The 72,089-nt window shown below is 38.6% G+C and overlaps 2 protein-coding genes and 1 long non-coding RNA gene across 4 annotated transcripts; 1 reads left to right on the top strand and 2 right to left on the bottom strand.

Moving 5' to 3' along the window:
- Positions 1–3,932: 3,932 nt before the first annotated feature.
- Positions 3,933–16,899, top strand: LOC133735688 (uncharacterized). Of its 2 annotated transcripts, XM_062163095.1 has the most exons (4): positions 3,946–4,270; positions 4,369–4,468; positions 6,810–6,862; positions 16,586–16,899. In XM_062163095.1, exons 1-4 carry the CDS (start codon positions 4,146–4,148, stop codon positions 16,857–16,859), a joined length of 552 nt encoding a protein of 183 aa, XP_062019079.1. In that variant the 5' UTR covers positions 3,946–4,145; the 3' UTR covers positions 16,860–16,899. The 2 variants fall into 2 exon arrangements, with proteins under 2 accessions (XP_062019068.1, XP_062019079.1); XM_062163084.1 differs by lacking the exon at positions 16,586–16,899 and having other exon boundaries at positions 3,933–4,270; positions 4,369–6,856.
- Positions 16,900–24,243: 7,344 nt separating this feature from the next.
- Positions 24,244–26,487, bottom strand: LOC133735677 (uncharacterized). Its single transcript, XR_009859212.1, has 3 exons — positions 25,876–26,487; positions 25,245–25,321; positions 24,244–24,462 (listed from the first exon to the last, which is right to left on the bottom strand). It is a non-coding gene; the product is annotated as an uncharacterized LOC133735677 (long non-coding RNA).
- A 27,114-nt stretch (positions 26,488–53,601) lies between these two features.
- LOC133735669 (nuclear intron maturase 3, mitochondrial) lies at positions 53,602–56,173 on the bottom strand. The gene has a single exon (XM_062163067.1). It carries the CDS (start codon positions 56,099–56,101, stop codon positions 53,813–53,815), a length of 2,289 nt encoding a protein of 762 aa, XP_062019051.1. The 5' UTR covers positions 56,102–56,173; the 3' UTR covers positions 53,602–53,812.
- Positions 56,174–72,089: the final 15,916 nt, after the last annotated feature.

The following is a 72,089-nucleotide window of genomic DNA, read 5'->3' as shown; positions in this document are numbered from 1 at the left end:
TCACAAAACCTTAGTCCCATTTACATTCGCTAAAACCTAAAAGGGCTTTGATGTCGTAAAGCCTAAGGCCTCTCGACTCTTAAACCCATGGCACCAAGCATTAATTTTAAGGTAAGGACCCAAGCAATCTAGTTCTTCCCGTAAGAATAAGCTAGACCACCACCCTATTAGCTACACATACTTCTCGGTTACAAAAGATTGTCAAGGTTAAGTTTCCGATTTCATTAATTCCTACAATATGCTTCTAGGTGACAAATCCAAAAACACATGTAAGAAAACATTAAAGTAAAGTAGCTAAAGGATTCAAAACATGCATATTCATCAAAAACATGGCATCACACTATTTTATACATGAGTTTGGCCCTAGCCCCAAATTTATTCTACTCACAACTCATAGCTACATAAACTTGTAAAGCATCAAGTAAAGAGACAAAAGAGTAGAGAAAGGAAGGAATACCCACGGGTTTGATTCCAAAAAGAACCAAACCGTACCTCTAAGAATACTTTCTACCCTCCAAGATGCAAAACAAAGTGAGAAATGCTTCCTAGTATGGTATCTTTGGTTTCTAATAAGAGAAAAGAACCAAAAACACCATACAATTCCACAAAATCTCTTAAAACTAGGATGAACAAGGCTTGAATATATGAAACTAGAGTTGTGATTGATCAAAAGTGTATAGATACTTCGGTTTTGGTAAGGAAAAACCAAGAACCCAAGAAGCTATACACCTATCTCTACACAAAGCTAAGAAACTATGAACTAAAGCTAAGAAACTAAGAGAAATGTGTGAAGAGAAGATAAAAAAACGTCCAAATGAAGGGAGGGTGCTTTTATAGGCCAAAAGTGATGAATGGAGGGTGGAGATCAAAGGAAAATGAAGGGCTAGATGTGATTGATAAATGTGTAAGCACAAAATGTGGATCTAGTCTTTAACTCCACATACAAATGACCTAGAAAGCCCATAGATATTTTGGTATAGAAGAAAAAGTAAGGTTAGAAGGGTCATGTGTAAGGGAACAAGGTAATAAATGGGAGACAAAGGTGTAAGGTGTAAGAATGAGACCATTTGTCATCATTCAAATTTTGAATTTCAAAATAACCTAGACCTAAAGTCTTCCCACCTAAAGTCTCTAACCCTAATCAGCTCTTCCATGTCCTCCGCACATGTTCTCGACCGGCCAACTAGGCCAGAAATGTCTGGAATCCGGCGTTCACCACCGTTGACCCATTTTTTGTCCGTTTGCGCACTTTCTTCTCCTATTTTTCTTCAATTGAATCTCCACTGAGACTTCGGAATTGGCCTCCGACCTCTTCATACGAAATGTTCCTCCATGAATTTAGATCACCTTGGTAAAATTTCAGAGCTTAGTTCACAGTATTTTGGCAGGAAATGCTGCCGGAATCCTTACAGGTCCGATTGTGTAGTTTTCGTCTTTTAGTCAGAAACTTGTGCCGATCTTTTGAAGGCCTTCCACTCCGAAATAGCTCTTGCACTCTTCATAAGAAATTATCCTTAAGATGTCTAGAATGGATCTGGAAAGTTTCAACTCATTTGGAGTTCATTTGGTCAGTCTTCCGCTCCTCCTTCCTTGCCTAGCTCGGTTTCTCCTAGCCGGAGTAGGAAAATGTGCTAAGGTTGACTTTTTAGTGCTTTTCCATGCTTCTCCATCATTTCCTAACATGATCAGGAAAACATAATAAACATATATAAATAAATACAAAGGTTAAGAAAAAGTGCAAGATTAGGGGAATAATTACTATGTAATTATGGACCTAACAGACTAGGTGTTAATGCTTGGATCCGTGGGGATCTAATTAACGATTAGTAAAAGCCGGAAGGTATGAGCGGGAAGCTCGTGGGTTGCCAGGAAGGTATGAGCGGGAAGCTCAAGGGTTGCCGGGAAGGCATGAGCGGAAGCTCAAGGGTTGCCGGGAAGGCATGAGCGGAAGCTCGGGGTGCCGGGAAGGCATGAGCGGGAAGCTCGTGGTTTGCCGGGAAGGCATGAGCGGGAGCTCAAGGGTTGCCGGGAAGGCATGAGCGGGGAGCTCAAGGGTGCCGGGAAGGCATGAGCGGAAGCTCGGGGTGCCGGGAAGGCATGAGCGGGAAGCTCGTGGGTTGCCGGGAAGGCATGAGGGGAAGCTCGTGGGTTGCCGGGAAGGCATGAGCGGGAAGCTCGTGGGTTGCCGGGAAGGCATGAGCGGGAAGCTCGTGGGTTGCCGGGAAGGCATGAGCGGGAAGCTCGTGGGTTGCCGGGAAGGCATGAGCGGGAAGCTCGAGGGTTGCCGGGAATGCATGAGCGGAAGCTCGGGGTGCCGGGAAGGCATGAGCGGGAAGCTCAAGAGTGCCGGGAAGGCATGAGTGGTGAGCTCGTGAGCGGAAGCTCAAGGGTGCCGCGAAGGCATGAGCGGAAGCTCAAGAGTTGCCGGGAAGGCATGAGCGGGGAGCTCAAGGGTGCCGGGAAGGCATGAGCGGGAAGCTCGTGGGTTGCGGGGAAGGCATGAGCGGGAAGCTCGAGGGTTGCCGGGAAGGCATGAGCGGAAGCTCGGGGTGCCGGGAAGGCATGAACGGGAAGCTCAAGGGTGCCGGGAAGGCGTGAGCGGTGAGCTCGTGAGCGGAAGCTCAAGGGTGCCGAGAAGGCATGAGCGGTAAGCTCGTGAGCGGAGGCTCGTGGGTGCCTAGAAGGCATGAGCGGTGAGCTCGGGGTGCCGCGAAGGCATGAGCGGGAAGCTCGGCGGTGCCGGGAATGCACGAGCGCGAAAGTAGGCGGTGCCGCTGAGGAACGAGCGCGAAAAGTTCGGCGATGCCGCTGAGGCACGAGCACGAAAAGGTTGACGGGGCCGCTGAGGCACGAGCGTGAAAGCTTGGTGGTGCGAAAGCTCGTCGGTTGCCGCTGAGGCGAGAGCGTGAAAGCGCGGCAGTGCCGCTGAGGCACGAGCGCGAAAAGCTCGGCGGCGCATTAACGGGTAGCTCGAGGTGATGCCCTGAGGCATGAGCGTGACCGTTGCTAATTATGTCGGGCTATATGTACAAGTCCCCGAAGTCCCCAGTCAAGGAGGGTGTTCTTGCGGGTTGATACCAAAGCGTAGCTTTGTGCCGTATATCAAGCATAATTAGTGCGAGTGCGTCGTCCATCTAGAATTGGTTGGAGCGAACGCTTTTGCCCTTTCGGGTGGGCCCCTGCCAGGCCCTGCGAGGAGTCCCCCACTCCTGGCTATAGACCTCCGGATGGTCGGAAAATTGTTTGATGAGGGGAGCTGCGCGGACCAGAGGGTGTTGGGTAGTGAGCCCAATCTTTGGTACCCAAGCGTCGGGGTTAACTGCCGGATCAATGGCTGCCGTGGGCTGTGTTAACTAGTCCCTTTGCTATTTCTCGGAGGAGAAACTTGACTGCAATGCCGCGTAGCGGTCATTGTCATTATGAGGCGTTGCCTTACCGCTTGGCGGTTGAATGAAAAATGATGAACACATAGAGCATGTAATAATATTTTGTATGAGCGTCCCATGTTTATTTAATTTGGTTGCAATTAAATAGAAACATGGCATATGTGTATAGCATGTACTTGTAATGGGGATGCTAATATCATTTTTGCATTATTGTAAACATGCCTAGAGATCGTTTGAGATCGGTATGTGAAGCATGGCATATTTAGTATGTGAGACCTAGAAAGTGTTGCCAAATCTACAAAATGTTTTAGGCATGCTCAAAAGTTTATGGAACAGGCCCGGCCCTGCCCAAGGGCAGGCTTGGCGACGGCCCAGGGCACAAAGAGAGTGGGGGCACACAATTTTTATATATAAAACTATATATATGTAGTTATGTACAAAAAATATATATATATATATATATATATATATATATATAATTGTATATTTAATTACCTATAATTATATATGTTAGGAGTGGAGAAATTGTCTGCCATTTGCTATTAGTTTATAGGGTTTTTGGAAGAAAAAATCCACAACGTACAGAAAGGAGAGGACAAAGTTGCCATTTGCTATTAGTTTATAGGGTTATTGGAAGAAAAAGTCCACAACGTGCAGAACGGAGTGGAAAAAGTGACCGGCATTTGAGCACGCCTCTATTGAGAATTGGTATCATGCGTGTGAAAAGCATACTGCGGCAAGAGTGAAGACTGAAGAGTCATGGCTGTCTTGCTCTCTGTCTCTCTCCCAAGTCCCAAGTTCAAACGGGCGAACATTGAAACCCAGCAAGCGTTTTCTTTAAATTGGTTGCAAGGACTGCTCAAATCCAGATTTCCATTTTCCAGGTATTGTTCTATGCTCCACTGTTTATCAATTATCATTCAAAGTGATTTCTAACAACCTTCTCATTCATCAGTTTTCCATTTTGAATTTCCAATATTAGGTGCAACACTGCAACTCAGCAACTGGAAGGTGGATATGCAAGTCAATCTCGATCAGAAAAGAAAAAACAAGAAAGAAAAAAATTGATTCCAAATTTCCAGGTTTTATTGTTCTATCACTTCTATGCTAAAGTGTTTATCAGTCAAAGTTTAGTATTTTGGCTTGCTTTTGTTTGAGTATTGTCTACTTGTCTAGCCAGTTTCATTGTTTCAATAATGTTTCCTCGGAAACAACTCTCGGGTTCTCAAAAAAGAAAAAGAAAGGAAAGAGAAGAAGAAATTATTCAATCTCAACGGGGATCTTTAGATAAACATTTTGTTAAAGAAACAAATGAATCTGTTGAAGATCATGTTGAGAATTTAGTAAATGAACCTGAACTACAAATTCATTCTAATGAGTTTGTAGAAAATCAGAATGAGGTAAACGAAGAACTTGATGATATAGGTGAAAGTGAAAGTGATGAAACAAAAAATAATGAAAATCTTTCCCATGATGAAATTATTGCCAATAAACTTGAATGCTTGAAATCATCAGCTGATTTGAATATTTTTTATCCTAGAGTTTGGGATAGTCTAGATTCAAAAATGAGAGACTTGCTTGTAGAAAAAGGGCCTATTACAGAAACTAATATCATCTTTCCTAAGGATGAATTAGGTCGGCACTTTTCCTCTGAGTTTTATGTTCGAAAATTACCAAATGGTGAATCTCTTGATAGAAAATGGTTGATTTACTCAAAAGAGCTAGATAAAGTTTTTTGTTTCTGTTGTAAATTATTTAAAACAGCTCGCTCGAGAAGTCAATTAGCAAGTGAAGGGATAAGAGATTGGAAACATCTTGGTACAACATTAAATTTACATGAAAACAGTTCTGAACACCTCAATAACTTGAGAACTTGGGCTGAGTTGCGAGTGAGATTGAATAAGAACCAAACAATTGATAAGGAGCTACAAGAGTTAATTAGGAAAGATACTGAACATTGGAAAGAAGTTATGGTCAGAATAATTGCTGTTGTGAAATGTCTTGCAAAGAATAATTTGGCCTTTCGTGGAACAAATGAAAAAAGTTATGAAGATTCCAATGGAAACTTTTTAGGCTTACTTGAAATGATTGCTGAGTTTGATCCCATAATGAAACAACATTTTCGACTTATTCAAAACAAAGAAATTCATTATCATTACCTCAGCCATAAAATTCAAAATGAGTTGATTGGTATGTTGGCCTTAAACGTCAAGAGTGCAATCATTAAAAAAATCAAGGAGGGAAAATATTTTTCGATAATCCTTGATTGCACTCCTGATGCAAGTCACAAAGAACAGATGACTTTAATTATAAGATGCGTAGATGTGTCGGGTTCTCCAATAAAAATAGAAGAGTTCTTTTTAGAATTTATAAATGTGGAAGATACATCTGGTTTAGGGCTTTTTAATGAATTACAAGCAGCTTTAGAATCTCTTGATTTAGATATTGATTGTGTGCGAGGACAAGGATATGATAATGGATCTAATATGAAAGGAAAACACCAAGGTGTTCAAAAAAGATTGCTTGATATAAATCCTAGAGCCTTTTATATGCCATGTGGTTGTCATTCTCTTAATTTAGTATTGTGTGACATGGCAAACTCTTGTCATAAAGAAAAATCTTTTTTTGGAACATGTCAAACAATTTATACGGTGTTCTCTAATTCTACAAAGCGATGGAGTGTTTTGCTTGAATATATAGATGACTTGACTTTGAAATCTTTGTCAACTACGCGCTGGGAAAGTCATATTGAAAGTGTCAAAGCTATAAAAACTCAAGCTGCCCAAATAAAAGAAGCCTTAAAAAAACTAGCAGAAATTAGTGATGATGGAAAAGTGTGTAGGGATGCTGAATCTTTGATATCTGGTGAACTTTCAAGCTTTGATTTTATTTTAAGTTTGGTTATTTGGCATGACATTTTGTATAAAATTAACTTGGTTAGTAAAAAGTTACAATCCAAAGATATGCTTCTTGATGTTGCTGTGAAGAATTTAGAGGGACTGGTTTCTTATTTTGAAAAGTATAGGGAAAATGGGTTTAATTCTGCCATGATTGAAGCTAAAGAAATTGCAAATGACATGGGAGTTGAGCCTGTATTTCCTATAAAACGTCGTGTTTGCAGAAAAAAGCATTTTGATGAAATTCCAAATACTGAAAGAGAACAACAATCTGCTCAAGAGTCCTTTAGAACTGATTACTTTTTTTATTTTAGTTGATATGGCTCTTTCTCAATTAAAAAGCAGGTTTGAACAAATGAAAACTTTTGAATCTATTTTCGGCTTCTTATTTGATGCATCAAAGTTAGCTCACTTGGATGATGATGAATTGAAAAGTTGTTGTTTGAATCTTGAAAATGCTTTGAGAAATGGTGATGGTTCTGATATTGATGCGAAATATTTGCTTATGGAGTTACAAATTTTGCAGGAGATGCTGCCGAATGAGGCATATGAAACAGATAGGCCTTGGATATCCATTCATGTAATACCCGAAAAAATCCAAATTAAATTCCGTGGATTTTTAGAAATGATTTCACGATAGTAGGAGCGAGTACGAAGCTTGGAGAAGTCGTGGAATTAGTTCGAACGATTTTATTTTCGAAAACGAACGTTTTTAGGGGGTCAACAAAGTTGACTTTTTATACGTTCAAAATTTGGGAAAACTTCCTTCATGAAAGTTGTAGAGCTCGTCGATACGAGTTCGTGGACATGTGGAACGCAATATTCGGAGTTCGTATGATTAAGTTATGAATATTTTAAAATTGGGTTTTTTCTATAAATAGAGAAATTTTCCAAATTCTTTCATTAAGGACGAAACTTTTCCCTTTTTGCTAAATAGTCCCTCCGGTTCTCTCTCTCTCTCGATCGAAAACCCTCAGACCCGGAACTATTCGACTGACCCGACCCGGACCCATCTCCGGCCTCCGGCGTCCTCCGGCCACGACCCGGCCTTCCTTGTGATCGCCGCAAGCCGCCCAGTCGCCTGGTGCCACTTTCTTGCACCGCCGTTGCCCCCAAACCTGGATCGAAGCGACCCCAGGCGAAGTAACCGACCCGACCGGATCTCATCGACGCCGGCGTTGCACGGGCCGATCCTCCCCATTTTCGTGATCTCCTCCTTCCCCTGATCATCCTCATATCCTCCTTGCTTGACGATTTGGAGTGTGGAGTGAAAGATCACGAGTTGAAGATTTCGACGTCCCTGATTCAATCTGGAATCTGATCAGACGCACGAGATTAATCCAACTTCAACGCTTGATCTAGGACGATCTAGGCCGAACCAGGCTTAGCTCCAGGTATGAAAGTCGACCACCCTTTCATTTTGAACCAGTTTGTAGTTGGTCACTTTGCCATCTGAGGTGGTTGACCGGCGTTGACCGCCGCGTTGACCGCCCACTGACCACCGTTTGTGGCGGCGCATCAGACCATATTTCGAGTTTTCATTATCTAGGCGATGATCTATGCATCCATACGAGCGTTTTGATATATAACATGGTCATGTTAGAAAAAGTTGATAAATAGTGGATTTACGTTTTGACGTTACTATTTAACGTTTTTACGTTTATCTTCGGGTTACGATCTGTGAAGATCTGACCATCGGTTTTGCTTCAATTTTGGATATGTTGATCGTATGACTGTCCCGGTGACCTTGTGAGGTCACGGGCGAAGATCCGACCGTTGGATCTTCGTATAATTGAGAAATAGTGATTCGGAAGGCGATTCGTGAGAATCTGACCGTCGGATTTTCATATAATTTTGTGGAGATGTTAGTAAAGGCGATTCAGGAAGATCTGACCGTTGGATCTTCGTGATAATTTTGGAGGATGATCCTAAAGGCGATCCGTGAGGATCCGACCGTTGGATCATCATTAAATTCAGATCCGACCGTTGGATCATCGTTTAATTTGAATCTGAGCGTTGGATCGTCGTTTAATTACATATTTGAGTTGTTGGCTAAGTCAAGATCATTATTGGACTAGGTGATTGACGGTTTGAGTTGGTGGACGATTGTGGATCGTATTTTGAGCTGAATTGAAGACGCAGCGGGATTATCGAGGTGAGTAAACCTCACGTGGTTCATATTACGAACCCAATACAATTAATTGCTTTATTTTGTTGCAATCATATGAACTATTGTTGGTGTTACTAGACATTCCTGTGTGAATGTCTGTATATATATTATTACGTGAAATAATATGTATTGTTGGAGTTGTGTTGAGTTATTGTTGAGAAACAATATATTGTGAGAGATATTGAGTTTATTGTTGAGAAACAATATATTGTGAGAGGTGTTGAGTTTTATTGTTGAGGAACAATAAATTGTTGTGATCTGTGGAGATCACTAGGTCACGAGGTGACCATGGCATCTATTAGTGAATCACGCTCTCGTACCGGGCTGGTGATTATTAATAGTATTAAATCGTAATCACGTCTGTGGCCGGACGAGTGGTTACGTTCAGTTAGAGCTCTAGTCTGTCTGCCAAATGTGGAGTGAACTTATGAGTGAAATTGAGAGTAACTCATAAGTGTCAATATATATATGGTAACCTTATGAGGGAAATTGAGAGTAACTCATAAGGGTCTATATATATATATGAGTCTGTCTACCAAATGTTGGGAAATCTTATGAGCGAATTTGAGAGTAACTCATAAGTGTCTATATATATATATGAGAGTGAGTGATCTTATGAGCTAAATTGAGAGTAACTCATAAGTGTCTATATATATATATGAGAGTGAGTGATCTTATGAGCTAAATTGAGAGTAACTCATAAGTGTCTATATATATATATGAGAGTGAGAAAGTAACGTGGGTTTGTGGTAGTCTTGAAATCTAATAAATCAACAGTTCTTTCTTGTTTACTCATACTGGCTGTAAAAAGCTTACCGGGTTTTGTGTTGTTGCAACTCCCGGTACACTATTCAAATTGTGTAGCGGGTAATCCTACAGGACAGGAGAACCAGGACGGTGATCGTGCGGTTAGAGCAATTGTTAGAGTTTTACAACAATTGTAAGTTGTGAGGTGTGTTATGCTCATTTGAGCTTTATAATATATTGTGAGAGTGAATTGTAATAATGAACTCGAAGTTTCGAGATTTGGTTTTTTGTAATTGTAATTATTCAGGTTTCGGATTTGAATTTATTATTCAAAATTCGGGGCGTGACAGTTTGGTATCAGAGCGTAAGGTGCATATTTGGTGATGTGTCAATACCTTCCGAGTGATGGCCCGTCTGCAGCGGATCCCCATCGTGTGCTCTTCGGTATTGGCTAAGTCATTGGGTATGCGTGAGTGTTGGGAGTTGTTTAGGCCGCTAGGTCGTTTAGGGAACGTGAATACCTTCCCTATAGTATTGACTTGGTTAATATGAATTTGTATTTGACTTATACTGTGTTTTAAGTGTTATACATGTCTTAGCCAAGCATACTATACTCCTTAGGTGATGGAGATTCGAAGGGGTTGTACTTAGAACCTTACAGTTGTCTTGTAGGTTCGTATTGGAATAAGTTCAGTGGCCGCGAGTTACAATCCTTGAGGAATAGGAACCTCTTGATTCAACTCTGTTAAGTCAACGAGGATTGTTTTATGGAAATGAGGTTCTTTTGATTGTTGAAGTGTTTGGTTGAAGACATGGTGTGGACCTATGCACGTACCTAGTGTGGATACGAGTATGAATTGTTATAAATTTTGTCTTCTTAAGTTGGACGTACAGATGTTTAGATGAGGTGTACGTATCAAGGATTAGATATCTTGTTTTATAAAGAGACGTCTTAGTGGAGTTTTGGTAATTGACATGTGATACGTGATTAAAGTGACTCTGAGGCAATTATGCTGACCTTGTGTGAGATTGAATTCTTAGTGTAGACTAAGAAGGTTGTGTGGTGATTTTATATACACTACGTGATGAACTTTTAGAAGGAAAAGTTATGAGTAAAAGTATGGGTTTTTCCCTGATGTCTATAGCAGACTTGTGAATATAGTTTTGTTCAAGTGAATGAAATTGAATTTTGAGGCCTATGTATGGTGCAGGAAGAAGCATGGAGGACATGTTAGAGTCAGGCAAGGGTTTGCCTTTGGTGATTGATTTTAGGTGATATAGTTAAACGCAATTTCAGATATTGATTTTAGTGACTTTGTTAGGTATCCATAGTGGTTCAAGTGAATTACTATGTGATATGGAGTTTGATTCGATTTCTGAATCGCTAAATGTTAGGGATTGAATTGTGGTGAGTTTTTGTTGAAGCAATTGATAGATGGAATTATCGAGATTCTATAAGAGTTGTAAGAGTAACTCTAAAAACGTGGGTTTTTCCTAGCTAACTCAGGATGTGTTTAGCTTTATAAATCCCTAATCCTATCGATGAAATTGTTGTGTTTGGTTTGACTCAGAGGATACTAGCTAGACCTCGATGCGACTTAATTGATTGTTGGATTCTTTTTGAGTGATTGTTTTTATTGCATCATTATGAAAGATGTGTGCAGTAGAGTTGTTTATGGTTTTGAAAATAGTATTGGGTGACCAAGGTTCGATCCTTGGTGTTGTTGTTGGTTAAACAAACAGGAAAGAAAACATGCACACCATCTTATTGAGTTTATATTACAAAAAAAAAAAGACAAAAAAAGAAAAGAAAAAGGAAAACGAGGACTATGCTGTACTAAGCCTAGTCAGCAGCTCCGGATGGGTTGAGGCTGAGCTCAAGAGAAACTGGAGATCCACGGTTGTAACCGCCTGAGCCACCGAAATAGTAATCATGTGCACTACCTTCCTCGGAAGTAGTCTTCAGGTTACCAAAGACGTCCTCGCCGTGCACGGGGAACAGAGGAAGAGTTTGAACCTCCTGGTGATCTCCTCCTCGTTGTTGCAGGGATGTTTGTCCTCCTGTTGTGCCAAAAGAGTTGGACTGGTATTAGTGTTGAAGTGTGAGGAAGAATATGAAACAAAATTTAAATCAAGAAATCCTTCATTACCAGTAGAATAGGTGGAACCAAAGTTGAGATCAATGGATCTACCATCATCAGTAGAACTAGTGGACCCAAAATTGATGTCAATGGATCCACCAGCTGGCCCAAAATTGATGTCGATGGATCCACTAGCACCAGTAGAACCAGTGGACCCAAAATTGAGATCAATGGATCTACCAGTACCAAGAGAACTAGTTCCCATGGGCACTGGAGCAGCCTGATTACACCTATTCATCTGCTTCTCTCGAGCCCTGACGTTCTGGAACCAAAAGTAAATGTTCTTACCCTCAACATACCCATACTGGTTCAGCTGGAGACAGATCTCGTGAATCTGCTCTGTAGTTGGGCACTTAAATCCCTTGACATAGTAAAGATCCTTGAGGATTCTTATTTGTTCTGGAGTAGGAATCCACCTGGTACGGCTTCGCCAGAAATCCATGTTGGCACTACTTCCAGCTGCTTGGGTGTTTCCTCCCTCCTCTGTTGGTTGCTGTTGTTGTGGTTCCATTTGTTGCGGGGTTTGGAGCTCCATTAGTTGCAGAGTTCGTGGCTCTTGGGTCATGGGGTGAGAGGATGTGGAAATCGAGGAATACATGGTTTAGTGTTTGAGGGAGATTTTGTTAGAAGGATTGGAGTTGTTGAACTGGTGATTGGAGATCTGAGATTCTCAGAGGAAAGATGAGATCGAATCTTCAAATGGAAGAAAAGATCTGAGAAAGAAGGATTGAAGATTTGGAGGAAAAGATTGAAGATCTGAAAGTTCAGAGGAAAGATGGGATTGAATCAACTAGATGGGAGAGAAGATCAGAAGAGAAGGATTGAAATTGATGAAGAAAGGATTTGAGAAGAGAAAGGCTGAAGAGTTGAGAGAGAAAGGCTTGAGCTCGGAAGAAAATTTCTTTTCTTTTGGAGTGAACAGTTTTTCCCCAGAATGCACCTATTTATAGAACAAGGTGAGCAGATCTCCACCGTTGGATGAACGATCTCAGAATTTGAATCCACGCGTTGGATTAAAGTCATCCGAAAACCCGGAAAAGTTGTTGGCGCGTGGAGAGCGTGTAAGGGGACAGGCCGAACCTCGAGATGCTGTGGCAGACAGCTTTAGCCGAAAGCAGATTTGACTGCCGTAAATCACGGAAGGGATAAGCCGTGACACAAGTGGGCCGTACTTGGGCCTGTCTCGGATCAAGGCATCACTGTAGCTGTGGGTGGAGGCCTGATGGGCCGAGTTTCAGAAACAGTTTTGGACATGATGGGCCGAGTTTCTGAAACAGTTTTGGATGAGTTGGGCCGAATTGTTGAAACAGTTGAAACAGTTGGTTTAAATAAAAGGATTGGTATGGATAATAACGTGAGCAGCCGTGCTCGAGTGGTTGAGTGTACAGTTCGTGTACAAGAGGTCTGAGGTTCGAACCTCGCCTCTCGTTTATTTTTATTATGTTCGTTTATGACATAATAAGTATAAAATTTGTACACATTATATTAAGCACAGCTTGTGCTCCAGTGGTTGGGGGACAAAGGTTTCGTGCGGCAGGTTGAGGTTTCGAACCTTGCCTTCCCCGTTATTTTATTTATGTCACTTATGACATAATAAATATAACACGTGAGCATATATTAATGAAGGCAGCTCTTGCTTCAGTGGTTGGGAGCAAAACCTTCGTGTTTGAGGTCGGGAGTTCGAACCCTACCTCTTACAAATATTTTTTTGGTCTCGTATATGCTTGATATACGGATGTATATACGGTATGTACGGTATACATACGTATATACGGTCTGTACAGTATGCATACGTATATACAGTTGTACGGTATGCATACGTATACACGATCTGTACGGTATGTATACGTATATACGGTATGTACAATTTCATACCGTAGCCGAGCTGGAAGTTGGTGGGCCGATTGGTAGGTCCAAATAGTAAGCCCAATTGTTCGGCCCGAATAGTAGGCCCAAATGTTAAACCCAAAGTGGTTTGGGCCGGTTCGAAATGTGGATGGTCCGATTTCTTCAGGCCCAATTGGCCAGCCCTAGTGCTTAGCCCAAGGATTGAGCAAGCCCAAGTCATCATCATTGGGTGACATAATTAATTGGCGTGCTTTTGGGGATGATTTGTTTTGAGTGATGCATCTCTATGGTTGTGAAGAGTGGTGCATGCTTAAGTTTTACTATGGAGATTTACCGTGATGCTAATTGAGTAGCGAAACACTTTGTGAGAGTGTTTACTGTGCTTGTATGCCAGCACAGAGTGATGATCTATGTGAAGATCTATGTGATGATCTATGTGAAGATCTATGTGAGGATCTATGAGATGATCCATGTGATGATTTTGTGTAATTGATGTGGATTGATGTTGAACAGTTGTGTTGTGCGTTTACGTTTGTGATGAAAGGATTTAGTGGCCATAGGAATGTATTTTTATACAAAGGGTTGAGGCTCTGTAGATTACTACAGATTTGGAAAAGATGGAGATTCTATGGTTAGGTCAACCTTAATCGAGAGGAATTAACTTACGCTCAAATTTCGGGACGAAATTTCTTTAAGGAGGGTATTGTAATACCCGAAAAAATCCAAATTAAATTCCGTGGATTTTTAGAAATGATTTCACGATAGTAGGAGCGAGTACGAAGCTTGGAGAAGTCGTGGAATTAGTTCGAACGATTTTATTTTCGAAAACGAACGTTTTTAGGGGGTCAACAAAGTTGACTTTTTATACGTTCAAAATTTGGGAAAACTTCCTTCATGAAAGTTGTAGAGCTCGTCGATACGAGTTCGTGGACATGTGGAACGCAATATTCGGAGTTCGTATGATTAAGTTATGAATATTTTAAAATTGGGTTTTTTCTATAAATAGAGAAATTTTCCAAATTCTTTCATTAAGGACGAAACTTTTCCCTTTTTGCTAAATAGTCCCTCCGGTTCTCTCTCTCTCTCGATCGAAAACCCTCAGACCCGGAACTATTCGACTGACCCGACCCGGACCCATCTCCGGCCTCCGGCGTCCTCCGGCCACGACCCGGCCTTCCTTGTGATCGCCGCAAGCCGCCCAGTCGCCTGGTGCCACTTTCTTGCACCGCCGTTGCCCCCAAACCTGGATCGAAGCGACCCCAGGCGAAGTAACCGACCCGACCGGATCTCATCGACGCCGGCGTTGCACGGGCCGATCCTCCCCATTTTCGTGATCTCCTCCTTCCCCTGATCATCCTCATATCCTCCTTGCTTGACGATTTGGAGTGTGGAGTGAAAGATCACGAGTTGAAGATTTCGACGTCCCTGATTCAATCTGGAATCTGATCAGACGCACGAGATTAATCCAACTTCAACGCTTGATCTAGGACGATCTAGGCCGAACCAGGCTTAGCTCCAGGTATGAAAGTCGACCACCCTTTCATTTTGAACCAGTTTGTAGTTGGTCACTTTGCCATCTGAGGTGGTTGACCGGCGTTGACCGCCGCGTTGACCGCCCACTGACCACCGTTTGTGGCGGCGCATCAGACCATATTTCGAGTTTTCATTATCTAGGCGATGATCTATGCATCCATACGAGCGTTTTGATATATAACATGGTCATGTTAGAAAAAGTTGATAAATAGTGGATTTACGTTTTGACGTTACTATTTAACGTTTTTACGTTTATCTTCGGGTTACGATCTGTGAAGATCTGACCATCGGTTTTGCTTCAATTTTGGATATGTTGATCGTATGACTGTCCCGGTGACCTTGTGAGGTCACGGGCGAAGATCCGACCGTTGGATCTTCGTATAATTGAGAAATAGTGATTCGGAAGGCGATTCGTGAGAATCTGACCGTCGGATTTTCATATAATTTTGTGGAGATGTTAGTAAAGGCGATTCAGGAAGATCTGACCGTTGGATCTTCGTGATAATTTTGGAGGATGATCCTAAAGGCGATCCGTGAGGATCCGACCGTTGGATCATCATTAAATTCAGATCCGACCGTTGGATCATCGTTTAATTTGAATCTGAGCGTTGGATCGTCGTTTAATTACATATTTGAGTTGTTGGCTAAGTCAAGATCATTATTGGACTAGGTGATTGACGGTTTGAGTTGGTGGACGATTGTGGATCGTATTTTGAGCTGAATTGAAGACGCAGCGGGATTATCGAGGTGAGTAAACCTCACGTGGTTCATATTACGAACCCAATACAATTAATTGCTTTATTTTGTTGCAATCATATGAACTATTGTTGGTGTTACTAGACATTCCTGTGTGAATGTCTGTATATATATTATTACGTGAAATAATATGTATTGTTGGAGTTGTGTTGAGTTATTGTTGAGAAACAATATATTGTGAGAGATATTGAGTTTATTGTTGAGAAACAATATATTGTGAGAGGTGTTGAGTTTTATTGTTGAGGAACAATAAATTGTTGTGATCTGTGGAGATCACTAGGTCACGAGGTGACCATGGCATCTATTAGTGAATCACGCTCTCGTACCGGGCTGGTGGTTATTAATAGTATTAAATCGTAATCACGTCTGTGGCCGGACGAGTGGTTACGTTCAGTTAGAGCTCTAGTCTGTCTGCCAAATGTGGAGTGAACTTATGAGTGAAATTGAGAGTAACTCATAAGTGTCAATATATATATGGTAACCTTATGAGGGAAATTGAGAGTAACTCATAAGGGTCTATATATATATATGAGTCTGTCTACCAAATGTTGGGAAATCTTATGAGCGAATTTGAGAGTAACTCATAAGTGTCTATATATATATATGAGAGTGAGTGATCTTATGAGCTAAATTGAGAGTAACTCATAAGTGTCTATATATATATATGAGAGTGAGTGATCTTATGAGCTAAATTGAGAGTAACTCATAAGTGTCTATATATATATATGAGAGTGAGAAAGTAACGTGGGTTTGTGGTAGTCTTGAAATCTAATAAATCAACAGTTCTTTCTTGTTTACTCATACTGGCTGTAAAAAGCTTACCGGGTTTTGTGTTGTTGCAACTCCCGGTACACTATTCAAATTGTGTAGCGGGTAATCCTACAGGACAGGAGAACCAGGACGGTGATCGTGCGGTTAGAGCAATTGTTAGAGTTTTACAACAATTGTAAGTTGTGAGGTGTGTTATGCTCATTTGAGCTTTATAATATATTGTGAGAGTGAATTGTAATAATGAACTCGAAGTTTCGAGATTTGGTTTTTTGTAATTGTAATTATTCAGGTTTCGGATTTGAATTTATTATTCAAAATTCGGGGCGTGACAATTCAAATTATGGAGTTTGCTAAGAAAATGGATATGTTTCCAAGTGTTATGGTTGCCTACAGGATTTTATTGACTATACTGGTGACGGTAGCATCCGCTGAAAGAAGTTTTTCAAAATTGAAGTTATTAAAGTCTTATCTTCGGACTACCATGACTCAAGATAGGCTGAATGGATTAGCTATTTTAACCATTGAAAGAAATATGTTGGCAAATGTTGACTACGAAAAGATAATTGATGATTTTGCTTCAAGAAATGCAAGAAGACATCATTTTAGATGATTTGTAACTCCTTTATATTACAGAGTTTTGGTTTTATGTCCCCCCTATTGTGTAATGTTTCTTTATGTAATAGCTCCTAAAAAAAGATTTAGAGTATGACATTTGAGCATGTTTCTTTATGTAATAGCTCCTAAAAAAAGATTTAGAGTATGACATTTGAGGCTAGTTGGGCACAAAAAAAAAATTTCGCCCTGGGCATCAAAAAGCTCAGGACCGGCCCTGTTATGGAAGCATGTAAAAGCATATCAAGTGTGATATATTGTAGTCATGCTTAGAAGTAGTAAAAGCATGTGATTGGCATGGCATTAGCTCAATTTGAAAGAGCGTAAAAGATAAGATATAGTTACTTATCTTATGCCGAATTGGAGCGAGTCGGAGTTGGAATTGATATAAGTACCCAAATCATGTTGGAGTTGTCCAAGCATGACGCTCCATTGCTCCGGCGAATCACCTTAGTAGAAGGATGATGATATCGCTAATTGGAGAGGTGATTGGTGATTATGTCTCCATGAAACAAAATAGGTGATTAGTACATGAATTTGTAAAATTGACATCCACAATTTGCACATGTACTTTGCTAAAATTGTAAGCGAAGCGTATAAACAAATGTTGTTTCATTTGCGGGCTTTACCATAAATTTCGAAGTTTGGAGTGAACAACTCAATTGCATGGAAGAAATAAGCAAAGCCCATTTGAATGTGTTGATAATATTATGAGCATGGTAGCATGTGTCTAGTAATTAAACTATAGCCGTGTGCGGGCGTATTGGAAACATAATCCAAGTTCAATTATATGTGGCCATGCTATTATAAATATGGAAAAGGAGTTAGTGTGAGCCATGCGTCCAGATGAGAGGCTATGTATGTGCATGTGGCACACAAGTATTGTAGTTGATACGTGCAGCATGGGTAGGAGCATGAATGTGTGCATAGCTACAATGGTGGGTCATGTTATGTGATAACAAGTATATGAACTCATGGTCTTACTGCAGCACGTAAATAACCATATGCATAATTATGTATAGAGAGTGTGCACAGGGGAAAAGCATAATTAGGTATATGTGGCATTGAGTTATGAACCATGCTCCAGTTGACCAACTGTGCTAAGCTAGTTCACCTATGAAAGCTAGGCACGTGTGCACCAAGGAAAGAGATAGAAATACTTATCTTGATGGCTGGCTTTGCTGGTTGCGCTCTGACCATCATAGAAACCCACAGTTCGACTGCATGAACGAAGGCAGAGTCCGCCTCAGTATCCTCCGGCATATGAAAAGATTGGATGATCGTTGCTGATCCAAGAGGATGGCAGTGGGTGTCCAAATCAGACGTCCGGGTGTGTAGATAAGATATTCTGCCCAGAAAATTGAGTCTCCGCCAGGGGTTAGAGCTCCGCCGCCTTATAGCTCGGCCACGAGGATTGAAGCGGTGGCCAGCGGTGTTTGTTAGCAGTTTGGCAGAGCTGGAGTGCAGCGGACCTGGAGCTCGGCGGAGGATCCGAGTTCGGCGGTGCTCTGGCCGGTGGTAGCGGCTGGCGGAGGTCTTGGCCAGCGGTGGTGTTTGGCCAAGAGAGCTAAGTTAGTGGTGGTTTGAGCTAGCGGTGCCGCTGAAGGATGGTCAGTGGGGCGCTGATCGATGGTCGGCAGTGACAGCTCCGCAAAGAAGCTTGAGGTGGTTAGCAGAGGTGCTAGATTTGTCGAGTTACGAACAGCGGAGCCGCTGGTGGATGGCTAGCGGAGCTCGCTCGGCGGTGCTCGACCGGAGGAGGAGCTGTCTAGAGGAGGACGTCCAGCAATGGTTGAGCAGCGATTGTGACCAGCGGAGCCAGTCGGTGGTGGTCGAAGTCAGCGGGGCTCTTGGCGGAGGGGTCGGTTCCGCTGGTGATGCAGGTTGTCGTGGTGGAGCTGAGCGGCAGAAATTGCCGCTGATGGTGATTGGCGGCAGAACACATGGCGGTGTTGGCCGTTGATGATGGTCAGCGGAGGTGCTGGGTTACCGCTGGGATGGCAGGCGGAGCGGAGCGAGGTTAGCGGATGTCTGCCAGTGGGGCTCATGGCTGGCGGAACGGAGGTTCATGGCGGAGCGGAGAAGGATAGTTGGGCGGAGCGGAACTCAGCGGAGGAGGAGTTCGGCGGTGCCGCTGACTAAGCTCGGCGGAGGTGATGGTCAGCGGTGGAGCATGGTCAGCGGTGGCGTAGAGCTCGACGGAGGCGGCTCGGCGGAGGTGTGAAGATCCAGCAGAGCGCGCGCTGATGGTTGTTTGAAAGAAAGCATGGGTGCCCAGAGAAGTTTTCTGGGTGTCCAGAGAAGATTTTGCCGCCAAATTTTTTTTTTTTTTTGGTTCAGCGTTTACTAACCTTGGTCATCGTTGACCGGACCCTGATGGGCGTTGACCGACCCTGACCGACCCCGCCAGGCGTTGACCGACTCCAATTTGATGTTGAGTGAGCGTTGACTCGACACTTTTGGGTCAAAGTTCGTGGTAGGTGACGAAGCCTTTGTGTGACGGCGTCCCACAGACGGCGCCAATGTTAATGCTTGGATCCGTGGGGATCTAATTAACGATAAGTAAAAGAGAGAGGAGAGAGAGAGAGAGAGAATGACACAAGCGAAGTATAGTGGTTCACCTCCCGCCTTAGCGAGAGACTACGTCCACTTGAAAGCTTAACTAGTGTGTGTTTAGCCTTGCGGCCTAACATGATTACAAGTGATGTAATGGAGTGAATGGTGTTTAAGTGGGAGGAGAGTTCCTTTTATAGGTGAAGGAAGCCATCTTCTTTACATTGTTTTCGATGTGGGACAAGTAACAACTATTCTAGTATAGAAATGCCTAGTTGTGAGGGCATGTTGGCAAGGCCGGAAAGGTGGCTTCCCAGCGACGGATTTGTGACTTCCAGATACCGTAGCGTAGCTTGAACATAGGGCTACAAGATGCAAGTCTCGGTTGGGCCTCACCATGGCTTGTGGGTGTCCCAAAGAGGGTGTTAATTATGCTTGGTGAGATAGCAAATACTCCATATTGTTGGAGTTATGTACACTAGGTAATTATGGACCTAACAGACATGTGCTTGAATATATGTCAAACTAAAAGTTAACAATAACCATGATTCTATCTAAACCAAACATAAGAGGAAATACTACATTACGTAGATTACAATACATGACAAACTAAAAGTATGTGAACCAGCTCCTCTGATGTGAGAGAAGGTAAACAATGTACTCAACATTTTAATTTTATCTTGTAAGGCAGGAAATACGTTAGCACCATTGGATCTCCTTATTTTAGTGTAAAATCAACAAAAGAAATAACAGCCTTACCATGAATAGAGTTTCCAGAGATTCATTAGGCATTAGTTCACAGTTGATGAACGTTGTCAAAGCCCAAATGCAAGAGTTAGTCATCAAACTTCACTATATTGCCAAGAGCATAGCTTTTTAAATAGTTGCAATGTGCAGAACACTACAACACAAGGAGATATCAGTAATAACATATCGACAACATTCATTAAAATTTGGTAACAAAGAACAGAAAGCTTAGATGATGAAAGTGTTAAGGTCAATGAAGAAAATGTCAGCCAACGTCAATGATCCAGTCAAGTCAACAACACCAACAGATAAGCAAAGTTTATTAGAGTATTGAGCAAGTTGTTAGGTTGCTATGCAGGTTGGTTAGAGAAATATAATTTCCAGATTCTAGAATATATAAGGGGTTGTCTTCTTCCCCTTAATACACACAGAAACACATTGAAAAATTACCACAGATTAATACCAATATTAGAGAACAGTTGCTCGTCTTCTTCTTCTAGCTCTATTCAGCATTTTTTTCTTCTTTGTTATTCTTCATCTTCTACCTTAGATCTTTGATATATATATATATATATACTAGACTCCAAAATGGGAAGTTATTCCACAAAATGTGGAGAAAATTACTGCACATATTTTGTTTTTGATTTTTGATTTTTTTCGTTAAATTTCTTTTGTTTTTCTTTTATTTTTGAATTGACCATTTTGTCTTTATTGTTATAAATATTATATATATGTGGCTGTCCACTGTAAATACTAATTAGTTATGTCCTTATGATGTAAACATTACTCCTATATAAAGGGGTCTAATGAGAATGAAATACACACTTCTACCTCCTCCTATATTCTGTTTCTCTATTCTATCTCTCTTTAATTCTCTAGTTTATAACACGTTATCAGCACGAATTTGCTCTTATTTTTCTTCTTCTTCTTCTTTGAACTCCATGATGATCCGCAAGCCTTATGGTGCAACATAGTTGCTTATGTCCAAGGCTAATGATCTATGAGTTTTTCTTCTTTCTCTCCTAGATGAATATCAATTTTCTTTATGCGATCATTTACATGTATTTGTATGTATCTTTTATATAATATAATTGTTGAAAATTTATATTTCATATACGACAATGAGAACTACATGTTCCATTGCTCAAGACTCGAGTCCTCTGACCGAGTAGTCTTAGAACCTATGGTTCTATAGACATCACACAAATGTTTTTCTTGTGTGTTCCATATGGGATCCACTGTTCATATTTATGAACTCTTCGAAACCTTTGTTTCGTATATGAATTTTTCATAGAACATATTGTTCTAATAATTATGGATCCTAACATATCTCATCTTTTCTCTTTATAGAAAGATGACGCATCTAACAAAATTGGACTATGATCCTCTTAAAATTTCTGGCAAGAACTATTTGATGCTGAAATTCACCTTATGGCTAAAAACTTTGGAAATGCCATCAAAGTTGACAATAAGTCATCTGTGCAAGATCCCGCCAAGCCTATGATTTTCTTGCGTTATCATCTTGATAAGATCCTAAAAGATGATTACCTTACGGTGAAAGATCCACTTGAGATTTGGCAAGTATTGGCTGATCGATTTGCTCACCAGAAAACCATTGTTCTATCAAGAGCACGATATGAATGGACGCATTTTGCGCCTTCAGAACTTTAAATCTGTCACTGATTTTCAATTCCGCTAAACATATGATTACCTCCCAACTAAAATTATGTGGAGAATTTGTCAGTGAAGATAACAAGCTCAAAGTCCTGATTTTTTTGTGGACAATGGAAAACATATTGATTACATGATCAGCGGCGGTTTTCTTGATACCGATAAATTTTAAGCCTATGTTTAGGCCCTTTTTTTGTTTCTATTTATTTTGTTTAGTCATTTTAAGCCTATGTTCTGGCACTGATTAAACGTAATTACGTTTCCGTATCTTTATCTGTTTAATCACATTTATTACGTTCAAACTACCTTTATTACAATTCTTTCATAACTGAATTTGTCATGAGAATTTGTTGCAAAAGTTACAATTATCATGATAATATTTCTAATTACCATTATCTGGTAGTTATTGTTATTAATAACTCATTTTATTATCAATTTTATTACCATTCTCCGGTAATTATTGTTATAAGTAACTCATTCTATTACCATTTTCGATACTTACCATAGTTATTTATTTTATGCAATCATAATGAACATTTATTACTTATGATTATTTTTGTCATATCTACCTCATATGATTATGTCGTTTGTGAAAAAATAACAAAATTATTTTCCATAGCTGGGACTTGAACCCAGGTCTTTTTGGATGCAAACCAAATATATTAACCAACTAGACTACACCAAATTTATGAATATTTTGTTATAATGTTATATTAATGCATGTTTCAATTACTGACTCTAAATGAATCTGTCTCTATTTTAGAATATTCTGTTACTCACCAATTGATATCAACAATATCAATTATATTTTCAACAGAATCGAGGTATGTATTTTTCATGAGTTTGACGACTTCAATTTGATCTCATCTTATTATCTTATCTAATAATTTGATATAAAATTGTCAATTTATAATGAGATCGAAACTACATGTTTCTTGATTCAATTTCATGAGGACTTAAAATTCCTCCACTGATTGTTATACAATCAAATAAATCGAAACATCTTGTTTCTTGATCTCCAATTATGTTAGGACCTTTGTCCCTTCTTTTTATGAGTACATGTGAACCTCTGTTCACTCCACTCTTAGAACATGGTTCTAATTGTGAAGACTCAAACCAAATGTTTTGAGTATGAGGGCTATGATCCCTAAATCTATTATTTATTGGAGGATATGCTTATATCCATATGGACCACTGTCCCAAACTTGAAATTCGAGTATATCATTTTAACATTTGTTTTCAATGTCAAACAATAATATGAACCACGTGTTCATTAATAAATTCAAATTGAACTATGAATTTTCATGATAAATATAATGACAAACATAGTTGTCTTGCATGCATATAATGCAACTATGGACATGATCCATTGCAATTGTTGATAATTTTTCACAATTGATGCTTCCACAAGCTAAGGTAACAATCATCTCAAGAGCTGCAGATCTTGATTGATGGCCGGCTCCAACTGAGCTCGTATTATGTTACCTATGTGGAATACCATTGCATATATTTGGTGATGAAAATTTCACCTACATTAAGTTGTATTAATCAACTATGAGTATACTACTGTATACTATATCATGAATTAAAAATTTCATTGAGCCAAATAAATTTATTTTGGCGTGACTAATGTGTCATTACTATGTCATGTAGACTCATCTACATACATACTCAACATTATTGTATAATACAACAATAATTGCAAACTTTCCTAACGAGGATATTATAATTTATCGCATATCTGCGAGTTGTCACTTTAATAAGACAATTCTCCCGTCATTAGGGGGAGAAATATTATGAAAAATGAAAAACGATATGAATTGGTGTGTGATATTTATTCACCATGTCTTATTATTATCTTAAGAAAAAGTCTCAATCAATTATGAGAAATTGAGAAAGTGACACTTATTAACGATAAGTTTTTGACCTAAAAATTGGTTTGGGCTCGCCACCCACTAATGGATTTCCAATCCAAATTTTTTTGCCCGCATATTTTGCGAATGGTCAAACTAGATGGTCTTCCCGCCGTTAGGGGGAGGAAACACTATTGTAACGGCGTGCATTATGTGGGATATATCCACCAAGTCCAATGTTTTAATCTCCCTATAAGGGAAGATTATACAAGCCCTATAACACTCGTTATGAGGTTATACAAAGATCCACATTCTTTAATTAATTTGTCCTTGAGAGACAACAAATGCCCTAAAAGAGGCATGGGTACCTGATATGAATAAGCTTATTATAGCTAATGCATGCATATATTTTGAATGTGTGATAGATCTCTAATTGATGATCATCGATGATATCTCATCTGTAGTTGCAACTAAATATCATCAAGGGCTATATACTACCACGTTTCATTGTGTCGACAAATCATACTATTGGCCAAATTGGAAATGTCACGCCCCGAATTTTGAATAATAAATTCAAATCCGAAACATGAATAATTACAATTACAAAATCCAAATCTCGAAACTTCGAGTTCATTATTACAATTCACTCTCACAAGCAATATTGTAAAGCTCAAATGAGCATAACACACCTCACAACTTACAATTGCTGTAAAACTCTAACAATTGCTCTAACCGCACGATCACCGTCCTGGTTCTCCTGTCCTGTAGGAATACCCGCTACACAATTTGAATAGTGTACCGGGAGTTGCAACAACACAAAACCCGGTAAGCTTTTTACAGCCAGTATGAGTAAACAAGAAAGAATTGTTGATTTATTTCCTTACAATTATTATAACTCAACACGATCACCATAAAAGGAAGGATACTCTTGAGGCTCTCTTTTAAGAACTCATTCTTAAAAGACTCAAGTATCCTCAACACTTCTCACATAAGACCCCTCACAGTCTCAAGTAACCTCAACATTACCCTCACATCACTACTCAACAATTGGCAGACAGACTCATTATATATATATAGACCCTTATGAGTTACTCTCAATTTCCCTCATAAGGTTACCACATATATATAGACACTTATGAGTTACTCTCAATTTCACTCATAAGGTCACTCCACATTTGGCAGACAGACTAGAGCTCTAACTGAACGTAACCACTCGTCCGGCCACAGACGTGATTACGATTTAATACTATTAATAACCACCAGCCCGGTACGAGAGCGTGATTCACTAATAGATGCCATGGTCACCTCGTGACCTAGTGATCTCCACAGATCACAACAATTTATTGTTCCTCAACAATAAAACTCAACACCTCTCACAATATATTGTTTCTCAACAATAACTCAACACAACTCCAACAATACATATTATTTCACGTAATAACATATATACAGACATTCACACAGGAATGTCTAATACACCAACAATAGTTCATATGATTGCAAAATAAAGCAATTAAATATATTGGGTTCGTAATATGAACCACGTGAGGTTTACTCACCTCTAATTCCCGTTGCGTCTTCTAAACAGCTCAACAACGATTTTACGAATCGTCCGCCAAATCAATCCGCCAATCACCTAATCAAATGTGACTTGAATTTAGCTAACAATTCCAAAACATACTTAAACGACAATCCAACGGTCGGATTCTAACTTATATAAAAATCCGACGGACGGATTCTCACGAATCGCCTCCCGAATCACTGTTTTGCAATTATACGAAGATCCAACGGTCGGATCTTCGCCCATGACCACACAAGGTCATTGGGACAGTCATACGATCAACATATCAAAACTACAAGTCCATCAGACGGTCCGATCTTCACAGATCATTAATCGAACAATCGAAATCGTTCGAAATCGTAAAATTCATAACTAAATCATACGATATCCGAAAATTGCGTATAATATATCGAAATGATCGTATTGAAATATAGAATCTAAAAATGCACAGAAACTATATTTTTGACCCCCGGAGTTGGCCGGAAAGGGCCGCCGGAGTTAGTGGCAGAGCCGCCGCCGACCACCGCCAATGGTGTCGGGGCCGGGCTGCTCCTCTTCATCTCATCAAGCCCAACCACTTTCCTAACTAGCATGAAGTCTAAAAATGACCGGAAGTGGTCGAAAATTACCTCAAGAAGAAAGAGGCCGAAATCGCCCAAAATCGCTCAAATCTGAAATTCGTCTTCCTCGGGTTGAATCGAGATGTGAAACTTGGTGAGTTTATAGAGCATGGCAAGGCGAACAAAGCCCAGTTGGTCTCCCCTCCTACCTTTGCCGGAGTTGGCTGGAATTTGAAGAAATGCATGAAAAATGGTCTGACCTTCTTTGCTTCGATTCGTTGTCTATGGTGAATGATAGGATGCAAGACATATATGAATGGAAAGCTGGTTTCAAGGCGAAGAGATTGATATCAATTTCATGGCCATAGGTGGCCGGATGAAGTCGTGGCGACGCCGTGAAGCCAAGGCAGCGAGGAGGAGAAAAATCTGGAAATTTTCGGGTTTCCTTATTGAGAAATCTGATTTTTTGTATTTATAGAAAATTCTCAATTTTCAAATATTCATAACTTATTCATACGAACTCCAAATAATGCGTTCCACATGTCCACGAACTCGTATCGACGAGCTCTACAACTTTCATGAAGGAAGTTTTCCCAAATTTTGAACGTATAAAAAGTCAACTTTGTTGACCCCCTAAAAACGTTCGTTTTCGAAAATAAAATCGTTCGAACTAATTCCACAACTTTTCCAAGCTTCGTACTCGCTCCTACTATCGTGAAATCATTTCTAAAAAACCATGGAATTTAATTTGGATTTTTCGGGGTATTACAGGAAAGAGGCAATTCCAATGAATTTGAATATTGTAAACGTGATCATATATTTGGACTTTATAACCCCTAAAATACAAGAGGGTGTTCATTCCAGTGAATTAAAATCACTATGACACAAGTCTCTTTATAGAGACATGGGCTTATCATTCTTCTCCAAGCGCCAACTTTTCTATAAGTACAGTGTTATATTGACGAGAGGCTTATAGCAGGTTGTCATAAGCTATTATGAAGATCTTAAAGGCAAATTACTAAAAGCAAATCCCCAAATGTGTCATTATAAGCATATTGCTTAATCAAATCCTTGACCGATTCATATTGCAAAAGGCAAGTCCATGAATGAATGAGCTTAAAGCTCACTCATGGAATCAAAAGTCTAAAGCTCATACATACTCATTCAATTATGGTCAAAGTGACTTATTGCCTCAATGAGTACTATGACAAGACTAAGAAATAGAATTCGAATCATACTCATAATGTTGCAACATATTCTAACTTTCGCGAAGTTATGAATTTATCTAGAGCTCATATTGAGCCTATATGAAATTATCAATTACCCAAATTGATATTTATGGCAAAGTATGTCATACTTAAATTTCAATGATATGATAAAGGTAAATGTGTCAATTGTTGTTCATTTATATTGTTATTCTTTAAACTAATATCTTTATCTATAATTTGAGCATATGAAATTGGTTCTACTCTTATCAAGTCAGGTAAGATTCATTAAGAACATCATAGTTTTATTGGTAATGCCCTAACTTTTGCAGGAATTGCATTTCATGATCAGTCCCCTTTATGCAAAGCACACATAGTCTCACCTATGTGATCGACACACCATATCTAATATATATGGTGCATGTATTTTATTACATACATGACTGAAGCTTGCAACAATCAGGGGGAGATTCTCATCAGGGGGAGCATTCAAAATAATGCTACCTAGGACATATGCGCGTTGTACTCTTTTTCTCCTTCGACCAGGGTTGTTTTTGTCCCACTGGGTTTTTGTTACCTGGCAAGGTTTTTGACGAGGCAACATTAAGCGCGTCCAACACCATATCATTTAGTGGTGAACATCCAAGGGGGAGTGTTATAAATATTATATATATGTGGCTGTCCACTGTAAATACTCATTAGTTATGTCCTTATGATGTAAACATTACTCCTATATAAAGGGGTCTAATGAGAATGAAATACACACTTCTACCTCCTCCTATATTCTGTTTCTCTATTCTATCTCTCTCTAATTCTCTAGTTTATAACATTTATCAAATATTTCAGTTCAAATGTTTTTTAATATTTAAGGGATATTTTGGTAAAAAATTTCTATTTTGGCTGACAAACTCTCTTCTCTTAATAATAGTATAGATATAGAGCAGAAGAATGTATGAACCTAAAATGCAGAAATTAATTAATCAAATTGACATATACTTTGATAAAATAATTGAATGTAAATTTGAATATAAACTAATTCAGAATTCGAATCTGAGTTTAAAAATCTAAGCCCAAAATCAATGTCTAGCATGGTCGGAGCCACTTTCAAATCATAGAGAAAAAAGGATCAAACCCAAATTAATAACAATTACCTTTGTATACAGTATACACCAGAGAGAGAGAGAGAGAGATCTAAGGGATGAAGAAGAAAGATCTGACTGATTTAGGGAGATAGACGGCTCTCACTCCTCTTTCCAATCTATCTCGTTTTCTTTCGATAGCTTTGAGTCATGGGGCGGAGCGTCCACATCGCCTAAACCAGACTTGAATTGAGGATGAGGCTTTGGGTCTGCATTCCGCTTTTCATGAATTGAAGAAAAGAGAAAAGCCTCATCCTCGATCATATCGGTTCACTTTTCACCAAGCCACGTTCAGCAATAGTGGTAAAATATTATAAAATAATATAAACTGTTTTGCCACCCACATAAGCGTTAGTGGGAATTTAAGGCACCAATTGGTAGCGCTAAAAGCAAGCGCGCAATTTAACCTTGTAAAATGTCATCGTTAGTATATGGTAAATAGGGATCGTTCTAACCGGGGATTGAGGGTACACCTGTAATTGCAAAAACAAATAAAGAATTAAAATAAACACAAATGATAAATTTACAAAAAGAACAAAGAATAAAAATATATACAAGTAAACATAAAGAGGGGGGTTTAGGATTAATAAATTGAAAATTAAAATAAATAAAATAAAGAAAATGTAAAAACACATATACAAGGGTGGAACGCAAGGAATAAAGATCAAAACCATATCCATATGAATGAAATCCAATTACAATTCCTATAGTTGATTTTCTATGTCATGAGAAATAAGTTGACCATGTGAAACGTTAATAAGCAAACGATTTCTCATTTTTTACTTTCCTTCAATATTTAATCTAAGTGAAAGCACATAAATTAAACCTATTGAACATGCAATCATAGTCTAGAAAGCTAGCTACTCAAGAACACATTCAATGCATGAAGAAAAAAAGAAATGATGTCAACCAAAGTGCACAACCTAGTATGAGAAAGCTCATCTATTTGCAATCCTCCTTAATTGATTTCGACTTTTGTCCAAAGCCTTTATTACTTAAATCTAGCTCCAATTACATGCATATATCCTAAGTTGGCCACCAAAGAACACATACATATAAAAGTTTTCTATAATCCAAAATCAATTAAGCAATCTCACATAAGCAACATAAAAATAAACATATAAAGAAATTGCAACTTTATTTCAAAACATATAACCAGGCTTTAAACTTTGCCTTTAACGTCATGTTAACTAGAATTCATAACTCTACGAATCAAACAAAGGAAAACAAAAGAAAGTATGAAATACACCGTGAAAGATGGATGACAAGCCTTGAGACGAAGAACTTGAAGATCCTTGAAAGCAAGCAATCTTCTAGGGACGACACAAGGATGGATGGTGGCTAGGATCTTGATGTATTGCATGACTTCTTCTCCTCCTTGGTTGAGACGCAGAGCTTCTGAAGACTAGAGAATGGAGAGAATTTTTCTAATGTTTATTTTCTGAGGGGGAGAGGTGTGTTGTAGTTGTTGTGTGTTTTCAATTGTGTTGGTGAATGCTCCTATTTATAGGAGGATGGCAACTTAGTCTCCAAATCTTCATGAATCTTCTATTAATTTCCTAGGAATTATCTGCTCATGCCACACAGTTTCGACCAATCACGTAGCGCCACGTCAGCTCTGCTGTGTCATCCAACCAATCAAAAAGCTCCAAAATAAGTCCCTAATATATGGTTGCTGATTTTCCCAAGATTTTATCTGATTTTTCTCTTAATTTTCGGCCAAAATATTCTTGAGTGAAAATAAGAATGAATCTGGACTTGTTTTGGACATTTTCTCCCTTAAATCTCTCCATGACATCATTATCCTTGATGTCCTCCCCTTGATTTTCTCTTGATTTTCACATTAAAATTGCAGATTTTATTCTCTAATTTCAGCCAACATATCTTGAGGGAATTGAGGGATGAATCTGGACTTGTTTTGAGCATTTTCTTGTTGCACAATCCCTTGAAACTCTCCCAAGATTTTCTCAACGTAATCTCTTTGATTTTCACATTATCTCCATCATTTCCCATGCAAAAATCCGATTTAATCTCCCAAAATATCTCCAGCGTCATCTTCAAGCCATGTGGTTTCCTAATGCCTTCAGGTTTCCTAGCCTCATCAGGATTCCTGCGTTGACTGGGATTCCTAGTCGGACCAGGAAAACTCCATTTCTTCATTTCAGCTCATTTCCTTGTCATTTTCTCCGGTGTACCTAGAAAATAGAAACTAAATTAAAAATGATTAAATAAAGGAAATAACTAAGCAAAATATGAGGAAATAACATTTAAAATGTCGCATTAAAATGCTCCTATCACCAATAAAACGCAAGCCAACCCCCTCGTATGAAGAAAAGGGAAACATGCCCACGAAAGAATTTTCCATGCCCACCAAAGGGTGGCTGTTGCTTAATATTGTTGTGGTGGTGTTTCAAAGATTTTGTATGATAGTGCTCTCTTTTTTATATATTCCTTCACATAGGAAACTTTGTAGAGAGTTTCTAAGTATGTATGAAACACTAAATATTTGAAGTAATCTTTGAAGCATTATAGGGTTTGTCTCACAATTAACACTTGGACAACTGTGCATAATTTCAATTATATGGTGCTTAGAGTTACTTTGGTATTGCTGTGCTTTTAAGAAAAGCGGGTTTTTACTTATTCTGATAATAAGTGGCTAAAAAGCAAAGTAGCTGAATGTTTGGAAAACTAAATTTTTATATGTAATGTGAATAGTAAAAATAGTTGCAAAGTTTTGACAAACTTAAAAGGGATAATTTTTCAAATAGTACATGAACTAAAGGCCACTGATAATTAAGGTTCCTCACTTTACACTAATTACAGTTTGGTACCTGGACTAACAAACACGATTACATTTAAATACACGCTGTTAATAACACTATTAACCTTATGTCATTATTCAAATTTTAAAGGGTAGTTTGGTATCTCTCTCTCTCTGGAACAATGAGTGTAGGGATTGACCTTGTAACTAAGGTCTCCTTTGAACTTCTGAAGGCCCCTCTGCTGCTGCTTTACCAGTCCCCAACCCCAAACCGCAAACCCTGCATTACCCATTCCCTCACCCCATATTTCCAAAGTACCAAAAAATTTCTTGAAGAGTCTCCCAATCACTATGCGTTTGCTTTACACCCTTTTCATTATCGCAAAGCTCCCAATACAATTCAACAGCATTGTGTGATGCAACCTGCTGATAGCTCACTGAACTCACATTCTCATTACCATTTTCCGACTCCACCACCATCGAATCACAAATAATACCCTCAATCTCTCCATCACCATTCTCCCAATTCGCCGAATTACAAGCTTCATCCACACTTAAGAAATCAAGCTCAACACTTTTCCCCACATCAGCATCAAAATCAATAACTATTGTTCCAATATCATTCCCATCCTCATTCCAATATCATTCCCATCCTCATCTCCACCTTCCACATTAGTTGAAACTGATTTCACAAGGCCCATAAATATTAGGTTCTGTATGGGTAATCTAAGATGAACTAAGTCAACTAAGCTCGTTGAAATTGAGTAGTTTGAGACATCAAAATCGGGAAAAGATGGGAGATAATGATTCTATAGCAAAACCATAAATTGATAATAGAGGGGAAATCAAACTTGAATTGGAGTAAAGAACCCAGAAATTTGGGAACAATTTCAAGCAAATAAGAGATTGGGTCATAAGGAGCACAACTGAGACATGAGAAATTGACTGACTTGAGAGCAATGATGGTAAGGCTTAACCCAGCTAAAACCCTATAAATTCCCTTCTGGGTTTGGTAGGGCTCTACCCACCCATTACCCAAGGATGTTTCTAATTTCTAATTTCGATCAACATGATTGATAATCCACACCTTCCAACAACACAGGTACGGCGGCCCTCCAAAGACACCGCCACCGCACCCCAACTCATCACTTCGATCGACCAACCCTATACAAACTATTTGCTTAGAGTTACCATCAGACCAACAAAAAGGAAAAGGAGGAGATGCAACAAGCCAATACCTGCAATTTTATCCTTGAAAATGGAGAAGATGCAGGAGCTGCAGATGGAAGAGAGAAAAATAGATGAAGAAGAAAGAAAACAGTCAAAGAGAGAGAGAGAGCTGGCTGCCCAGAGTAGGAGAGAAAGAGATGAGTGCCTTGTAACGACCCAAACTGCATCTCACCAGCTTGAGCACGTCACAGTGCCGCGAGGCCCTGAAACATAAACTGAGGGTTCGATTTACATTCCAAAAACTCGCAAGGCATTTTGTTTAATAGTTTTTCGTAAAACACACAGCGAAAACGTTTAAAATAATTTTGAGGTGAAAACTTTAAAACTCTTATTTCAAATAATTTTTCGTCCAAAGCTTGAATCAATAAGAAGTTAGGAAATAATCGACTTATCCAAATATCAAATTTGACATGAATGAACTTCTGAGATAACACTAATTTATCAAGAAATTGAATTGAACTTCGGAACCTGTTTCTGTTTCAAACATTTACCAAAGCTGACTATGCACACCCACTCCATCCGTCAATCCTGTCACCAGTGCACAGTACCTGCATCTACACTGTTGTATGGGTGAGCTTTCGTCCTCGCCGGCTAGGTTTGAAAACTTTTTATCTTTTGTAACGCCAGTAAGTAAACAAATGTAAATGCATTTTTTTTTAAGAACGACAAACTTAAATTATTTTCTGATATAAATTCCGATGCATGAATTTCAAATGAATACAGGCCCAAGACAATACCTAATGACCGGTCCTATAGACCAACTACACGATCTTCCCTCAAATCAATTCATAATTAGTTAAGCGTAGCAAGAGCATCCACTAGCTATTTACTAATAGCTACCTAGCTACACATACGGAACCGGGTCGTCATTGGGATCGAAGCACCGTCTGACCGGTGTAGCTAACCCTTCAGAGGTTAAGAGGATCGAACCCAAGGAAGTCAGTGCCAATCTTCTCTCTTAAGTCATCATGGATATCTCTCACGGAATGGTTAGTATGCATTGCATTTAAACATAACCACACCATGCAATTTAACATGCATTGCTGTATATAAAACAAGAAAACAACTAACCAAGAAAAGGCCTCGAATCCCCTACCTAGATTCTAAAATCATTTAATTCACATTGTCCGAGATTCACGAACCTTTCGTTCCTTGGATGACTGGAGACCTAGATTCCGACATAATGATCGTTAATATTTCGTTAAACAACTATTTAAAGTCTCGACAATTATCTAATCATCCAACCAACTTTTCCTGATTTGACCAATGTTTGACCAATCACGACCAATTAGGGCTGGCTTGAAATGCCGAACCTGCCGGAACCGATATGAAACCAGCCAAATCGGTGGAGTTGGCGCCGAACAAAATGGTAGCCAAAGGTGCGGTGCGGTAATGCCGTACCGAAGGTAAGGTATCGGCTCAGTAGCGGTTTAGCTAATGGAAGAGGTTCGGTATTGCCGAACCGACCGGATAGGATAGCTTTTATATATTTTTTATTATTTTTATTAGTAGGTGTGTTATTAGTCGTTGATGTATATCAACAATCAATGAAAGCCGTTGGATCTGAGTCGAAAGTGGGAAAATCCTAAGGGGGTCATTTTGGGATCTCATTCCCAAAACGCAGCCTCTCGATCCTTTCTCTCTCCCTCTCTCGCGACACCACTCTCTCAGCCTCTCTTTCTCTCAGAACCCTGCCCCAATTTGTTGATTCCAGCCCTAATTCCAGTCCCAAAAACACAATCTAAGCAAGATGCTAACCTCACCAACATAAATTTCAACCCATATATCGTTTGATTTTTGAAATCCCCAAATTTTTCGAAAACCCTAGAATCCTAGATCAGTTGCTTGGTTCAAGTAGTGGTTCAGAGGCTTATAAGGTGTTGAAAAGGTGGTTCTTCTCACAACGAATTAGGTAAATCTATCTCCTCTTAGTCTTGTCTAATTTGTATGAAAACAAACATAGTCTGTATATTTTTTTTTAAATTGATTGGTTGTGTGGTTATCTAATATATATGTTAATCTATGTCTTGGTAGGAAAATCCTTTGTTTTGGGATTGCAAAAACGCAAAGGTTAATCACTGTTAGATTCCATGAAATTTGAATATAAATTGTAAAGCCTGTGGGTCAATGATAAATTATGATTGGTTTTGTTTGAAATGATTGAATTATGATCTTAGAATTAAAGGAAAGATTGATTATGTTTCGGGTAACTCTAATTTGTGAGATGCTGAATGTAAATTAATGTGTGTGATTGTTGTACAGGCCAAGATGGGGGGAAACGAATGGGTCAGAACTTTGATAGAGTGAAGTAAGTGATCTTCTTCAATGACTTTACTAGTTTGTTTCATTTTTCGTAAATTGTTGTTTTGGAGTACTTTTCAATTTGTCTGCTTTGATTCAGTTTTCGTAAATTGTTGTTTCGATTTGTTTGATGTGATATCTAACTTGTATACCATCTGCTGTCATCAATTATGGCTGGTCATTGCAAATCAGTTTCTGTAGATGCAAAGTGGTGATCGAGGTCTTTGATTAGGTATGTGGTTTTTATTGGTTGTGTTTTTACTGTAAACTTGTATGTGGTTGGTTGTGTTTTGAACTTTTGATTGATTGATTCTTTGAACTGTTTGTAATGTATAAATGACTTGTTGTTGCTATTAATACGAAACGTGTAGCTTGGTTGCAATGTGTAGCTTGATTGTAATTAATTATTGATAAACAAAACATACTTTGAATCTGTTGCATGATTGCAAATGTGTAGCTTGGTTGTAATTCATTATTGATAGGTAGAACATATATACTTTGAATCTGTTGCATGATTACAAATGTGTAGCTTGGTTGTAATAAACTGTAATTGTCTGCTATATTTTGATTATTTTCTAAAACTCATCATATAAAACAGAATATGCATCTCTTACATAAAGGTTATAATCTAGTAACATTTAACTTGCATGTTTTTATATTTTCATCAACTTATGACTATACTGATTACTGACTTGGCTGTTTTTATTTTTATTTTTGTGGTTTTTACTTTTCAGAAACTGCTAGGCTGCATTTGGGAGGTGCGAACTCTTCTACAACAACTGCTTCTTGAAGATTTGGATGCTGCAAAGTGCAAACATCAGTCGAAGATATAGTTGCTTTGTTTTTTTGTTAAGGAATTGGAGTCTACTTGAAGATTTGGATGCTGCAGTGCAAACCTCCAGTTCAAAGATATATTGCTGTGTTTTTTTGTTAAGTGATTGGAATCATCAAATCACAAGCAGATTTTTGTTTATTTCAATATTTTCTAGTTCCTATTTGAAGTTATGTAATATTTAAGTAATTTTAGACTTAGAAATCAGTTCCATATGATTTGTGAACTTGTAAATTGTCATGTAGAACTGGAATATTTTTAAATATAGGAGAAAGACTGATAGAGGAAAACATCAAGTCTAGAACTCACATCTCCATAAGAAGGTGAGGAATAGACTTGATGAAGAGGTATTATTCAGAAAATTGCAGAAAGAGTTGAGTGAATAACCTATGTGGGACTGTTGTGTGAAGGATGTGGATTATTGTGAGTGGTTGATGTTAAGATTGTTGACGTGGTGGTTGGTGTTACCAGTAGATGAAAGAGTATTGATATTTTGTTTATTTCTAGTTTTTTAACTATTTGATTTTGTCGTAATCTCCTGAACTAAATTATATGCAAGGATTTCTGTTTTCTAAATTGATTAATTTTAATGTAATTTCCTAAACTAAACTATAGGCAGGGATTACTATGGTTTTGGATTGTGTGATTTTGGGTGATCTCCTGAACTAATTTTCTATGCATGGATTACTGGTTTCACTTGGTTTAAATTGTGAATGCAGTTATGGTTTGAGATTTATATTTCTTTGTGAGATTGTGGTGAGTTGTGAAATGATTGATGATGTCACAATGATGACAAATATTTCTTATCGAGAAGAAAGGAGTATGATTTCGTGGATTTGTCGTTTAGAGTAAAAATGATTTGAAATGTCACAGAGGTGATAACTACTTTTGTTGAGACATTGTGTAAATTGTTGCTGCGTTTTAAAATGTTACTTGAGTTGGATTTGTTTTCATTGAAGTTTTGAGTAATTGGATACTGAGTTGAGAGTCTGAAAATGTGGGTTCACGAGTTGACTTACTTATGCATAAGGATGTGAAACTGATGGTTGTTGCTGTGATATATGCTTATTGATTGTTTAGGTTAAAACAACTTAACCATGTGTTCTGTTGTGGTAGTTGAGTTTACTCACACGAGCTTCAAAAGCTTACTGGGTTTGTTGTTGCAATTCGGTACACTATTCAATGGTATAGGGGTTTATCCTGTAGGTTAGGGTGAACGTGGTGGAAGCCGATAAAGTTTCTTGCTGTTATAGTGGTAGATGTAGTAACCTAATAGTGTTATGCACTCGTTAGTGTTTCTGTTATGTAATGAGTGTAGTGTGTGAGCTTACCTACTGAATTGTTGTTTCAGTTCAATTTGTAAACTTGGTAATGTAATATGTGACTCCAAAGATCGAGTCTGTATTAACATTGTAGGTTTGGGACATCTTTGGTTGCTTGTGTTAAAAGAAAATTTTTATAGGTAAATATTTAGTGTTGATCGATGTCTGAACCATCACGCCCAAAGTATTTATGTTTGATTAAATTGTATTATTATTTATGATTGAAAATTGGGGCGTGACATGGTATGCTCGGAAGTCCCAACTAGGTGGAATTCCACATATTTAGTGTTGGAAGCTACTCTATGATTGAAGAAAGTTTTTGCTCTGATGGAGGGGAGGATGAGGATAGCCAGTTTCTGAGTTATTTTAATGAACCAAAATGAGATTATGATAAGGATGATATTTTGTTTCCAAGTAAGAGCAGAAGAAATAGAGTTGGACCTCTAGAAGAAGCAGATTAGAAAATAGCTGAGGTCTTTGTGGAGTTGTTAATCATGTTCTATGACATCACTTTGAAGATCAGTACGTACGTCGTTGTTGTCACAGCCTGAACTCAATGTCGATGGATTTTAAGCACCTAACGTCAATTTCGAGGTGTGAGTGTTACAAATCAGAATAAAAATAATCACTTCCTTCTAGGCTCGTCCAACCCATTTTCGGCTCATCAAACTCTAAGTACTTCTCTGCAAAAGGTATTAGAGATTAGTAGGTGAGCAAAACCACGTGCTGAATGAGTAGATCATGTAATATGCCAGTTAAGTCATGTCATTTTACACACACTAGAAAGTAGTATATCCTATTCACAACCAATTCATAGCAATTCATCACATTGCATCATCCCTTCTTATTGGTTATTCTTTAATTTTGTGACCCCCATAGGCACCCTAATGGTCTTCTCTAACTGTATACCACTGTGTGACACATCCTTACCTCAGAGGCTTACTAAAGCCCACTTTAATGCAAACCCTAACAAACTTAACAATATCCCCAATAATTTTTCTAATTTTAGCCACAGTAAAATACTTGAAATATTTCACTAGAAACCACAAATTCATAGTCAGAGAGCCATTTTTTCAAATTGTTTCAAGGGAGCTTCTATTCATACCTCCAAATTTAGCATTTGGACCTCCTTACTTAATAGACCTCCAACTTACTTTTACAAATAACCAATTTGCTATCTACACCACTCTAATTTTCCTATAATGCCCATCATCCAATAAAATCAATAAAAGATTTTTTTTTTTGTAGATTATATTCATACTTTCAAAAATCAGTAGTTTGATCTCCTTTAGTATTTGAAGATTTGGAATTGCAGCAATTTTTTTTTTTTGGAAGTTCATCCTCCATATACGAGTAACAGAGGTGCTAGCACTTTTTCAATGAATTGTCGACTCTTGGTTACCGTAGGCAACAATACCATGTTTGTTCATCATCTCGTACAAATATGTTTTCCAAGTATTATTTTCATTGCATTTAGGTGTCATTGTCCCTAAACTGATTCTTTCCTACTTGTTTCCATAGCAGCTTGAAATGAACACGCATGGTCTTTTTGTTTTAGATATGTATGGGATAGTGGAGGAAATTGCAATAATCAACCATGAATCTAGTGCATTCTCCAAAGATTTATATCAGATGGTCGAATTTTTCATCATATCTATAGAATAGTTCTACATAAAATTGCTCTGCACTGATGATGTGCGGGAAGATCTTGTGGACAACTACCCATTGTTGCGTTTGTCATATAAACGTGCTGGAGTACTGCTTTTTGTCGCCGCTCGTTCACATGTTTGATTGCATTCAGAATGAGTAGGGCTTCATCAACTGAGGTGTCTTTATATTTCCCATTTTCTCTCCTTTTATTTTTTATTTTTTTATAGCGCAGTGATAGATCTTGTAAATTGTCAGCTATGTGAGCAAGGAAGTCTATCACTTTACGAAGACAAAGTCAAATTCAGAAAATTTTGACTTTAACGTTAAATAACATTTGGCGATATATATTTTAGGGTTTACATTGGAGGATAAAATTTTTTCCAAGTTGAAGACTATTACTGTTCGTAGAGATAAGAAGAGAAATTTTTCCTTATTTGTGTCTTTATTGGTAATTTGACATGAGTTGACAAAGTCAACTATTACTTGGAAAAAGTGAGAGGTCCAAATACCAATTTTAGAGGTATGAATAGAAGCTCCCTTGTTTCAATCATATATAGGATTAAAATTAGGCCTCGATTTCTACATCTTGCCCTGCCAAAATCTACGGGCCACTTCAAGAGGCATAATTCTTCCAAATTGAATTTTGCAATGAAGTATTTATTGCGTAGATCATCAAGATGCCAAACCCCTTTTCAATTGCCATTCTTCAACCCTCTCAACATGAAGTAAAAAGTATTGGTGGAATTAAGTTTTCCCATTAGCTTTACTACCACAACATATCTCCGATTGTAATTAAGCTTATTAAGTACCTTTAGAGAAAAATAAACATTTGGTCCATGTTAAGCTTTAGAGTATGAGCAGTCCTCCTTAGTGATCTCAAATTTACCAGGTTCATCAAAGTACTTGCATAGCTCATTGGGACATTCGAAGTAGGATCAGGTTGCACACTCAAATCTAAATCTTCTATTTATAATGCTTCATCTGAACTAATTTCACCGTCATTCAGTACATGTTTGCGCCTTAACATCGAATTGTCACCTACTCTGCCACTTCTCGGTTGAACGGTGGAGAAAACAAAGACAAGAGTTGCCATCAATCACAATGAAAGCCTCAGATAATGTAAGAGATGGTGAAGTCAACACAGAGAAAACTATAGTCCACGATCAGTAACGGTTACTTTTTAGACAGAAAGAAAGAGCGTGTGAGCCGTGTTCTCTTATTAGAGTTTTTTTAACTATCAAAATTTAACCAAATGACCTTTTCTTTTTTTCTTTTTGGCACAAAACTCAATAATATTCACATGGTCACCAGTGACCAAGAAGCTTGTGGTCACTAAAGAGTAAAAAAATGAATTTTAAGTCTTTTAGTCTCAACCCTTGAAATTAAATACAATGATAGGCAACCAAAAAATTCTTGGTTACCTGGCGACCGTGTGATCATCAGTGACAATAAACTAATTAAAATTTTTCTTTTCATTTAAAACGAAAATACTAATTAAATATTTGGACAAGCAGCTTCCGTTCACTATCGACCTAGTGATTTCTCATTCTCTCCCCCTGAAGTTATCTTGTTATTTTACTTAGTTTTCGTTTAATTGTAATCTCCTTGTAAAGTCTTTCTGTTTAAGTGTGTTCTTGTTGTGTTTCTAGTTAATACTTGTTTCTTTCTAACCAGTTTCTATTTATCTAATCCCCTTGTAGTGTTTCCTGTTTTAGTGTGTTCTTGTTCTATATCTGTTTAATACTTGTTCTTGTTCTGTATCTGTTTTACTACTTATTCTGTTAGTTTTTCTAACTTGAATTTTGGTAGTTTTTGAGTACCGATTGTTTTCCTTGTTGGCCTTCTCTTCGATTCCTCCAGAATGAGTATTTTGTGCTAAAATTTCCATGAATGTTCCCGTCATGATTTTCTTTCTTAAGCTACCTTTCTTAGATCTTTACTTGATTTTGACGTCTTTTGTTTGCTAGATACTATGCTTTCAGAGGATGTAGCTAGATCCTTAGTCAACAAAACCCCGCTTTGTAACTATTATTGCATCCCAGTTGATGGTTACCTAGTGGTTTGCTTTTGTTATGGAATAATTCAGTTTACGAAATTACTGTGTTGATGCCACATTATCGTTATATTCATTGCCATATGGTACATGTTACTTCTAGTAATTCTTGGTTTGTGACTTTTGTTTACGTGTATCCTCAAAAGCATAAACAACAGGAACTTTGGCATGAATTAGGCAACTTGAATGTCCCTGCAGGTAAGCCATGGATTCTCATGGGAGATTTCAATTGCATTTTGAATCTTTCAGAAAAGTGTGGTAGTATTCTTACCACTAACAAATACATGACTCAATTTAGAGATTTCTTAAACCAAAATGCCTTAGTCTCTATTCCTTTTATTGAAAATGCTTTTACTTGGTCTAACAAATAGCATTGGATCAACGAATTTATGAAAGATTAGACAGGGTGTTAGCTAATAGTGAGGCTTTGTCTTTGTTTCCTTTTATGAGCCTCAATAATTTACCAATAACTTGATCGGATCATGGTCCAATCTTACTTGCCTTTAATCCTCCTACTTCTAGGAAACGTAAATCTTTTTTACTAGAGGCTATGTGGCTTCATCATCCTGATTTTGCAAACATTCTTAATACTACTTGGTTGACTAATCCTATTGGGAATGCGGCAGAAAGTTTTCTTTCAAAGGTGAATGCTTTCCAGGCCTTAGCCAAGAACTGGAACAATTCGGTTTTTGGTAATATTTTTCAACGAATGAAGATTTTACATGCTGAAATTCAGTATGTTCAAGGTCAAATCAAGAATACTCATTTGGAAGCATTGCTCGCTAAAGAGCATCAACTTCTGTTACAACTTGAGGACTTATTTAAGGAAGAAGAGTTATTTTGGGCGCAAAGGGCCAAAACAAAATGGCTTCAATTAGGAGATAAAAATAACAAATTCTTCCAAATGCAGGCAACTATTAAGAAGAAGAGAAATCAAATTTTACACATAAAAGATAACATTGATAATTGGACAAATGATCAAGATCATATTGCTTCTGTTCTTATTAGTGCTTTTAAAAAATGTGTTACTACTTCTGTTAATCCTACTAAAGAAGCCTTGGCATATTTTATTTCCTTCATTGATCCTTGTATTTCAGAACAAGATAACATTAATCTAATCGCTCCTATTTTGATGGAGGATGTTTATCAAGCTGTTCATAGTATTGGTCCCTTGAAAGCACCTACACCAGATGGTTTACATGCAGTTTTTTTATCAATCCTATTGGAATCAGGTAAGAGATCCTTTATACAATTTGGTTTTTGATTTTTTCAACCATAATATTGATCTCTCTTTGGTTTACATAACTCACATAGTTCTTATTCCAAAGATAGAAAATCCCAAAACAGTTAATCATTATCGACCTATTAGCTTGTGCAATGTAACCTACAAGGTGCTTACAAAAATAATGATTGCAAGATTAAGACCCTTACTGGAAAAGTGTATTTCTCATAATCAACGGGCGCTTGCTCCTGGTAAGTCGATTCATGATAATATTCTTATTGCTCGTGAGTTTTTTTCATCTTTCAATAGGAAGAAAGGTAAGGTAGGATGTATGGCTATTAAGTTGGACTTAGAAAAAGCTTATGATTTTCTAAATTGGGATTACTTGTTAGCTTGTTTAAAGGCTTTTGGTTTTCATGATAAATGGATTCGTTTAATCCAATCCTGCTTAAATACAGTCTCCTTCTCTATTCTGCTTAATGGATGTCCTCAAGGAAGCTTTAAACCAAATAGGGGTATTAGGCAAGGAGACCCTCTATCACCTTATTTATTTATTCTTGCTATAGAGCCTTTGATCCGATCTCTTAATTATCTCACTACTAACTCCAAAAATCAGGTGGGATTCTAACTTCTTCTCATGGTTTTAAAGTTTATAATCTTATGTTTGCAGATGATTGTCTTATTTTTGCTAAGGCTACTCACTCAGCTGCTAAGAACATTAAACCTCTTCTCAGAAGCTAGGTGATTACACACATTTATATGCATGTAATTGTATCTAAAACACTAGAAATAAGCTACTCCTTGAACCAATTATAATGTAATTAATCCAATTTTATTTATTGTGTAGGAAATAAGCGAAATTGCGGAAATCGAGAGAAAATGGTGGAAAATTGAGCAAAATTGATTTTCCGACAAAAAGACGAAAAAGTCAACATTAGTCAACCATGGCCAATTCAACGAGAGAGCGGACCCGATCACCTGAAGATAGTGATTGCAATTGTATCTTGATGGGAAGAAGATTACGAAAAAAGAAGAGAAAATGATAATAAAAAGATATAGAAGGAAGATGCAATCAAGATTAATTTGGTTTAATTAAACTTTGATTTAATTAAACTATAGTTTAATTAAGGAGGGGAGGAGCTGCACGTGCAGTGCAACTAGCTGCCACCACTCTTCTTACTTTTTTCCTCAAACCAATATGATGGTGACACCTCACCATCACCTTATCATCCATTCTTTCCTTGACAACCAGCCACACAAATATATTGATTCCAATTTCTTCCTCTTCGACCATCAGACCGCACCATTATATTCTTCTCTCCTCTCTACCGTAGCCGACCTCACCCATCCCATCATCCTCTCTCTCTAACATCAAGACAGCGCCTCACAACTTAAGGGGGTAGTCCTTGGGCTGCTCTCTCCCAATCTCTTCCTCTTCCATTTTCATTTTTTTTTCTCACATCCTCACCAACAAATCTTCATCAATTTGTCAAGAAGCATCAAGATTTGAGTTTGCGTAAAAGTGAAAAGCTATAAATCAAGACTTGTCATAATTGCTTTTTAGCAATTTGTGACTTGTTTTTGTTACTTCTCACTTCTCTTTATCTTACCCTCTTTAGTTTATTGTAATTGATGTATATCGTTGTTGATTTGTTGATGGGTTGTGAATAGTCTATTAGAAAACTAGGGTTTGAGCCCTAGCATGGATTTAATGTAATAAATATGTTTTGATTTGATGGTTTTCAATTTCGTATTTGGCATATGTTCTATTCTATAATATTTGGCTTAGATGCATGATTAGAAACTTGATTAACTCTTGAATGTGTAGATGAGCATGTCTAGAACGAATTAGGGAACCTAATCACTTCTCTAATTTATGGCTAGGACACTTGTTTAGAACATGGTTAGTTACAATACTTATTTCGATTGCCGTATTGGCTAGCTTGGGAACCTTGATTCTAGGACTCTTCGCCTTTTGGTGCAACTAGAGGCCCTAACAAGGCTCTAGATTGTCCCAATTGAGTTTCTACGGCCCTTGATCCGAAGTAGGAATACCCTATAAGGAATCTAATGACCCATGAGCCTTGGATATGGTTCTTGATGCCATTATAAATTGAGTGACCATTGTCAGAATATATTTGTGCATTGAATTTGGCTAGGAGGATACCCTAGTGACCTCATTTTCATTTCTTACTTTTCTTTTCTTTATTTAATTTAGTTGTTAGCTAAAGTTTTCATTTAAATTCTTGCAATTTAATTATTAGAAAATTACAATCACAATTTCAAATGACAATTTCTACCTCATTGTAAATATCCACCACTAGGTTCTTAGTTTTGATTAGGCTTTGGTGAAAAACAAAGCCGAGCATTGCTAAGGCTTGGTGCTTTAGAGTAGCATTTTTATTTATTTTCTTTTTCTTTTTCTTTTGTTTGCTTAGTGACTTTAGTTCTGACTACCCAAGGATTGTGGGTTAGCCACTAATCCCCGTGGTACGATAATCTTGGGCTTAATACTTCCCTATCTTGACAATGATACCTACGCTTGCGTAAATGTGTATCAAGTTACTAGGACAACAAATAAACTGTCATAAATCTATCATTTGTTTTTCTAGCAATATTTCTGCGTCTATTAAAAGAGATATTTCTAACTGTCTTGGAATTAATCATAAGTCATCTATTGGTAAGTTTGTGGGAGTTCTCAAAATATTGTGTGCTGGAAAGATCCTCTTAATATGAATGATCTCATTGATAAAGTGCGAAAGAAGCTTGCGAGTTGGAAGTCTCATACCCTGTCAAGAGGAGGTAATTTAACTCTCCTAAAAGCTAATTTGTCTGGAATGTCAAATCATATTATGTCTTGTTTTAAATGCCCGAAGTCCCTTACAGATAGATTAAATAAGGAATTTAGATCTTTCTTTTGGGGTAAGTCACAATCTCATATTGATTGGAATCAAGTTTGTTTACCAAAATCAAAAGGAGGTTTAGGAATTCGACAACCTTATACTTTCAACAGAGCTGCTCTTGCTAAGCTGGGATGGAAAATCTTAACCCAGCCAGATAATTGGTGGGTTTAACTAGTCACTAAGAAATATCTTAAGCACAGTCATTTTCTTACTGTTCAGAAAAAATCCTCTGATTCTTTAGACGCTAGGGAAAGGTATTTTAGATGCTAGGGATATTCTCACTCAAGGAATGAGATGGATAGTCGGTGATGGACATTATATTTTATTTTGATTTTTTAATTAGGTTATGTTGTTTCCTTTGTTTTCAATCATTTCAGAAGACCAAAGAGGCAATTTAGATTGGTCTCTTACAGTTGATCATTTCATACATAATATGACTTGGAATAAGGATGCCTTTTTATCCATTCTTCCACATGATATTGTCAATGAAATCATAGCCATTCCTTTTCATCCTATTCCAGATACTTTTGTTTAGGGGCCTTCAGGCTCAAGTATGTTTTCTATTAAAAGTGCTTCTTAGCTGCACCCAGCAAATTCCTGAACATTCTAGAACTTCGCTCTTAACTAAGTTGTGGAAGCTAATTATTCCTCCAAAAGTTAAGATTTTTGCTTGGACCCTAATCAAGAATGGTCTTAAAACAAAAGATAAAGTGTCATGGTATAATCATCATATATCTTCACTATGCTCCTTTTGTGCAGCTGAGGTGGAATCAGTGGATCATTTTTTCATGCATTGTCCATTTGCCTTAAATGTGTGGTCTAGATCTCTCACTCCCAAACCTTTCAATTGGAATAACTCTTTCATTTCTTGGATTGATCATATAACTACTAATGCTGAATCTAGAGAACATCTTCCTTCTATCTTAATGCTTGCTTGGTCTATTTGGCATTCTAGGAATAAGTTATTTTTTCAGAACTTAAGTTTATCTCCTCAACAATGTTTTTGTCAAGCAGTTGTGTTAGGTTCAAATTATGCTAAGGCAAATCTCAAGAATAAGAATCCAAAACTTTCTAAATATTTTCATATTAAGTGGCAGCCTCCTAATACAGATCAAGTTAAACTAAACTTTGATGATTCTATTCGTAATGGATTTGCTACTATTGGTTTTGTTATTAGTAATGCAGATGGTAATCCTTTGTTTGGTGCTAATAAGAAGTTAGGAATCACTAATGCTCTTGTTGCAGAAGCAATTGCATTAAGGGATGATTTACATACTGCATTACTTCATCAATATGCTAATATTTTGGTTGAAGGTGATTTTAAGTTGCTAATTGACTGTATTCAAGGACGATGTGAGGTTCCACGGAGAATTCAGATTCTCATGCAGGATATAAGGCGATTGGCTTATCAGTTTAATTTCATTGTGTTTCGGCATATTTATCGAGGGGCAAATTTCGTGGTGGATCATCTAGCTTCACTGGTTCATAGATCTCAAAATAATTATGTATGGTTTTTCTGTTTACCCTTTACTGTGTCCCCAACGTTCCATTTGGATCAGCTGGAAAGGGGAGTCAGTAGAGGTTTTGTTTTTTAATTTCTTGTATTTATTTCTGTCATTGAAAAAAAAAAACCACAGTTTTTAACTAATTAATACCCATCATCTGTTAGGGTTGGGCCGAAATTTCATAGCTAAATATTATCCGGGTCATTTCAATTATCCACTTGACCTAATAATTAGTTTTTGGAGGCTCAAGAGTTTTTGAGGATGTTTAGGTCTTGTTAGAACCATTCCGAATAATGTTTAAAAAAAAAAAAAAAAAAACCCCGAGTTTGTACTTAGATGATAATCATCATCTATTTAAGTATTTATTGAAACTCGTAAGTTCATAGAAAGTCCCTTAGAATTGTGGCAGAACTCGTAGTTCCGCTCCCACACAATCTTATTCATCATCCCAATGTTCATAGGTTTCCCTCATCAGCAAATATGTTGTCAAAGGCATTCGTGCACATTGCAACTCTCTACTTCAGCAACAGTCCTTTTCTTTCAAGAACTGAACTGCCAATGTAATCACATACAAAAACTGAGGAACTGCTAATGTAATAATCCAACAGTAGAAAACTGAGGAACATGTTCACATAATCACATACGAAAAGGATTCTTAAGCAGCAAGACAACTACATACACCTCCACTCTCGGCAGCCCAACGTCAACAAATTTGTTAGCAAGAGCACTCTAGTCTAGTCACTAGTCTCTACATTCTCAGTCAAAGAAAACCAGAAGAAAGTATAGGTAACAAAATCTAAAGTTGAAAAGGGAATCAGATTTTATAACTTGTACATGACACTCGTACATTGAGTGATTCCAAGAGAAAAATACTATAAATCAAGATGGGACAGAACAATGAACATACGTAGAAGATATAACTATTTTGATTCATGAATATCTGTAAAACGAATCACATTATTCTTTCATAACTTCCAGAAAATCTATTGTGTGAGTAGGAGGGAGAGAGAATTTGAGCAATTACTTATCATGTACCCTCTCGCAAGAACAACCAAAGCCTGGAAACCAAGGTAGGAAATACAATAACCACTTCAAAAATATACATATAAATAAATGAAAACTGCACTTTGAAAATGAACAATCGTAGGCATTCCTTTGGCACCCACGTAATAGGGAAAAAAGAAATGAACAATGGTGCCCTCAGTCGAAAATCTAGATGCCCGGGGATTCCACCAATTCAAACACATATGGATCAAATGGACACCAATTAAAACACAAGGATTTTCAATTCTTATCTTCAGCTGAACTATTTCAATACTTTCAAATCTGGATAGCCTAACACTGAAAATTACTCCCACACTGATGTCGAAGGCATGAGAAATTTTAAGTTAAAATTCAGTGTTCTATAGTTCTCATGATGATCGAGTCTAAGATCAATCTCAAGACTCAAGGTTAAAGGTACATGGACAGATAGAGAGAAGAGAGAGGCACTTGTTTTAGAGATCAACTGAAAACCCCAATTTATGAAAAGTAACATGATCAATAGAGAAGAAGTTCCCACATAATAAAATCTCGAAAGACACATTTTCTGTCATGCACAACTAATTTAAATCACTCCCCTCATTCTAATACCATTGTTCTTTTACAGTTCCACATTTATCTCAAACAAACAGCTATGGGAAACTGATGCAGTATAATCACTGCCTAGGCACCAGGATCAACAAACTCTAAGGTATAGGGCTTTAACACACAGGTTTGTAGGGTAGAAAGTGAAAACTAAGAAGTAGGATTCCCTCCCAGGTTTCTCACTCACACACAAGGCTTCACACCAACACTCCAATCTCTGGAAAACTCATAAACACTCTGAAATTTTTTATTCATCACCACATATCTGGCCACTTGGCACTTACACTTATTTATATTTGAGTAGATAGCTCATATTAACTAGCATTAAAGACTCTTTCATAGCTAGGGCTGTTACACTTCACAAAACTGAAGCATAAAAGACCTAATAAAGGAATTTAAACTCCTAACTGAAACTGAAATAATAAAGAAACCTTAAAACACACTGAAACTGACCCAAAATGAAACTGAAAGACACCTGCCTAGAGACTTCTAGAATGAGAGCAATTAATCAAACCATATGGAAAGGGAATGACTAGCTGCTCTCCTTTTCCATTTCTTTCGTTCATAAACCTTAAAAGGTTTGGCTATGATGTCCTCATCAATTCTCCCCGGCTGGGAAGCACTCGCCTCCGGTGAAATAAAGTTGTAGTATCTTTCCAGAATATCTGGATCGATGCGCTGCAGCTCCTCCTTAGTTACCCAAGTGTTGTCAGAATCTGGTCTGTCCTTCCATTTAATTAGGTACTTCTGGTAGCCACCTTGTCTTATCGAAACAACCTGCTCATCCACAATGTTTTCCACTACATCTCTCTTAGGAACTTTAGAACGAGGCAAAGGTGGGGTGATTGGTGAAAATTCAGAAGAAAATGGCAACACAGGCACCATAGGTTCTCTATAGGGCAGTAAGTCCTCCACATTAAAAGTAGAACTGATTCCCATTTCTGGAGGGAGTTCTAACACATATGCATTGGTTCCAACCTTCTGCAATACTTTAAAAGGTCCAACAATGCTGCGAGCTTGTAACTTCTTTGCCTTCCCTTTAGAGAAACGTTCAGGTCTAACTTGAACCATGACAAAGTCTCCCACTGAAAATTCCTTGAATGCTCGATGTACATCAGCAGCCTTTTTATATTGCTCATCGCTCCTGTTAATCCGACGATTAATCTCAGCATGCAGCTCATGAATATGACTTGCAAATTCATTAGTTGACTGTGATGGCCTATGTGAAACCGTCATGGGAATGAGATCTATTGGAGCTCTAGGCTTGTGACCATAAACAGCTTCAAAGGGACTCATGCCTATAGTTCGGTTAACTGAATTATTATATGCAAACTCAGCAATAGGTAAAATTGAATTCAAGACCTGATATGTTCACCAACCAAACTTCGCAGCAGATTTCCCAAACTTCTATTCACCACTTCAGTTTGCCCATCTGTTTGCGGATGGTAAGCAGATGAAAACTTGAGTTTGGTACCCAACATGTTCCACAAAGTCTTCCAAAAATAACTCATGAATCGAACATCACGATCAGACACTATAGTTTTAGGCAAACCATGCAATCGAACAACCTCATCCATGAAAAGCTTGGCCACTTCAGAAGCATCGAATGTCTTAGAACAAGGAAGGAAATGAGCCATTTTAGAAAAACGATCCACAACCACAAAAATGGAATCATGTCGTTGTGTTGTCTTAGGCAACCCAAGCACAAAATCCATGCTAATATCTTGCCAAGGAGTATGTGGGACAGGCAGCGGGGTGTATAACCCTGTGTTTTGCCTTTTGTGTTTTGCCAACTGACAAGTATGGCATCGTTCAACAACTTTAGCAACATCACGTTTAAGACTAGGCCAATAGAAGCGATCCTCCACAAGAGCAATGGTTTTGTCTCTCCCAAAATGTCCAGCGATCCCACCAGCATGTAGCTCTAAAATTAGGAAGTCTCTCACCGACGTGCAAGGAATACAAAGTTTGGTTCCTTTGAAAAGAAACCCATCTTGTAGAACAAACTCAGTGCTTTTGGATTGCTTTTCCAAGAGAGTTGAATATATTCTTCCAAAGTCTGGACAACTCAAATACTCTTCTTTCAGATTATCGAATCCAGCCACTTCCACACTCATAATGTGTAAAAGTGAGTTCCTGCGACTAAGAGCATCTGCTACTTTATTCTCCACTCCAGATTTATGCTTCAGCACAAAAGTATACTCTTGAATAAATTCAGCCCATTTTGCATATCGTGGGTTTAATCTCTTCTGCGAATTTAAATATCGCAGAGCCTTATGATCAGAATACAAGACAAATTCTTGTGGCAGCAAGTAATGTCTCCAATACCGCAAGGATTGAACCACTACATAAAATTCTTTGTCATAGGTAGAGTACTTCTGCTTGGCTTCATTCAACTTCTCGCTGAAATATGCAATTGGATGCCCCTCTTGACTTAGAACTCCACCAATTCCAACACCTGAAGCATCACATGTAACCTCAAAAGGCTTTGCAAAATCAAGAAGGCGCATAACAGGAGCATTAATCATTCTGGTTTTGATCTCCTGAAATGCCTTTGCAACAGCATTTGTCCACCGAAACTCCCCTTTCTTTATGTAATTAGTAATGGGAGCCATGATAGAACTAAACCCATAAATGAATCGATGATAAAAGGTAGCCAATCCATGAAAACTACGCACCTCATGTATGTTTTTTGGTTCTGCCCAATCAGCAATAGCCTTGACTTTCTCTGCATCTGCTTGCATTCCCTTTGACGACACAACAAATCCCAAAAAGATAACTTCATTGGACATGAATGAGCACTTTTTAAGGTTTGCAAACAACTTCTCTCTTCTAAGAGCTGTGCAGACTTGCTTCAAGTGATTAAGGTGCTGCTCTTTGGATGTGCTATAAATTAAAATATCGTCAAAATAGACAACCAAGAACTTACCCATGAACGGCCTCAAAACTTGTGTCATAACTCTCATGAAGGTGCTGGGTGCGTTAGTTAGTCCAAATGGCATGACTAACCATTCATACAAACCATCCTTTGTCTTAAAGGCGGTTTTCCATTCATCTCCAGGTCTGATGCGGATCTGGTGATAACCACTTTTCAAATCAATCTTAGAAAAGATAGTAGCTCCTGCCATCATGTCCAGCATGTCATCAAGTCTCGGTATTGGAAACCGATATTTGACTGTGATTTTGTTGATGGCTCTGCTATCCACACACATTCTCCAAGAGCCATCCTTTTTTGGTGTGAGAAGGGCAGGAACAGCACATGGGCTAAGGCTCTCCCGAATGAACCCTTTTGCAAGAAGCTCATCAACCTGCCTTTTCAATTCTACATGCTCGGTTGGATTCATCCGATAATGTGGTAAATTCGGTAATGTTGCTCTAGGGACCAGATCAATCGCATGTTGAATATCCCGGAGAGGAGGAAGTTCATTTGGAATGTCCTCGGCAAATACATCAATAAACTATTCAAGGATTGATTTCACATCCGAGGGCAACTTCAAACTAGTCAAAGAGTGAGATTCCTTTGCAATCAATATAAAAATAACAGAATCACCTATTGTCTCCCTTGCAAAGTGTCTTGGACTGATGATATTAAGGGATTTTGGTTGCTGTCCTCCCTTGCTAAGTGTTGGTTGAGGTACTGGTCCGGGCTAGATCGGGTTCAACTTGATGTGCTTTCCTTCATGAATAAAGAAGCATGAGTAGGCACGGCCCGAAATGGTTACATCCAGATCATACAACCATGGTCTACCCAAAAGAATGTATCCCACGTCCATCGGCACCACATCACACCAAACAGTATCCTTGTAAGATGAAAACTGAATAGGAACTTGACATCGCTGTGTCACGGGAATGGAAGACTTGTCAATCCATGCCATACGATAAGGTTGAGGATGATCAGCAGCGGTCAAACCCAGTTTAGATATGGTTTGAAGGGAGACAACATTAATGCAGCTTCCATGGTCAATGATAACTTTATAACTTTTGTCTCCACACTTAACATAAGTGTGAAAAATGTTTGTTCTCCGCCAATCTTCAGTACTCTTAGGTTGAGTCAAAGTGCATAACCACAGCCATTCTTGGTTGAACAATGTCTATAGGTTCACCCTCTAAATCATCATCAGTAGCTGGAATTTCAGGCTCATAACCTTCTTCCTCCAATTCTCCTTGAGCATCAGCCTCTTCTTCTGTGCTTGCTGCAAACAAACTTCGAGTTTGCTCTTTAGTTGGGCATTGACCAGCATAGTGACCATAACCTTGACATCTATAGCACCTTATAGATCCCCCTCCTCGCATACCAGATTGTAATCCCTTTTCTTTTTCAGCTTTCACCAGCGAATTGGAAGTATTGGAGCCCTTAGAGAATGGAGACGGTTTTGTTCCAGAGATGCTAGGACGAAACTCAGAGTTCCGCTGATCAAATCGCTTGTACACAGGGGTTGTAGGGGTCTTCAAGTAGCGCTCCAATTCCAGCACTAATTGATAAGCTCGCTCTAATGAATGTACATCATGAGGAATCAGCTCTCTTTGAAGTTCTGGACGAAGACCTGTTCTGAAACGAGCAAGAGTTACTGATGGGTCTTCGGTGATGTTACATCTCACCATAAATTCTTCAAACTTATCAATATAATCAGTAGCTGTCATGCTTCCTTGACGAAGAGATTGCCATTGGTCAAGCAAGCGTTCCTTGTAAGACAAAGGAACATACTTCTCCTTCAACCTTTCTTTCATCGCATCCCAATAAGCAATAGGTTCTTCACCATCTCTCGCAATTCGTCTTTCCACATTAGAGCACCAATCTCGAGCCTTGCCCACCAACTTCATCTTTGCAAACCTTATCCTGCGATCTTCAGACAACTCATACCATTCAAAATAATGATCCATGTCTGATAACCAATCCAAGAAAACCATTGCATTCAGCTGGCCATCAAAACTAGGAGCTTCAATCTTCATAGACTTCATTGCTTTTTCTACAGGATCATGTCCATCTTGCCCATTGTTACGTCAAACATTTTGTCTGCGAACATTCCTTCTAGGTTGCACCCTCGGCCCCCCACGTACACTTTCTTCTTCATTGTAGATGGAAGCTTCAATCTCTGCCAAACGACGGTCAGAAGCAACTGCCTGATCTTGTAATCTGGTCTCAAGATGACCAATTTGGGCGGCTAAACCTTCTATCGTTTTAGCCAAAGTTTCAAGGTCCATGGCTAAATGAAGTTTCTTTTGGCTGGAGCTAGGAGACAGCAGAGCTTGTCCAGCTCTGATACCAAAACTGATGCAGTATAATCACTGCCTAGGCACCAGGATCAACAAAGTCTAAGGTATAGGGCTTTAACACACAGGTTTGTAGGGTAGAAAGTGAAAACTAAGAAGTAGGATTCCCTCCCAGGTTTCTCACTCACACACAAGGCTTCACACCAACACTCCAATCTCTGGAAAACTCAGAAACACTCTGAAATTTTTTATTCATCACCACATATCTGGCCACTTGGCACTTACACTTATTTATATTTGAGCAGATAGCTCATATTAACTAGCATTAAATACTCTTTCATAGCTAGGGCTGTTACACTTCACAAAACTGAAGCATAAAAGACCTAATAAAGGAATTTAAACTCCTAACTGAAACTGAAATAATAAAAAAACCTTAAAATTCCACACTGAAACTGACCCAAAATTAAACTGAAAGACACCTGCCTAGAGACTTCTAGAATGAAAGCAATTAATCAAACCATATGGAAAGGGAATGACTAGCTGCTCTCCTTTTCCATTTCTTTCACTCATAAACCTTAAAAGGTTTGGCTATGATGTCCTCATTAGAAACTGAAGTAACATTAAGTCTATCGAAATGATTAAAAGGAAAAAAAAAAAAAAAAAAAAGACAGTCCACAGTTGGACATTGAGTATTGCAAAAATATGTGGTTTATGTGAAGCTTGCAACGGTAAAAATTAGCCAAATCATACAGAGATATAATTAGGCCTTTAAGGCAATATCTGGCACACAGAACTAACAGTTTCTAGTTTCTACCATGAAATAGATAATCATAAAATACATAACTGCGAAATCAAATTTTTCATGAATTTTACATAATATCATCAACTAAAAATGATGTGTACAAATCACATGGATGACTGAAATTGCACAACAACAAAGATTTAAGCAATTGCATATGATCATTTATAAATGGATAGAATGTACAGATCACCCACCTGGTTAAACAGATATGCAAAATCAGGCACAAAGCCAGAGGATTCAAAATTCAGTCTACATCCACAAATGATGTACAATCAATATCTTGAAAGGTAATGCTCCCCATGTATAAATCATGTATGTGATCAGGACAAAGAGGGAAGCATTTCAGATGGAGGCTCTCATTAATTGCACCCATCCCCGGCACCCATTTCTTATCATCCACAGGGGTCAGATTCAATCGACTTTGCAATAATCGTACCCGATAAACAATAGTATCAGTTCTGTCACAGAAATGAGCAACACAAGAATATGGAGGCTCATCAGAAGCTAATCTAATCAGAGCCAAAGAAAATGCCCCATCCACAGGTATTGGATCAGAAAGATTTTTATCTCCCATCATCTTTACCTCTCTTTCTGTGGGAAAGTATACTTCTTGATTTCCATTTATATCAAAGACTTTCAAATCTTTAGTATAATGTTTCATGGCTTCACTTTTGGTGGATTCATGCTTTTCAGCTAGAGTCAAGATACAGGAGAACCTCAAGTGATAAGTTACAATAGTTTTGACCATCTTGAAGTTATGGCAGCAGCAGTAAAAATCAAGCAATCTTCTCCCTACACCTGCATACCACTTGATGATATCAGCATCTTCAAGAGCAGTTAGTAAAGTGATTGGCCTGGGACGACCCATATGATTTGTAAACCCAATTAACTTGACCATCTTCCTCAAAACTTCTATAGGCGCATCAGCTTTCACACAGAGCTTTGTCAAATCCTCAACTGTTCTCTTGGCATATTTCTGCTCCGCTTCTTCTGTTACCCTCCTTTCTTCTTCCTCTCTTGCTTTTCTATCTCTGACTGGGTTCAAATGCTTGTCTACTTGCTCTTGGAACTTATCATAAGCATCTACAAGCTCTTCGGGTAATTGTTGTCTAATATGTCTTAAAGACAGAAAATTACCTGCTGATAGCTTTCGATACCAATCCCAACGCTCATCCAATGACTCAAGGAACTCTTGGACCACTTCATCAGCCCAGGTTCTAAAGATTTCTCCGACTTCATTCTCAATTTGATACTCAGATTTCAATCCGTCACTGCTCTTCAACTTTTTAAAAACATGGCTCATTATTTTCATTCCCAATTTTTTTCTGTTCCTCGCTCTAGCATTTTTCAATTCTATAGCTCTGACTTCCTTCTGTCTAAGGTACTTTTTTCGTGCTCTAATAGCTTTTTCAGACATAGGAGGGTGCAACACCGAAGGTGGAACTGCCTGTAATTCCATGCCCATGAAATCAATCTTCTCAGAGACTGCACTATGAATAGATGTTTTAATCTTATCCACCATCAATTCCAAACTCCCTTCTAAGTACTTGACAACCCAGTTCTTCAAATCCATAGTCAACATTTTGGACCCAGACGTCATCACTAATATCTCATCCAAGTACCTAACCGCATATATCTTGACAGGCTTATAGAAAACACCATCCTTTGAAACGAGCTCATTCGACTCGAATTTGGGATGCTCCTGATTCTTCTTCAGACGCATCTCTTGAATTTCTTTATCGAAACCATTAAAGTAAATGTTCATTAAAATTGAACTCAACCCACTCTCCTGAGGAAACCCTCTTCCAAAGCAACAACTACCCAATTCAATTCTCACCGCGCCACATTCAAACAATGTCTTAACCATATTAATCAAAACCTCATCCTCTATTTTCTCGTGCATAAACAAGCATAGCTTATTTACATGTCGTTGTTCAAACTTATCCCGATTAAAGCTAACGCTAAACCACCAACTGGGGTTTTCAACAGAGTTCTTAAGGTACCTAATGGCCGTGTGCCTCCCCATATTAACACGACCACCATAAGAAAACGTCACAAAGCGTTCATCATAAACAATGCCCAATACAATCCTAATAGCTTCAATCAAAACTTTGAGTTTCAAACTGGGTAAGACCAAAGACTCACCTCCGTTTCTTGGGGCCGCCATTGCGACACTAGAAGCTCCCACATCGAACCGATTCTTGCAGAGCTCGCGACCCATTTCGTGAATTGAGAACCGCTTCGAGACCGAGTCGGGAAGGGAGAGGCGGAGGCCATTCTGGGTTTGAGGGGTGGTGAGGTTTTGGCAGGCGGTGAGGAGAACAGCGGGCAAAGCGACGACGTTTTGGAGGAGGTTGGTGAATTTGCCGCGAGTGTAGCGGCTGAGAACTAAGGATTTGAGTTGGGATTCTGAAAGAGGCTGTGTCGAGTTGGAGTTTGGGTTTGGATTTGGTGTACGAGTTGAGAGGAGTTTGCAAAGTGAGGGTTTTTGGTGAAATGGAATGGCTATTGTTCTTCTGAGGTTTATGAGCATCGAAGCCGCTTCCAAATGAGCATTATGTAAAACCCTCTGTTTTGCTACAGCTAAAAGAAGATGACCTCCTTTTGAATTTGCATCCCAAGAGTGGTCCAAATTCCAAAAGACACATTGTGCATTTAATTATTTATTTTAATTATTTTATCTTTTTAAGGTCTAAAAAAAATTTAAAAAATGCGAACACTGCATGATGTTTCGCTCACTCTTAATTTTGGTATATTAAGTATTTAAGTTTTACAAATATCATTTTAGTACACTATATTGTCTTCTTGACCCTACATTCATACATGTTGTTTATAACAGTGTTAAACTCTCATGCCGAATGACATATTTTCAAGGGTATTCTTGTCTTTCCCATGTTCCTCTTCTCCAAAACCGTTTTTTTTTTTTTTTTTTTTTTTTTTTTTTTTTTTTGTTCTCCATCCATTGCTAATCCGCAATTAAGCCAAGGAAGAAAAAGAAGAAGAAGATCTGATTCTCTCTTACTCCATGTTCTCTATGTATTATTATTCTCATGAAGCGCCACTACGCCGATCTCACTGATGCCTCATTGCTTCTCTGCTAGCTCGATACAATAGCCCCCGACGAGGTCTACAACCTCGCCACCCAGTCGCACATCGCCATTTCTTTCAAGATCCATGACTACACTACTGACGTCGTTGACACTAAAGCGCTCTGCCTCTTTGAAGCCATCAGAAACCACGTCGACGCCACCGGAAGGACCAATGTTAAGTACTACCAAGCGGGGTCATATGAGATGTTTGGGGCCACCTTGCCACCGCAGTCCAAGAAGACATCGTTGTAGATACTACAAATATTACATACCACCAAGCATAAGCAACGACAGAGTAGGTGGTCCCTGTGACATGACTAGCCCTACCCATGACATGCATCCGGTAGACCGACACCTGAGCTACGTCGCTATGGTGGAGGTCGTCCGATATCTCCCCGGGAGGCCACCCTCCCATGCTCTCCAAAAGGCTTCAAGAGAAGCAAATATGTGTATTATGTCCCACATCGAAAATGTAAACTAGAAGGAGACTTCCTTTATCTATAAAAGGAAATCCTCCCATTCTTAGAAGAGGATGGGATCCATGATCCCCACACTTGTATTATTACAAAAGGCTACTTGGCCTCACTCATAGTGAAAGCTCTAAGTGGACATAGCCTTAAGGTGAACCACTATACATCTTGTGTTCTCTCTCTCCCCATCATGCTTCTTACTTAGTTTCGTAACCCAGAAACATTGGTGCCGTCTGTGAAAATAGATACAAAAAGTCGTGTTGCTCTTCCCGCCCATGTTGCTCATCCCGCCTGTGCAAGCTCGTGTCTCGCTCGGGCATGCACCACTCATTGCCCATGCAGCAATCGGCCTAGACTCACTGAGTCGAAGCATCCTATTGGCATAACATCATCACACCTAAACCCACTAGCCCAACTTGGCATGCTCCCGCACAGATCATCAAGAGACAGACACCTAGAAAATTTTGGGCACCCTTATGTCTTCTTCCAGCACCCGCTCATTTCTCTCTCTGCCTAGTGCATCTTCATCTGCCTTCCCAGGAAGTCATTAGTTCGCCATCAATTGGCCTCCATCGGCTATATCTGTCCATGAGAAGGTACGGCCAACCCGTCCTCCTCGTGGTTGCTGCTCTAACGTTACATCATCGGGTCTTACCATCGACGTCCCGGGTACCCATTTTAAATCAATCCAGATGCTCGTTCTCATTTACAAGACCCGCAGGCTTCACCACTTTGGGCACATGGTCTGCCCACACTTCACTAACCAACTCGGGTCCCAATGGACTAGAATACTATCCCGGAGACATACAGAATATGCTCGCTGCATCACGTAGGACTGAAGAGACCTGCATCAAGCTCGCTCATCCTTAGTCCAGCTAGCAGCGGTCCCTTCTCGGTGACCCAACATGTTGCTCTTCCAGAGCTTTCTCCCCTTGTGCATCTCCCTTTGCGCACATACCGGTCCTTGAGACAACTCCTGGCTTGAATATCAACAAGGATAAATTTCCTTTATGCACCCGTTCACTCAGCTCGAATACTGGGCAGCACTCACCAAATCCCGGTCTTGGTGACTCATCCCCACCGATCTCGGTGACACACACCTGTCGGTCTCGGAGACTGATCAAACCTATTCTCGTTGCCTTCCTCCGGCAACAATAGCACCTCCTCTAACTCCTCCCTGTGACTCTCACCAGTACCACCTCCACATCCTGATCAAGTCACACTCACCTACTCCTGGTGACCCAACCCAGAACGTCACCTCTCGACGATCCAACTCGGAGATAAGTACCGGGCGGGTGGCCTCCTTCACCAACTCCTGCTCTCTTGGGCATCAGAGACTCCGGGATCCCAAAAAAAAAAAAATTAAAAAAAAAGGGCGCATACATATTTACTCAGTACACCCAAAGCTTCGAAGCTCACAAATGACCCGTTTAGGATTTTCCGGCTCCAACACCAGCTATGGTGCCTATGGAGTGGCAACGTTGCCTTCATATTCAGTCAAGCCATGACTTCATGACTTGAAGCAGCATCCCGATCTCGGTGCTTCATCCCTTCCGGTATCTGAGAAATCTTCGTCCAGATAAGTGATCTTCTGCATCTTCTTTATCAGAGAGATCGATGTCTTGATATGCTAAAAGCAAACGCGCAATTTAACCCTGTAAAATGTCATCGTTAGTATATGGTAAATAGAGATCGTTCAAGCCGGGGATTGAGGATATACCTGTAATTGCATAAACAAGTAAATAATTAATAAAAGTATAAAGTATTATTTACAAAAATAAAACAAAGATTGAAAATATACAAGTTAATGTAAAAAAGGGGGATTTTAGAATTTTAAAATCAAAAATTAAAATAAATAAAATAAAGAAAATGTAAAAACATATATACAAGGGTGGAACGCAAGGAACAAAGATCAAAACCACATCCATATGAATGAAATCCAATCACAAATCCTATAGTTGATTATCTATGTCATGAGAAAGAAGTTGACCATGTGAAACGTTAATAAGCAAACGATTTCCCATATTATACTTTCCTTGAATATTTAATCTAAGTGAAAGCACATAAATTAAACCTATTGAACATGTAATCATAGTCTAGAAAGCTAGCTAATCAAGAACACATTCAACGCAAGAAGAGCAAAGAAAAGATGTCAACCAAAATGCACAACCTAGTATGAAAAAGTTCATTTATTTGCAATCCTCCTTAATTGATTTCGACTTTTGTCCAAAGCCTTTACTACTTATGAAATAGGTTCACAAAACTATTAGGTGAATTGTTTGCCTAAATATAGCTCTAATTACATGCATATATCCTAAGTTGGCCACCAAAGAACATAAACATATAAAAGTTTTCTATAATCCAAAATCAATCAAGCAATCTCACATAAGACAATGTTGCACTCCAATCATGTAGACAGTGTTTAATTAACAGTACTTGGTACACCCAGGGCCGGCCCTGAGGGCTGCCGCCTGAGGCAGCTGTCTCAGGCCACCGGTTTCCGGGGGCCCTCGGAGGTTTAATTCTATATATATGTTATGTAGAGTATATATGTTTTGTTTGCTACAAAAAATATAGAGTGACATGTCACTCCAGCGGTGGAGCTGTTGGATTGTGTTTAAACCAACCGAGGTTCGAGCCTTGTATCCCATCTTTGCTTCTTTTTAGTTTTTTTTTTCCTTCTCCTTTTCCCCTTTTTTGCTTCTTTTTATGTTTTTTCCTTTGGGTGATTCTATTCAGACCTCCCAATTTGCTATTTAGACCTCTAATAATTTTTGTATAATTTTATTTCCTATTTTACCCTCTAACTAAATGAGAAAAAAACAAAGAATCGACTGGTGCAACAAAGCCATAGTAGTTGTGTTCCCATCCCCGTTGTCTTCTCCTCCATTTCAATTCAACTTACTCTTATGTTTCTTGATGAAGAAACATGAAAGAACGATAGACGAAGATACATGAAAGAACAAGAAGAAGAAGTTTTTGGGCAACATATCCAAATACCTGAACTTTACCTTCAAGCCTAGCGAGCCTTCCAATTGTGAAGATGTAGAAAAAGTCTTCCATTTCTTTCAAGCCGAGGGATCTAATAGAGCACCATTCTTGATGCAATTGAAGTTATATCAATTAAATACAGGCACAATCTATTTATCAACTTAAATTCTAGAAACTGCATATATCCTACCAAGCCATGGATACAGATGAACCAAAACCCAATTATGAGAGAGACATCTAACCTATACACCAATTAAACTTTTCTTCTTCTAATTATATATTTGTAGAAGGAAGAAATAACCACCCAAAATGTCATGGTTTTCTTTTCAATTTATATGAATCTGGATTACTGAATCATCAAATTTGCCAAGCCTTTGGTTTGAACCTCAACTCAACCTCATACTTGATTTGCTGGGTACCAATTCAATCATGAATAAGAATAACATGTATTAATGATCATGCAAGCGAATCCTAGTTACAGAGCATGGGCTGAACAAGAATGAAGATTGAAACTTGTTGATCAATCTTTATGGCTTTTTATTATATGGAAAGAAATTGAGTCATGCATATCTCTGCAATTAAAAAACTTGTTAGAAAAATTGAGTGGGTTGAACAAAAGAAAGGGTGAGAGAGAGAGAGAGAGAGAGGAGGAAAAGCTTTACTATGTTCTCCTCAGATTAAACACTGACTCTTTTTTTTTTTTTTTTGAGAAGAAAAACAACTCTTTGAGCCGATCATTGTTTTTTTTTTGTTATACTGTAGAAAGGGTAAAATAGGAAATAAAATTGTACAAAAATTATGAGAGGTCTAAATAGCAAATTAGGAGGTATGAATAGAATCACCATTTTCCTTTTCCTTTTCCATAAAAAAAACAGACAATTATTTCATTTTCTTTTCCTTTTTCATATCAATAACTAATTCATTTCATTCTCTATATAAAAATTTTGACCAAAAATTCTATATATTTATTATGTTTAACTATTTTTGCATTTCTGAAATTTATTTACGAATAAAAATTCATATATTTTTGTTTTGTTATTAATTTTCCAAAGGATTTTGTACTTTTTTTGGCGTTGTGCGCGCGCGCGCGTGTGTTTGTGTGTGTGAGGCCACATTTTATTTCTTCGCCTCAGGCCATTAGAATCTCAGGACCGGCCCTGGGTACACCACACATTTGCATGGAATCAACCAATTAAGCACATCTAGTTTACTCATATATGGTCTAACCACATGTCAAAAATAAAAAAAAATTTCGTTGCTTTTGTTTTTGTTTTGAGTCTTAGGATGCCCTTCCAACTATCTAGGATGATTCTATATCTCTAAAATCATAACTAAAAGATGATCACAATATTGAGATGATTTTAACATGGTATTCTTTGGTTAATTGAGATATATGAAAAATGTATGCATGTGTCGTGGATATGGATCTCGTGACCTTGGTACAGAATATGAGCATGTTAAGATAAGTTTTGATTCATAAAACCCATGTGAGATATTTGAGCCATGTTCCTTTTTCTTGGAGTGAAAATGAAAAATATATATTCTTAATTTCTTGGCGATGTTTTGATGATCTCATTATTCTTTCATCTTGATTGATTGCTTGCCATAGATTAAGTTTAATGGACTAGAGAATGCTAGAATTCGCTCTTGTGCTTGTTGAGACGTTATATCAATACATGGCCCTGATTCTGGAAAGGATAGAGGCACCCTAGGAATTACCACCATTGCCATATAAACTTGTGTCCCTATTTGTGCCCGTCGTGGGACCCCCCTAGATAAGCCCCTTTGAGCCTACATTAAGCATTTTCGTTCATCACCCTTAAAATCCTTAACCATGAAGCTTAGTATAGTTACAACCCTACCCTTTGTTCTAAGAACTTAGTGGAGCTATCTTTTGAGACATACTACATGGGTTTGGCGTTAAGGATGAAAATTGAGAAGATGTGAAAGTTCAAGTGTAGGGGTAGACTTGTCCATAAAGAAAAAAAATATGTGAAAGCCGTGAAAAATGAAAAGAAAAGAAAAAATGTGTACGGCTAAAAAGAAAGAAAGATATATGTTTATGGATTTTAGTCCCCCATACTTAGTGATCTTGGAGTTTGTTTTGAATTGAAGGCCCACGGCCCACTACAGAAAAATTTGGCCTTTGTCCATTTCACTAGAGTTTAAGGGAAGTTTACATTGAAAATTTGGCCCAACATGATTACACTTGGCCCTTTTATGAGCCTTTGGGGATACTTGACGTTTTGCCTTGGTGGATTTCGAAAATTGTCTCTCTACATTTACATAAGCTCTGCTAGGTTTTTAGGACACTTTGATAAATCCTTACCTTTCGTTTCTTTAAACCTTGAGCCTTGGCCCCATTACAACCCTTGAGAAGACCTTCTTGATTCTTAAGATGGGACAGCCCTTGATGTGGAGATGAGTTACAAGAGTTGAACCTATGGCAGTCCATTCGTGCAAGTAGTTGGTATCCTTCATGAGATCTTTTAAAAGAAAATTATATTCACAAAGTGCTTTTCGTTTCTTATATATGTGAGCTATTTGAATGCCTTAAAATATGTTCTCTCACATATACCTGAGTGATTATAAGCTTTTAAGCATTGCCATGATCAGAGAGAAGAAAGAGTGAATATACATTGTGAGGATTTAAATCATACTTGTCTGAAATATGCTAAGCTTAACCCTATCACCATTGTTACAACCAAGTCCTACTTGTGTATGTGTGGATTATATGTTTTAATTAACTCTCGAATGCTTTTTTTTTTTTCTCTTTTTTTATTCAATATATATGACTCAATACAAAAATATAAATTCCTTCCCCCACACTTAAATATTGCATTGTCCTCAATGTAATCAATCATAAGCATGCAATGAAACAAGTAAGCATAGATAGAAGGCATTTATGAAAATAAATTCTAAAAGAAAAACGAAAGAGAAAAAAAATGAAAAATAAAAAGAAATAGGGAAAGAGAAAGCAAATCTGTGTAGGTAGACTCCTTCACAGCTACTTCTGAATTGGATTGCCTCCCAAGCAGCGCTTGAATTTAACGTCTTTCAGCCAGACTACCCCTCCATTAAATAAAGTTAGTGATTATAATTAACAAACAAATACAATGTATAAAAACAAGTAACTAAGAATTACAAACTACAAATAATTAACAAGTACATTGTACACAAGACACAAGTTACGTACACAAGTGAGTAAAAAAAAAAAAACATGAAAAATATTTACACAAATGTTTTTTTTTTTTTTACCTTAGTGTATCACAACATTTTGTTACATTTTCTTTTGTCATAAATATTATTGATATCAAATCTAATTCCAAGCGGTAAATCAAGTGGACGTGCGGCCCAAGTATAGTCGCCTAGACACAAAGTCCCTCCTACATCCTTTGGGCAACCTTACTGAAATGGTCAGGTAGGGGAGGACGACCACAAGAGGCAGAATCCATTTTGGCATGAGCTAAGCCCATTTGTAAGCACTTCTGGATTTAAAACCCGTTATGAACGTTGTCCCCTTCCTAGACACCATTCCACATAGGCTATACTTACTAGGATGAAAAAGATCATAAGTGTGAAAACAGTTCAACAAGTGTTAATAAAGGCCGCCCTCAACCTTAAGAGACCTGAACTAGGTACCAATAAGTGGTTTAGGCCAATATTAACAAAAGAGACTTCACCTATTCCATTCAATTTACAACTTACAATTAAAACTCGTGTTCAACAATATAAAAAAACAACCTAATTAATTTAAACTAAATTTCAAACAGTTTATATACAACAATTATAAACAAAAACAAGTGATTTTTCAATCCCCGGCAACGGCGCCAAAAATTGACACGCTCAAAGCAAGCGCATAATTTAACCCTGAAAATATTGTTAGTAGTATAAGCCAAGGTTCTAAAAAACGCTAGGCGCTAGTCGGGCGGTGACCCAGGGACTAGCGCCTAGGGGCCTAGGCGGGAGCCTAGGCGGGGACTAGGCGGTTTTTTTTTTTTAATTTTAAATTATTTTTATGACATATAATAATATAAATAACAATATTTAAAGTCTAAAAATTAATTATAAATATAAAAATAGTCAAAATATAGAATAAATTAGGGTTTACGACCGCCTAGGCCCCGCCTAGTCCCCGCCTAGTCCCCGCCTAGCACCACCGCCTAGTAGCCCAGCGCCTAAGGGAAACGCCTAGGCCAAAATCGGAGCGGTTCCTTGCCGCCTAGCGCCTAGTCTGTTTTTTAGAACATTGGTATAAGCAAATAGGGATCGTTCTATTCCGGGGATTGAGGGTACACCTGTCATTTTCAAACAATTAAACAATTAAAATTAAAACAAAGTATAATATTCACAAAGATATTCACAAGTATAAACATTATTTACGAAAAAGGGGGATTTTGTTTTGGTTTTCGAAAATAAAACTAAGTTAAAAAAACAAATAAAACACAAAAACATAAAAACATGAATGGAATGAGAGAACAAAGATCAAAACCGAAACTATGATTAAAATCGATTCAAACCCTAATATTGTTCATCTAAGTCATGAGAAAGAAGTTGATCATGTGAAACATTCGAAAGCAAACAATTTCCCATATTTTACTTTTCAATGCTAATTAACCTAAGTGAAAGCACCTAGATTAATCCTATCAAACATGTAATCAAACCCTAGAAAGCTAGTCAATCATGACATGTTTAACGCATTAGACATAGAGAAAGGCTATCAACTCAAGTGTACAACTTAGTATGGAAAAGTCCACCTAATTGCAATCCTCGTTAATTAAATTCGATCTTTGTCCAAAACCTTTACTACTTTTGATTCAAGTCACACAAAGCAAAAAGTTGATTTATGTTCTTAAACCTAGCACCAATTACATGCAAATCCTATAAGTGTCGACCCAAATAAGATAAACATATAAAAGTTTTCTGTAAAGCAAATTTAATTAAACAAACTCACATAAGCAACTCTCGAATTACAATATATGAATCTGAAAATTCTCAATTAATCATAAAATTCCAGAAATTAACAATTGTTCAAACATATATGTCAACTAGAAACAATTCCAACGAAATCAAACAAGGTTACAAAGAAAGAGGTTGAATTACACCGTGAGATGGAGATGGGGATGAAAGATAAAACGTATGGAGTCTTGAATCTCGAAAGCAAGCTTCAAGGTGGAGAATGGATGATGATGCTCACGGCTTGGTTCTTCTTCTTCTTCGGCCTTGCTTGAACTTCGTGGCTTGCTCTAGAGGATGGAGAGAGCTTTCGCGTATATAGTAAATTTCTGAATTATGGGGGTGTGTAAAACGCCTAGCATAGGGGAAGTATATATAGGGGACGTTGGCCTTGGTCTCCAAGTCTTCATGAATCTTCTATTATTTTCCAAGGAATTATCAGAAAATGCCACATAACTTCAATCAATCACAAATTGCCATGTAAGCCCTGGTGTGTCATCCAACCAATCATAAGCCTTCAAAATAAGTCCCAAATATATTATTGCCGAATATCCATGAATTAATTCTGATTTTCTTCTTTATTTTCGGCCAAAATTCCTTTAGGAATTGTAGGAATGAATCTGGACTTGTTTTTGAACCTTTTATTCCTTAAATCTCTCCATGGACTTCCTTTAATGTCTCCCCTTGATTTTCTCTTGATTTTCATGACAAAATACAGATTTTATTCCTCATTTTCGTCCAAAATATATTGAGGGGATTTAGGAACGAATCTGGACTTGTTTTGAGCTTTTTCTTGTTGCACAATCCCTTGAAACTCTCCCTAGAATATCTCCAATGTTTTTCCTTGATTTCTTCTTGATTTTTCACATTATCTTCATGATTTCCCACGGCAAAATCAGATTTAATTCCTCCAAAAATATCTCCATTACGTCACAAACCCTAATTTCCATGGGCTTTTATCCATTTGTCCGAAATTCCAACTTCTCTTGAGAGTTCTTGGGCCTTTATGCGTCACCTTCAAGCCATGTCATCTTCTAATGTCTTCAAGAAGCTTCTCAACATCATGACACTTCAATATTTTCGATCACACTTCTTGGACAGCCTAGGAGTCATTTCCTTTCCTGGACAGGATTTCCTGGTTGAAACAGGAAAACTTCTTTTCTTCATTTCTGCTCATTTGTGCATCCCTTTGTATCTCATCTTGTTTCCCTCCAACGTTCTCTAGCTCCTCTTTCCATTTATGAGCTCATTTCAGCTCATTTATTCCAAGTACCTGAAAATAGAAACTGTTAATGAAAAATAGAAACTTTCCTAAAATGAAAAACGGAAACTTTCCTAAACTAAAAAGGGAAATTTTCTAAAAATGAAAAATAGAAACTACAAAATGGAAACTTTCTACAATAAGGAACTTTCCCAATCAAAGGATGGAAACTTTCCTAAACAGAGTTTTATTAAGGAAATAACGCAGAAAATGTAGGGAAATGCAGTTAAAACGTCGCATTAAAATGCTCCTATCACCACACAATACAAACACAACACTTCAAAGTCCACCGGATAATTATTGCTACTTGCCTTGCCATGGCTACCCATGATTACTATTGCCATGCAATAGTTGTGAACTTGTGTCCGTATATGACATGCACCAACCATGATTATTGTTATACAATCAATTCCTAATTTCTTTTTAGCATGCTCATTTAATCTTCTCATCCCAAATTAATCATGTCCATACTCACATGGGCAATTCAATCCTTTATGCTATTTAAATCAAATTAAATTGTCAATATGCCTCTCATACTCTATTACAGAATACGAGCAAACTACGTTTAATTCATTAATTAAATAATATAAGTAAGTTGCTAATCACTTATTTATTTTTGAGGATGTACACTTGCCCAACGGGCCACTTGCCTACACAAACAAGGCCAAACGAACTACCGGCATTCGCTAGCCGACATGGAGCGTCATGTTTGAACAACTCCAAACATGATTTGGGTTTTGCAACAATTACAATTTACATTCTCCTACTTACTTCTGATTAGCTCCAGATAAGTCATCATCCATACTCTTTCAATTAGAGCTAATGACATAATTATTGTAGATTACTACAATCTAAGCATGCCTATGATATTTGATTATGCCTACATGTTTATGTCATGCTTCATTTAATTGAAAATCTACATATATACATATGACACTAAATAAGTGTAACATGCGGCACTTAAAATCCTCGCCCCGAGCGAGGTACTCCAACAAGGTAAAGGAGGCTTATGCCTTCACCCTACCCGGGGCCACGCCACGGGGTAAAGGAGGCCCATGCCATCATTCTACCCCACCGAGTAAATGAGGCCCAAACTCTCATCCTACTCGAGGCCATGCCACCGGGTAAAGGAGGCACATGCCCTCATTCTACCCCACCGGGTCATGGAGGCTCTGTTTGGCTCCATTTTTTGCTGCAGCTGGTCAACAGTCTCTTTTCTTGCGCGGGCGTGCCAGCACCGTTCGGGTGCGGTCGTCGGGGATGTCCCTTGACCTGACTTCTTTCAAGCGATTGTGGACGAGGAGAGCACCAACCTCGTCGCGGGATTCTTTGTGCCTCGTGGTGAGGACTTTGTCTTGTGTCACCAAGTCGATACTCAACGTTGTAGGTCGAGCAGAGCGAAATCACCGGGAAGTGGGGAGAACTTGCTAAAGCGTGACTTTAGCTTGGCTGGTTTGCGAGGGCGTTGTTTGGCTCCAATTTTGCTGCAGCTGGTCAACAGTCTCTTTTCTTGAGCGGGCGTGCCAGCACCGTTCGGGTGCGGTCGTCGGGGGTGTCCCTTGACCTGACTTCTATCAAGTGATTGTAGACGAGGAGAGCACCAACCTCGTCGTGGGATTCTTTGTGCCTCGTGGTGAGGACTTTTGCTGAGCTTCTTGAAAATCACCAAATCGATACTCGATGTTGTAGATCGAGCAGAGCGAGAACCACCGGGAAGTGAGGAGAACTTGCTAAAGCGTGACTTTAGCTTGGCTGGGTTGCTAGGGCGTTACCCTTGCTTGGCTGGTTCTGTAACCGTTGTGGTCGCGGCACTACCGTCGGCTCCCGAGGAGACTAGGACCGAAGCACGTTGACAGAGGGTTTGGTGGCACTGAAAGTCGGCTTCTGAGAAGACTAGGACTAGGAGTGAGATCACCACTAAGAGAAAGAGAAGGAGAGGGAGAGGAGTTGCTCTTAGAGAGGTTTGCTCTAGAGAGAACTTAGATCATCTTAGAGATGTTGTTGTTGTGTTGAGAATGTGTGTTTTAGAATGAGAAGAGAAGGTGTTTATATAGGGAAGAAAAAGAAGAGTGAAATGATGAGTGGAAGAAAAATAATGAAAGTGGAATATGAAAGTGATTTGTAAAATATGGAAAAGATAGAGAAATGATGAAATGAAAGCAAGGCATGAAGGTGCAACAACATGGAAGTGATGATGATCTATTAAAGAGATTGTCTTGAAAAATATATCCAAGGAAAAGAAGAAAAGCATCTAGCTTTCTTCATGTGGGTAGGAAACATGAACATGTGAATATTGAGATGGTTTTAGGTCAGTTTCTGCCCCTTTATTCCTTCAATTATTTCTCCAACAAGACTTCAGAATGAGCTTTCGACTTCTTCATAAAAAATGTTCCACTATGAGTGTAGATCACCCTGGTAAAATTTCAGATTTTTATTCCATGTGGTTGGGCCGAAAATGCTGCTGGACCTCTTACAGGTCCAGTTTTCCAGTTTTGCTTCTGTAGAAAATTGGGCTGATTGTTTGAAGGTCTTCCACTCAAAAAAAACTCTTGCACTCTTCATAAGAAATGATCCTTGGGCTGTCTAGAATGGATCTGGAAAGTTTCAGCACATTTCGATTTCATTTGGTAAGTCTGCCACCCCTCCTTCCTTGTCTAGCTTGGTTTTTTTTAGCCGAAGTAGGAAAATATGCTAAAGTTGACTTGTCATACTTCCATAGTAGGCTTTATTTAGCCTCTAAATATATATTTCGAGCTTGTCGACAATATATAGCTTGAGCCACTGACATTGGCTCAATCTCTCCAAGACACGCCTTGTCAGGCCAAAATGTTCATTTTGGGTCCAAACATTGCCCCCCAGACCTCGAAGTCAAAGGTCTTCGTCTTGACTGAAGAGGTCTTGAATCAGCACTGCTCTTATAATGTCGTTGCTCCAAAGCCACTTGTATTGGCTTGACTAAAATTACTTGAACAGTAGCCTCTCTCCCTCTTAATTATACATAGTGAGCATACATATATTAATCGCCAGTCTTCCTTCGCGAACCATCCTTTGCGAGGCCATGTAATTAAAACCACTTCGCTGCCAACAATTCGCAACCCAACTTTCGCCACAATTATTGGCAAAAATATTGATTTGACCTCCTCCACTGCTAATACCATACTAGGCATATTAAATGCCTCTTGTATATGTGCCCAGACCAATACCAATGGCCTCTTAAGTATATTAGCAAGTTCCAGCCACTATTAGGCAAGAACACAATTTTTTGCATCCTCCGCGACGCACAAATTTGAAACTCTTTTTGTATTTTTGTATTTTTGTTTTTTTTTTTTTTTTTTTTTTTAAATAAGACAATGTGAATCAAGGTTTAGACATGCGGCCCAAGTATAGTTGTCTAGACACAAATTTTCTTTCAAATCCTTTGGGCAACCTTACTGAAATGGCCAGGTGGGGGAGGGCGAACAAGAGAGGCAGAATCCATTTTGGCATGAGCTACTCCCACATAGTGGTTTAGGCCCATTTGCACGCACTTCTGGATTCAAGAACCTGTCATGAACGTTGTCCCCTTTCTAGACACCATTTCACATAGACTATACTTACTAAGATGAGAAAGGTCATAAGTGTGAAGACAGTTCAACAAGTGTTAATAAAAGCCGCCCTTAACCTTAAGGGACCTGAACTAGGCACCAATAAGGAGTTTAGGCCAATATTAACAAAAGAGACTTCACCTATTCCGTTATGATTCACAAATGACGAAAATAAAAATGAAAACTGAAAATTGACAGGAAATTTAAAAACAAAGAAAGAAGTTAGCAGCACTATATTTGGCTAACCTCCAGAAGGCCACGGGGGAGGCCATCTATGCTTCACTCCAAGCTCCGATGTATCAAAATTTGTAGGGTAAAAATCCCTCCTATGAGAGCTTGTAGAAAAAGAACAAAGATACTTCTCGTTGAAGAATTTGGAGGAATTTGGCTCGTGTGAGGGGTATTCTTGCCCCCCAAGTATCTTTGTTGGTTGACGAGACATGATCTCCAATTGTAATTTGGAAGATGACGGTGTCCCAAGATCGGCTTTGTCGCCAACTGTCGCCAACTTCTCTTGATCAAAGGGATGATCATGGGTCATATCTTACCCCCCATGCATCTGATCAGTAGCCACATATTTGGCTTGATCAGTGGAGACATCAGATATTTGTTCAGAGACAATTTTCTTGTTTGAAGAACAATCTTGTTGATGACGTTCTCCATAAGTAGCCTCTATGTAAGGCTGTGATTCACCAGTGAGGCCATTAGGTTGATTGCCACCTATAGGCAAATCAGCCTCATAAATGACCTCTTCTCGAGCGTTCTGCTCAATTTCTAGGTCCCAATCGCGAAACCTCTGCTTTGTTTTTGCGATCAAAATGGCCATGTCCCTGGCTTGCTTTTCTTTATTCCTCTCGATGTTGGCTATGATGATCGCGAGCTGTTCATCAATGCTTGCCCCCTCTGGGATGGGAATAGGCATAAACTCATCATTAATGGCGATATCGCCAATGGTGGCAACATTGTCCATCAATTCACTTTAGAAATTTCTTTTGGTAAAGATTTTCCCCTGGCATCCCAATGATGGTGAACATAAAAAGACTCTGGTGTTGTCCCACTGGGCGTGCCAAAATGTTTGTTTTGAAGCCCGGTGGTTGAATGTCTTCAAGAGAAAAAAAATTCTAACCTTGTCCCACTGGGCGTGCCAAAATGTTTGTTTTGAAGCCCGGTGGTTGAATGTCTTCAAAAGAAAAAAAAAAATTCTAACCTAGTCCCACTGGGCGTGCCAAAATGTTTGGCTCCAATTTTGCTGCAGCTGGTCAACAGTCTCTTTTCTTGCGCGGGCGGTGCCAGCACCGTTCGGGTGCGGTCGTCGGGGATGTCCCTTGACCTGACTTCTTTTTAAGCGATTGTAGACGAGGAGAGCACCAACCTCGTCATGGGGATTCTTTGTGCCTCGTGGCGAGGACTTTTGCTGAGCTTCTTGTTAACACAATCGATACTCAATATTGTAGATCGAGCAGAGCGACATCACCGGGAAATGTTGAGATCTTGCTAAAGCGTGACTTTAGCTTGGCTGGGTTGCTAGGGCGTTACCCTTGCTTGGCTGGTTCTGTAACCGTTGTGGTCGCGGCACTACCGTCGGCTCCCGAGGAGACTAGGACTGAAGCACGTTGACAGAGGGTTTGGTGGCACTGAAAGTCGGCTTCTGAGAAGACTAGGACTAGGAGTATGATCACCGGTAAGAGAAAGAGAAGGAGAGGAGTTGCTCTTAGAGAGGTTTGCTCTAGAGAGAACTTAGATCATCTTAGAGATGTTGTTGTTGTGTTGTGAATGTGTGTTTTAGAATGAGAAGAGAAGGTGTTTATATAGGGAAGAAAAAGAAGAGTGAAATGATGAGTGGAAGAAAAATAATGAAAGTGGAATATGAAAGTGATTTGTAAAATATGGAAAAGATAGAGAAATGATGAAATGAAAGCAAGGCATGAAGGTGCAACAACATGGAAGTGATGATGATCTATTAAAGAGATTGTCTTGAAAAATATATCCAAGGAAAAGAAGAAAAGCATCTAGCTTTCTTCATGTGGGTAGGAAACATGAACATGTGAATATTGAGCTGGTTTTAGGTCAGTTTCTGCCCCTTTATTCCTTCAATTATTTCTCCAACAAGACTTCAGAATGAGCTTTCGACTTCTTCATAAAAAATGTTCCACTATGAGTGTAGATCACC

This window comes from Rosa rugosa, chromosome 1, assembly GCF_958449725.1.
Source record: "Rosa rugosa chromosome 1, drRosRugo1.1, whole genome shotgun sequence".
In the NCBI taxonomy this organism is placed as follows: Eukaryota; Viridiplantae; Streptophyta; class Magnoliopsida; order Rosales; family Rosaceae; genus Rosa; species Rosa rugosa.
The sequence above is the reverse complement of the archived record's forward strand: the minus strand, read 5'-3'. Positions and strand labels throughout refer to the sequence as shown.

Coding starts and splice junctions, on each gene's coding strand:
- LOC133735688 (XM_062163084.1), top strand. CDS start 4,583: ATGTTTCCTCGGAAACAACTCTCGGGTTCTCAAAAAAGAAAAAGAAAG.
- LOC133735669 (XM_062163067.1), bottom strand. CDS start 56,101: ATGCTCATAAACCTCAGAAGAACAATAGCCATTCCATTTCACCAAAAA.